The sequence below is a fragment of the Capricornis sumatraensis genome, chromosome X, assembly GCF_032405125.1.
Source record: "Capricornis sumatraensis isolate serow.1 chromosome X, serow.2, whole genome shotgun sequence".
Taxonomy (NCBI): Eukaryota; Metazoa; Chordata; class Mammalia; order Artiodactyla; family Bovidae; genus Capricornis; species Capricornis sumatraensis.
In genome coordinates this window covers 59,728,998-59,800,806 of record NC_091092.1, presented here as the reverse complement: position 1 = coordinate 59,800,806, position 71,809 = coordinate 59,728,998, and the positions used below count along the sequence as shown (strand labels likewise).

The following is a 71,809-nucleotide window of genomic DNA, read 5'->3' as shown; positions in this document are numbered from 1 at the left end:
CCACCAATGAATTCTCCCCCTCCTCCTCTTCCTCCATCCCCCTCCTCTTCCTGCACCCCCCTCCTCCTCTTCCTCCCCCTTTTCTTCCTCCTTCTCCTTTTCCTCCTTTGGAACAAAAGTTTACATGCACACCCACTCACACCAAAGCCAGTTGTGGGGTACTGGCCCACCAGGTACCCAGGGCCCTATCATCTCCTCACAGTCTTTGCTGTCCTTGTCCCTACAGTCCTTCCAGGCTGCAGGGGCCGGGGTGGGGGAAGACTGCTTGTAGGCTGGTGCTGGGTGCCCGTGGGCCTCTGGGTTCTCTTCCCTCAATTGCAGAAAGGCTCCAGGGTTCTGCCTTCCAGGGGACGCCCTAGGGCAGATGATCCTGAAGACAGGCTGGATCCTGTGGTCTCCCCCCTGGAGCATCTCCCATCTGCCCCACAGCTCTTCCTTGCCAGCGCTGGCTCCTTGTGGCAGAGATGGCCTCCAGAGAGGCTCCTCTAGGTCCCACGTGACCTGAGGGACCATCAGCATTGTTAGCTCAGAGCCCACTGGATGGGTGTTTGCAGGTGGCCAAAAGCCAGGGCCAATGCCAGAGCCCTTGACTACACCTTCAGCCTTTGCTATGTTGGGATCTCTGTCTGAGGCGCAGGCACCCCTTTTGCTGCACCTAATGGCCCCCTACTTGGATCTCCCTCACCTCCCTGAATTGATTTTGGCTTGGTTGGTGGAACACCTTCCAGCTGGTAGAGGCTGAGGGGGCTGGCCCAGGCTTCCCTGCCCCTCTGCCCCACTCAAGGCCCCCACTGTTTGTGTGGACTGCCCTTCTTCAGCCTCTGCTATGTTGGGGTCTCTGTCTGAGGTGCAGGCACCCCTTTTGCTGCACCTGATGGCCCCCTACTTGGGCCTCCCATGCCTCCCTGAACTGATTTTGGCTTCATTGGTGGAGCATCTTCCAGCTGGTGGAGGCTGAGGGGGCTGGGCCTGGCTTCCCTGCCCCTCTGCCCCACTCAAGGCCCCCACTGTTTGTGTGGACTGCCTTTTCCCCTTTACACTTTTTCTGTTGCCTGCTAGCAGAGGGTGTGCCTGGATATGTTGAGCCTATGCTTCCTAGGCCTTGGGGTGGTTCAATGGCTCCAGCCCTTCTCTTGTTCCCCAACTCTTCTGCTGTCAGCTGGGCCTGGGCTTTGCTGGAGGCTGGTTCTCGGCCCTAGGAAATAATGCCTGGCTGTGGCCTTCCTCCCCAGTGTCACAGCTGGAGGACAGCCACCTACACTTCAGAAATGGGACGATTCCTTCCTGGATGGTCTGAGTACTGCTCTCAACAAATGTCCCTGCCTGCACCATGACCTGAGGGATCAGGACATTGTCTTCTGGTGCCCTGAAGAACCTTTCTGCTTGACTCTGGTTCTCCTCAGTCACTGGCATGGTGGCCTCACACTCTTCTTCATCTCGAATGAGCTTCATTAACTGCAGGAAAGTGGGCGCACACTTTCACTGATCCAGTAGCTCAAGCTTGCCCTGGAGGGCAGTGGTCATGGAGGCCTGAGCTAGGATGTGTCTCAGGCAAGTCGTGTCTGCACTTCTCACTGACAAGGGGCTGTGCTGCATGGCTTTCTGAATCAGGGGCTTTAACTGTACCAGACTTCTGGAAGGTCTGGGCTAACTTAAACTGTAAGGTTCTATGGGCCTCTTTAGCCCCAAAGATCTGCTTCAGGGCCTCCAGGCACTCCTCCACTGTCATGGAGTCACCTGCATGATGGACTGGGCAGGGCTGTATAAGCTCTCCAGCAAATGCCGCAGCTTCTCAATCTCAGACACCTGCCATAGCTGCATCATCTCAGTCATCTGCTCTAGCCAGGTTTCAAAGCTCTCTTCACCTGGGCCTGGGAGAGTGTTTCCTGAAAACGTCTTGAGTTTTTGGTACCACAGGCTTTCTTTCAGAGGCTGCAAGACTGGTTGCCTGACTTGATCCACGCCCTCCAGCTCTACACCCTCAGAATGAGTGCTGTATCCCAGGGTTTTGGCCACATCTACCATTCTTCGACTCTCATCTTTTAGGAAGTACTTCAGTCTGTTGATAAATTCCTCATCTGGGCTACAGGTTTCACCACTTCCCAGGTACCTCCCTTTTGTAGGATCCAGCTAGGCACTGTAGCATAATTGATGGTGTCAGTCAATTCAAGGAAAACTGCCTTAGCATGGTCTTCCCTTCTGAACATTGTGCCCAGCACCCTGTAGGTGCAGAGGGACTCAGCCCCTCCTCAGGATCTCTTTAATTTCTGCCTCACTACACTCCATGGGGATCCCCATGATTAGCAAGTCCTTCCTAGGGTCCAGGTCCATTCCTCTGCACCAGTCCTCCAACAGTCACAGCCATTGCTCCCAGTTTCTATGGACTAGTCTAATACTAAGGGCAGTAATCACTCACAAAGTGTGACGAGGAGTCAAGGAATTTTGGGTCAATGCCAAGTATGAAGGCAGAGTCGTCTCTGTTTTCCACAGCCTATAAATGCAAATGGAGTGAGAACATCATTAATGCCCACCCTCCCAACCCCCCACCAAACCCCCTCCAAACCCCCTCCACTACCCCTCCCCTTTCTGGTCACAGGGATTCAGCCCCTGTTTCCCAGGGCTTCCCCAGTCATTGGTGGAAGGGTTTCTTTAGGCCCAGCTTCCCCCAGCTCATCCTGTCCCTGCTGACCTCCACTTGCTGTGGGCTCCTCCTCAAAGTCCCAGGACTCTGCTGTTTGTCCTGGAGGTGCCTGTGGTGAAAAGGCCAGAGGTAGAGGTAGGAGGTGGGGCTTGACAAAGCGTGTGTGTGTGTGTGTGTGTGTCCACACCCATGCCCTGGCTCAGGGCTGTTGGGGCAAAGGTTAGAGGATGAAGAGGTACAGTTCCCTTCTTTCTTAGAAAATGCCTGACAGAAGAGAAAGATGACTGGAGCTCTGCACAAGGCAATGAACTGATGGGTGAAGAGAATGTGTGACAAGCTGTCATATTGCCATGGATACTGAGAACAGCATGGGCCGTGGGTTTGCATCACTGAGGGGTGTCATGTGGTAGGTAAGGTTAAGGAGCAACAGGTGATGTCATTGGCCTCTAACCAAAGAAGTATCCTTTGTTGGGGGGGAGGGAAGATGGGGGGTTGGGCAGCAAGTATCAAGAGCTGAAAACAGGAACCTATGGTTTCTAGCTGTTTGGAAGCTAGAATCAGAGGCAGAAAAGAGACCCAAAAAGGGTCTCCAGTGCCACACTGCAGGAACAGACGACTCTGACCCTAGGTGTGTCCCTACCCTGCAGACCCTGTAAACCTTGGCAGGCAACCCCACCCTTCCTGCTTTTTGCCAGGGCTACAGAGGCCTCTTCCACCTCACAGCTGTTCAGCACAGGCAGTTCCTGGTGCTGGGGCGGTGGACACTGCTCCACTGGATCTGTTCCGGGCAAGGCCGAGGTTCTGCCTCACAAGCCCCTACTCAAGCTGTGCCGATTCTGAGTCTACAGAAGTGCTCACAAGCACTCTGGTACAGGGGTACAAGAAACTGCTCAACTGGGATTCAGTGCTAGTGCAGTTAAGATTATTACTGCAGTGCGTATGCTTAGTCATGTCCGACTCTTGCGACCCCATGGACCATAGCCCATCAGGCTCCTCTGCCTATGGGAGTTTTCAAGCAAGGCTACTGGAGTGGGTTGCCATTTCCTCCTCCAGGGAGTCTTCCCAACCAAGGGATTGAACCCGCGTCTACTTGCATCTCTGGCAGATTCTTCTGCCCAATGGCTAAGCCATTGGGAAGCCCTCAATTATTATTACTCTGCCCTCAATTCCAGCCCTCTTTTAAACCTTAATCTGCCTGAAATGCAGGAGACCTGGGTTCGATCCCTGGGTTGGGAAGATCCTCTGGAGAAGAGAACGGCTACCCACTCCAGTCTTCTGGCCTGGAGAATTCCATGGACTGTATAGTCCGTGGGGTCGCAAAGAGTCGGACACAACTGAGCGACTTGCAGTCCCTCTGCTGCTGCTACTGCTGCTAAGTCACTTCAGTCGTGTCCGACTCTGTGCAACCCCATAGACGGCAGCCCACAAGGCTCCCCCGTCCCTGGGATTCTCCGGGTGAACACTCGAGTGTGTTGCCATTTCCTTCTCAAATACACAAAGTGAAAAGTGAAATTGAAGTCGCTCAGTCCTGTCTGACTCTTAGCAACCCCATGGACTGCAGCTTACCAGGTTCCTCCGACCATGGGACTCTCCAGGCAAGAGTACTGCAGTCCCTCACTGGCTCCTAAACCTTGCCCCCGCTGTCAAGTCCCACCTCCACCAAAGCGCAACTGGCCTTAAGTCCCACCCCTGACGCAGAGCCTCCCTGCACGTTTGACCCAGGTCGCCACCAAGCCCCACCCCGTCCAAGTCCCACCTCCAACGAAGCCCCACCCCCAACTGAGCTCAACCCCTGATGCCAATCCCCACCCCAATGGAAGTTCAATCTCTGCCCCCACAAAGCCCCACCCCTTCCCGTGACCTAACCCCCATTCAAGTCCCATCCCTAAGGAAGCCTTGCCACTACCTAAGCCCAATCCCTTCTCCCACTCAAGCCATGTCCCCACCTCTTCCCAAGCACAATGCCCGTCCTAATCCCCGACCTCACTCAAATCCAACTACTGTCCCAAAGCCTCCGCCTTCATTTTCCTGTGGTCCCCACCCTCACCTAGGCCCACCTTCCTAAATCCCTTTACACACTCTCTACCTCAAACACCCCTCATTCCAGAGCAGGAATACGTCTGATCAGTGGAAGTTGGTAGAGGCCAGGAGAGAAAGGGCTGAAGCCACTTCCCCTCCAGGGTAAGGCCCAGAGCTACCAGTCCTGACCGCAATGGCTGTGAGCAGGGTTAGGTGTGCAAGAGGTTCCCTTGCAATTCCAAAGGTGGTCACAATGTCTGGAAATGGCACAGTACTGGTGCGTGCCAGGCCTGATAAATGGCATGGTCCTGGTGCATCAGGCCTGATATAGTGGGATCCCACTTCCAGGGGATCTTGATAAAAATGCAAGTTCTGATTCAGGAGGACTGGAGTGGGACTGAGATTCTGTGTTTCTCCTTTCTAGAAAGCTGGGTGGTTACTGAGCAAGATACTTGCAGAATCCCCTTTAAGTGCAGGTATTTCCTATGTCTGAGAAGGGGAACACAGACCTAAATATGCCTGACTTCACTAGAAAGTACTATTGAAAGCCTGTTAAATCAGTCTCCTCCCCATGCCAAGAAAAAGTGGTTACCTGCTGGTGTCAGAAAGTCACAGACCCTCAAGTGGGGCATTTTACCTGAGGGCTCTCATAACACAAGTCCACTGTGGCTCTGTGAAACCCCCACTCAGCCACATGGCATTAAAGGTATGATAGGTATCACAAAAGGTGATACCATGGGAAGAGGTGTTCTTAGTGCCATCCTAGAAAACAGTGGAGGTTAAGAAACATGTCTGAAAACATATTACATTATATTGGTTTCAAGTGCATAACATAATGATATTTGTACATGTTGCAAAATTATCACTATGATAAGTCTAGTTAACATTTATCAATGCACATAGTTTTTTTTCCTGCAATGGGAATTTTTAAAAATCTACCCTCTCAGCAACTTTCAAAAATACAGAGTACATTACAGTTTTTTTAACTATAGTCTCCATGTTGTACATTACATCCCTAGGACTTATTTATCTTACATTTATGTTTATGTGTGTGTATGTGTATATAATATGTCCTACCCTGATGGTATTACCAAATTAGATTATGAAAGCCCTTCAAGGAGCTCTGTTGTGATTGGTTTAGAGATAAAGTGCTTTATATGAATTGAATATTCTTAAAGTTCTCAGAAATTAATGAAAGTGAATTTACTCTCACACAACTTTATTTTAGCAGTAATTATGTTTTATATATATTATGTCAGCCTTAAAGATAGTTTCCAAGATCTTTTGCTAACTTAAAACTTGAACTTAAACTAACTATACAAGATGTGCAGGATATGTTTTTGTTAAGGAAAAAGAATAATTTTTTCCTAAAGTAAAATGACTGGTTGTTCCTGAATGAAAAAGATGAAGGGGCAGGACAAAACCTGAATGGATATGGTTCTCAGAAAAGTGATTTTCTTTCTTGTGGTCTAAGCTGGCTAAAGATCAACTGATTTGTATATAATATTTTAAAAACTGAGCTATGATATCAAATAGTACACTAATGCAAAACTAGAATTTGATTTTCTCTGTTAAACTGGAAACATTTCCTTAGATTATTGGTAGTAAAATTACTAAGGTTGTAAACTGTTTTTCTTTACTTTTTGAGTCATCTTCCTAGAAAGCAAAGATTCTTTCTTATCAGAATAATTTTCTTTCCTTTATGTTGACTTTATCATGGCCTTCAATCAAGACTTGTTGTCAATTTTGAAAGCACTAAGGTTCTTTATAATTGCATTTCATTCAATATGTACTTTCAAAATATTTTGTCACTTTGGTTAAATAGACAAATAGTGTTTGTTATGGACCTATGATCTTATTTAACCCAGTGTTCAAATTTCCTGACAACTCTTTTATTTTACTTTCCCCACACTCAAATCCTAAGTGATATATTCTTTGGTTTTTTTCCCCCGACATGCCAGGAGGCTTCTGGGATCTGATTTCCCTGACTAGGGATTGAACCCGGACCCTTGGCAGTGAAAGGGCCAAGTCCTAACCACCGGACAACCAAGAAATTCCCCTGAGTGATATAGTCTTTATTCTGAAACCCTATTTGAGTTTTCCCATAAAGACCCTGGAAAATCACAAAGGATCTTTCACGTTGTAAAAATTTTATTTGATATATTGAGTTTCATGGGAGGTTTTGTCAAATCACAAGAGATGCCTAACCTAGGTTACATTTGTGTGGACAAAATGTTATTGAAATGAATGTTTCAAAAACAGTATGAATTTCCTGGAGGTTTGTCAATGCCCTTACTGTTTATGATATGTCTTGGTGCTGCTTTGCCTGATATTAAACTGTTTAAATTCATGCAAAGATGGGCACGATAAAAGAACAGAAACAGCAAGGACCTAATAGAAGCAGAAGATATTAAGAAGAGGTGGCAAGAATACACAGAACTATGCAAAAAAGGTCTTAATGACCCGCATAAGTCATAAGTCATGACCCACGATGGTGTGATCACTCACCAGGAGCCTGACATCCTCGAGTGTGAAGTAAGGTGGGCCTTAGGAAGCATTACTACATACAAAACTAGTGGAAGTGATGGAATTCCAGCTGAGCTGTTTAAAATCCAAAGGGATTATGCTGTTAAAGTGCTACACTCAATTTGCCAGCAAATTTGGAAAATTCAGCAGTGGCCACGCACTGGAAAAGGTCAGTTTTCATTCCAATCCGAATGCCAACAAATGTTAAAACTTCCATGCAACTGTGCTTATTTCACTAGCAAGGTAATGCTCAAAATCCTTCACACTAGGCTTTAGCAGTACATGAACCAAGAATTTTCAGATGTACAAGCTGGATTTAGAAAAGGCAGAGGAATCAGAAATCAAATTACCAATATCCATTGGATCATAGAGAAAGCATGAAAAAAAAAATAAATCTACTTCTGCTTCATTAACTACACTAAAGCCTTTGACTGTGTGGATCACAACAAATTGTGGAAAATTATTCAGGTGATGGGAATGGCAAACCACCTTACCTGCCTCCTGAGAAACCTGTATGCAGGTCAAGAAGCAATAGTTAGAACCGAACATGGAATAACGGACTGGTTCCAAATTAGAAAAGAAATATGTCAAGGCTGTATACTGTCACCCTGATTATTTAACTTATATGCAGAATACATCATGCAAAATGCCAGGGTGGATGAATCACAAGCTGGAATCAAGATTACCAGGAGAAATATCAATAACCTTAGGTATGCAGATGATAGCACTCAAATGGCAGAAAGTGAATAGAACTTAAAGGGCCTCTTGTTGAAGGTGAAAGAGGAGAGTGAAAAAGCTGGCTTAAAATTAAGATCAAAAACTAAGATCATGGCATCCAGTTCCATCACTTCATGGCAAATAGAAGGGGAAAAATTAGAAACCATGATTTTATGTTCTTGGGCTCCAAAATCATTGTGGATGGTGAGTGCAGCCATGAAATTAAAAGATGTTTGTTCCTTGGAAGGAAAGCTATGATAAACCTAGACAGCGTATTAAAAAGCAGAGATATCACTTTGCTTACAAAGGTCCATTTAGTCAAATCTATGGTTTTTCTGATCTTCCTTGTAGCTCAAACAGTAAAGAATCTGCCTGCAACACAGGAGACCTGGGTTCAATTCCTGGATTGGGAAGATCCTCTGGAGAAGGGAATGGCAATCCACTCCAGTATTCTTGCCTGGAGAATCCCATAGACAGAGGAGCCTGGCGGGCTACAGCCTGTGGGATCACAAAGAGTCGGACATAACTGAGTGACTAACACTATTACTACCATGGTTTTTCCTGTAGTCATGTACATCAGATGTGAGAGCTGGACCATAAAGAAGGCTGAGCACCAAAGAATTGATTCTTTCAAACTGTGGTGCTGGAGAAGCCTCTTGAGAATCCTTTGGACTTCAAGATCAAACCAGTCAATCCTAAAGGAAATCAACCCTGACTATTCATTGGAAGGACTGATGCTGAAGCTGAAGCTTCAATACTTTGGCCACCAGATGCAAAGGGCTGACTGATTGGAAAGGACCGTTATGCTGGGAAAGATTGAGGTCAGTAGAAGAAGGGGGCAACAGAGGATGAGATGGTTGGATGGCATCACCAACTCAATAGACATGAGTTTGAGCAAACTCCGGGAGATAGTGAAGGACAGGGCAGTCTGGCATGCTGCAGTTCATGGGGTTGCAAAGAATCAGACACGACTTAGGATTGAACAGCCACAAACAGTGTAGTGTTATCAATCATAATTCTAGTTATCTTTTAAAATGTTGCATGCCACAGAAACAACCAAATTTCCTTGTCAGTTGCATTATTTTTGTGTTGAACTCTCATCAGATCTTTAACTATGGCATTTTAAATCTTTTGTCTTGCACTTATGCTTCCCCAAAAGCACTTGCAATCACCTATAGGCCACAATGCTTTATCTTCAAGAAAAAGGGACTGTCTCAGACCCTCAGGTAAAGGACTTTGCCAAATGTTCTGAGGCACAAGTTTCTGATGCCATTACTTAAATAACTTTGAAATCCTATCACTGCAGTGAGCCAGAGTTTCCAGAACTCTAGGGTATAAGCTGATAGATTCATGAGACTGCTAACCTGAGACTGAGCAGAACAAGAATTAATTACATAGGACTTAATGAACTGATGAAGGACGATTATGGGTTTTGTTTGGAACATTGCTGATGCTTTCATGCTCTATATTCTGGATAAAAGAAACACTTTCTCATTTATCTTAACCTATCTATAACTCTTAACAATATAGTAGGCACCCAGAAGAGCAGGTCAGCAGACAGGAGTTCCTGGGCAGCAGGGGATGGGATGAGGAGGGAACACAGGGAGCATTCATGAGTGAAGCTGTGTTCAGAGGATATTCAGAGAAAAAAGAATCCTGCAGATGTCATTAGGGACATGATAATGGGCCTGGCACACAAGGTGCTTCTTGGGCTACAGCACTGTGCGGAAGGTCTTCAGTGTATACAGTGAGGAAGGCCTGGTGCAGGGATTTTTCATGGGACAGATGGCATGGTGCAGAAGCCACTCACAGGCAGCGTATATGGTGCAGAGGAAGGCTGGGTGGAGACAGCATTTACAGGGTAGCCCATAAGAAAAGCAGTGCCACTCTTTCCTAAGCAGGAAGGATTGAGAACAGGAAATCGGTGGCTTTCACAACCAGTAGAAGGTTGGAGCAGTGAAGGGGAGGGAGGCTGCTGCTGATACACTAGGAAAAAGCCCCCACTGATTTCAGCTGCAGGCAGGACTGTCATGGATGATTCTCAGGAGGTTTCCCAGAAGTCACTGGGAAAGAAACCAGGTATAACCTCTTTCTGAGACTCCTTAGTGCCCAGTGCTGCTGCCAGAGAATAAGGGCTTCTTCTTCTCTCAAAGTACTCTAGTAGCTGGATAATCAAACCTGGAGGCACTTTGATGAGGGATTCTAGAACATGTAGTTCCTAGGACTATCCCTTATATTGAGTATAAAATGTACAAAGGGGCAGAGATGTGGCCTAGTTGCTAACAGCCAATCCAGCACAGTCCAACTCTTTGACCATTCATCATCCATAATACTTTTCTCTCCATGATTTTCTTCCAAATGGTAACAGTAGCAACACCATGCTTCTGCTTAGCATGATGCAACCATTCCTCATACAGGTGAATGCACTTCTGTCTTCTCCAGGAAGGCGGGACGGCAAAAGTCCTATTAGATACACTCTCATTCTCTGGGGGATGTCTGTTCCTTCTCTAGTTCTGCTATAATTACACTTTGATATACTGTACTCTACAGGTTAAATTATATTATTAAGTATCACCCACACAATTCAAACACAGCATTTGGAAATGTGAGAAATAAAAAATAATGGGCATGAGATTCAACCATATAATAACAAAGCAAGACAAAGTATGTGTAGCTTCTATAGTTGTTATTTGGGCAACTGGCCATGAGGTCATACTCAGTATTTATAACTTCCTTTTTCCACTAACACTTCAGTTCCCTATGACCTCATCTAGATGATTGTGGTTGTTTATGTGGCGGTAGGATACAAATCTTTATTCCTAACCAATCCGATCCCTTACTACTCCTGCCTGAGTGAGTCATTATAGTCATCCATTATATTATATTATTGGATATGAGAACCCTAAGAGACACTTTCATATTTTTCTCCTAGGTTCCAAATATTGTCCTTCTTGCCTCCATGGTGTAGTAGTAACTCCATTCCCCCTCAATAATCAGGAGCAGTCAGCCAGCGGGTAAAATACCTGTCTTGTTGATTCAGTGCCAAGAGGGTCCCTAAATGACTGGGTGGCAATCTCAACTTCAAATTCAATATAACCACTGTTGGGTCCCCTGGTGGAAGATTTCCTCTACTGGGAAATTCATGGGGAAAAGATATTGTGCAGAAAAACAGGACAAGAGCAATGTGTTGTGTGGAAATTCACAGGTGAAATACCTTCATAAGTAGAGTCCCCCAGAGGACCCCATGTGGGGTGTATGGGTTGGGGGCCCTCATAGGTGTGGATCTGTAAAGAGGGAGGAGGAATAGCAAAGGCTGAGTATGGGGATCAAGTGGCTTGCTGGGAACCTGCTCTGCTAAGTCATTTTTCAAAATAACACTACCCTGTTTGGGCAGGGGGTGGGGGGGGCAGGGTGATTGTGTCACTTATTATCACCAATAGAGTCCTGGAAATATCTGGTTAGGAGCTATTGTTATAGATCTTGTCCTTCGAATTGGTAAAGCATCTTCTTCATTTCCCAATGGTACTCATGTAGCCAAGATGGTGGCTGAGGTTGTGGTGAGAATGTAGCTACAAGGATACTAGTTCAATATCTACTGAATACTGGATCCCAAAGTCCCTACTCAGTAGTGGAGGGGTTTCTGTCATGCCTTCTATCTTTGAGCTGATTTCCTGATCAACCCTTTTTGGCCCCAGGTGGGATCAAGACATAGATGGCATGTAAATTATATTTTTGGGTACAAAACTTGGAAGCATGGATCACCTGATATGAAGAATGGCTGTTCAACAGGATTCTGACAGCCTTGGCCACTGGCACTAATGAACAAGATGAAAAGTCTTTCCTGTTGGTACACATCTGGAGGAATGGGTTGGGATGTATGGTTGAGGGGGCACCTTTGAGGAGAGGGTCTGAGAGATGTCTATTCAGAATTACTGCCAGAGTTGATGGGAACAGGGGTATTTAAATGGGAAGAGTTGACAAAGGAAGAATCTAATAAGCATATTAATATATTTTAGGGGCTAGCATACAAGAGAGGGATTATAGATTATCAGTGGATGATAGTTAAAGGAAACAGGTTATAACTCAACTGAGGAATGCATTTCCAGAGACAGAATGGGCTTGTAAGGGACTGTGCTCCTGGTGATTGCAAGTACTCAATAAGGACAAAGCAGCCACCTATCAGCAATGAAAGCATGGGCCCAAAAGAATAAAACATTACTCATTAAGATCTGACAGGTCTAAAAAAAAATCTGACAGGTCTATTGAATAGGAAGGAACTCCAAAAGGGAGGGGGGATATATGTATATGTATAGGTGAATCACTTTGCTGTACAGCACAAACTAACACAACACTGTAAAGCAACTACACTCCAATAAAAATAATTTAAAAAAAAAGAGATCTGACAAGTCTAGAATTGCACACCTCCAGTGCATGTATAGTTTCTAGATAATGGTGGGGCTTTTTTTGCTCTTTATATTTGATACTTTTAAAAGTATTTATTTGATTTTGTAAAGAGAATGGCTTCAAGTAATAGGAGAAAATTAATCACACAGCCAAATGCACGAAGTTATTACATTTAAAAAAGGAAACATTAACATTTACACATAAAGTATCTCACCATTTATTATGTTTGTGTACATTACTGTGAGTCAAGCAAGTATGATTAAAAATTCTAGGCAAATAAAAAGAAGCAAAGTGTAATGCAACCACCTCTCTTTCTTAAGTCTGCAGAATTGTGAGCCATTTCAACCATTAAAGATTTTTTTCAGATTAAAATCAGTATCTTGCACATTGGTTCTAAAACTCCCTTAAAGACAGAGTGTATCTTGAAGGTGGGGAAGCCAGCCTGTCTTGGACCTCTTTCCCTTTCACTAATTCATTCAGCACCTATGTGTCAATCCCTATCATGTGCAAAGTCCCAGGCTGAGGGCTAGTCTTGAGGAAAATCAGCTCATATTTTGTGTCAGGACATGGCATGCTGTGCCAGTTTTCCCCTCCAGACCAAATCTGATGCACATCCATGTAAATAAATGGAATATTCTCTGATCATTTGGCAAAAAGAATAAGTCCACCATCCAGTGTGCACAGAGCTCAGAAACTGGACAGAGATTTCTAATTAAATCAAGAGAAGGGGTGGTCCCAAAATGGTGGAAGAATAGGACGGGGAGACCACTTTCTCCCCCACAGACTCATAGAAAAAAAAAAAAAAAGATTATTTGAATGTGGAGAAACATCCACAAAACAAATTCTGAACGCTAGTAGAGGACACCAGACACTCAGAAAGGCAGCCCAAACTCTTCGGAATCAAGAGAAAAGGTCATTTAAAACAGGCCAATCATTAAAAATGATTTAATCAGAAAAACTGTCAGTTTGTCCTTTTGTGGAACTTACACAGTGAAAGTGAAAGTCGCTCAGTCTCATTCTACTCTTTGTGACCCCATGGACTACACAGTCCATGGAATTCTCTAGGCCAGAATACTGGAGTGGGCAGCCTTTCCCTTGTCCAGGGGATCTTCCTAATTCAAGGATCAAACTCAGGCCTCCTGCACTGCAGGCAGATTCTTAACTAGCTGAGCCATAGGGGAAGCCCAAGAATACTGGAGTGTGTGGCCTATCCCTTCTCCAGTGGATCTTCCTGACCCAGGAATCAAACTGGGGTCTCCTGCATTGCAGGCATATTTTTACCAACTGAGCCACCAGGGAAGCCCAATTTACACAGTAATCCTGGTCCCAAAGGTGGAGAAGCCCAGTTGCATGGGCCTACATCTGTCCAGCAGGCCAACAGGAGTCCCTCTTCCAAGTTCCTAGGGTCTTGGTAGTTGCTGTTAGCTTGGGACAGAGTCTGGACTGGAAAATGAGACATCACTGAGGGCCCTGTGCTCAGATCAGTGAGCCCACTGGAGTTACCCCTGGGTCGACAAGCTCTTCTTTGGGAAGATCTGTGAGTCAAATCTCTTCCCAGCTAAGATTATTTCAGTTCAGAAGTGTTTTCATGGAAAAGGAGGGTGAGGGAGCCCAGTTTGGCTCTTCTTGTATTTTACCCAGGATGCCCAGAGGAGGAATGCAATTTCCCACCTGCCTCTCTTTGTAAAAGTGTGCCTCAGGAAAGGTCTGAGGGGGGCAGGTTCCCCGGGAGGACTAGGTAACCTCCACACAGGCTCAGGACTATGGCTACAGTTACTGGAGAGACACAGCAATGGTTCTGATTGCTTATCTGAGCCTCAATATCCTTATTTGCAAACTAGGGAGAAGAATACCCTCTTCACAAGATTAGAATGGGGATTAATGCCATCACTCTGTTATAATGCCTGCTATGTAGTAAGGCCTCCAGAACACTAGCTGATTTCCCCCCCTTCGTAATCTTGCTGGAGTCTATACACTCTAAGACCTACTTTAGGGGATCCCTGTGTAAAGTTTAGGGGTTGGAAACTGAGGTCAAATGTATCAATCAGCTATCAAAATTCAGACACAGATGTCCATTTGGTCAGTAGGCTCTTCAGAATTACATCATAGAGAATTTAAACCTAATGTGTAAACTTTCTAATACATGCCCAACATGCTTACGGGGAAGAACTCAGCTATATTGAAAGGTAGGTAGGAGGAGGTAACTAAAATCTTCTATGTAACTCAATTCAAAGCAACAAACTAGTTGTAAAAGGATATGGAAAGTTCAAAAATATATATATGGTAAATAGACAAGCTAAACATTAGCCTATGTCGATCCCTAGCATTCAGTGTGTGCAATTTACCCACCAGGGATCATCTACATTCTTTAACCTGGCCCCTAAGAAGCTTCAAGGGGGTCTCCTTCTGCTTTCAAGTCCCAAAGTCACACTCAGGCCACCTAAACTCATCAGGAAGCTGACCAGTCTTAGGGAAGTCAAAACGGAATTATGGTTCAACACTCTTTGCTTGAACCTGAAGTAAGATCATGGATGGGAAGTACTTTTTCAGCTATAAAAAGGTACACACACAAGGGATTATCATAGCATCATCAAGATATGCTACTGGATGTAAGCAAGTTCAACTTAATAAGGGCAAAAACATGAACAAATCAAAAGCATGAGGAAGGAAGTGAGGGAAGAACCAGCAACTTGGGGCAACTGGGGATAGTCAAACTTGTCCAGGAGTCATCACTTTCTTCTCAGCCTGGAGGAAGTAAAAGAAAATAGAAGTATCCATGAGATTGGAAACACACACCCAATCCAGTGAGCAGTCAGAATATCTTGGGGAGGGCGACTGCTCCAGGCATGGGAAGTAATAGTCCAGATCAATGTTTGGATGTGTCTTCTGGCGAAAAGGCAGAACAGGCTCGTAGGTGGTGGAGGGCCTGGTTGCTACCCATTCCCATTGCCTTCAAGAGAGATACTATGTCCTGTGCTTCTAGTTGAACAGGTGCTAAGGAGGAGGGGCTGCCAGGATCACCAGTCCCCATGAAGCTCAAACACTGAAGTCAATTCCACTGGTTTTTAGCATGCAAACCTGTGTTCAAGCAGAGTTGACAATGTGGACCAGAAGCTGCCCAAGCACCAGGACACCACCATCACTTCCCACACATGCCCACTTATCCTGGCCTTTACCTGCTGCTGGTCCCCAGCTAAATATCTTGTTTTACTGAATATCTTGGCTGTTGAGTCCTGATCTGATGCTATCTGAGCAATGGTGGAGGCAGCCCAGGGGACTTCAGCAGAGAAGCTGAATCTGAAGTCCTGGGTTGAGGTCCTGGTTGTGCCATCTACCATCTAAGTGCTTCTCCATGTCCTTTTCCTTTAGGTCTTTACATCCTTGTCCCCAGATGGGCCAATGACCTAGCAGGGCAGCTAGGGGGCTTAGGTGAGGTGCTGCATGGAAGGTGCTCCTTGAGAGGAAGAGACAGTGGCTTCTGCAGCTTGCAAATGTCCATGGGAAAAGTCTTCATCTGTACCACCTAAGACTTCAAAGTGTCACAGGGCATAGGGACATGAGGACTCAGGCACCCTGAACATAAAGGCTAGGAGAGATAGCAGTGCCTCAGGTCAAGACTCAGGGAGACGCTAGGGCACATTTCTTCTCCCTAGTAAATTTCCTGCTGCTTAGCAGCACCCACCTAGAACAGCTTCTCATAGCATTTCTCACAGTGGATGGTATCACGGTGAATGAAAATCTGATCCAGAAGCTCACCCATTGGTTTACTGCAAATCCCACACTGAAAGAGAAAACAAGCTAGAGGTCAACATACAAGTGCAGCAATCTAAATGAGTGGAGTGCGCAGGCACCAAGCTGATGCCACATCCTGGACTTTGAAGCAGACAATTAAAAATGGCATAAACAGAGACAAATCTCAAACAAAAACAAAAGCAACAGTAAAGCAAAAACAAAAACTAACAGGCAGAATGATCACACGGTCGTTAGGAGCCCAGGTTTAAGAATTGGGCCTGAGTTTGAGCCCTAAATCGACTGCTCCTTAGCTGGCTGAGCTTGGGTGGGTTACTGAGGCTCTTTTTCCTCATCTATTGGAGAGCTTTAATTGTGATGTTGAAAGTGAAATGAAGGTGATATGAAGGTGCAATGAGAGGGAAGGTGATTTCAGCAGTCCAGCCCCTCTGGCCTGCCTCTCCAGCCAACTTCTAAAGGATGAAATGGCTATCCATCTGCTGCAGCCCCTCCTGTTCTGAGAGGTTAGAGCAGAGGGGCCTGCAGACAGTCTCAAATAAGAGGAGACCAAGAATCCCCATATGTTTGGGGCTCCAGCTATCTCCAGGCACACCCTGGACAAGCCTTCTGCTTCCAGCTGAAAGTAGTGGAGATCAGCTGCTAGGATCCCTAAGTCCCTCTGCTTATTCTCATCCAGCACCTCTCTAACGTCTTTCTTCTTCTACCTTTCAGTTCCTGTCTCCTGGCCATTTTTTCACTGTAAATTAATGAGCCCTCTGTCATTTTAGTTACTGTAGGCCAGAGCTTGAACCTCAACTTAGCCAACTAGTGGTGGTGATGCATTTGGAGGATAACCTCTGCAAACAGAAAAAAAAAAAAAATCAACAACCCCGGCTTGCAACGTCCCTCACACTGTGGAGAACAAGGAGCCTAAAAGGCTGTTATGATGCTGTGAACATTAAGTGTCCTCTCTTTATTCCTAAATGTAGCAATACAAATTAGTGTTTTAAAATGTTATGCCAATCTAACAGAGGTAAGATAAATCTCCAATAAAGGACAGTGACAGATAAATTTATACAGATAAACCTGAGCAGTGGACTGGCATTTCCTGAGAGGCCGCAGAGTACAGCTCAGACAATATTCACTTTGATTTTTGGAGCCAGGATTTTGACCCTCAGTTCTGAGCAGCTCTGTGATCTTGTGAAACTGATATCCTTTCCACCTCTGTGCTCATGGCCCCCAGGGGTGGGTCTCAGGTACCCTGCCCACATTCTAAGAATTTCCCAAGAATACCAGGTCTCACTGTTTTGCCACAATTCTAAGTTCCCCTGCCCTGTGTGTGACCCAGTTGGGCAAGTTTAAAATTCCTGCCACTGTGGGCCTCCTCCTCCCATGCCTGCCAGCCTCCTGCTGGCCTCTTCATTCATATTCCCTCTGCACGCATGATGGATACCTGTTCAGCCACCTGGAAAATACCCCGGGATACATCTTCATCTCTGACTCCAGAACCACCTCCCTCACAAAGCCTTCCCTGGATGCCCACCCACTCCAACTGTACCTTTCCTCTAACACTGGGCTCTGTGGCACCAAATGTGCCAAGAGTTGCTTAAGTAATTCTGCTCTGTGTTTAACAGGAGTGCTCTGTGATTAAGGTATATAAATAAAAGTTGAACAATACTCTGGGATATTTTATTTAACGTTCTTTCCCTCTGTTAGCCAAGTTCTAATTATATAATATGATATTATTAACTACAGACACTGCCATGTAGATCTCTAGAACCAACCCATCTTGCATACCTGACAGTCTATCCTTTGACCATCACCTCCCCGTTTCACCTCCTCCCCAAGCTCCTAGCAACCACTGTTCTACTCTCTTCTAAGGATTTTGCTATTTTAGATTCCTCATATAAGTGGTACTAAGAAGTGTTTGCCCTTCTCTGTCTGGCTTACTTTGCTCAGCACAATGTCCTACAGTTTTATCCATGTTGCTGCAAATGACAGGATTTCCTTCTGTCTGTAAAGGCTGGATCATATCCCATCTTAATGTATATACCACATTTTCTTTATCCATCAGTCACTGCATATTTAGATTGCTTCCATGTTTTGACTATTGTTGACAATGCTGCAGTGAACAGGCAGTGCAGAGACTGCTTTGAGAGCCTGATTTCAATTCCTTTGTGTATATACATAGAAGTGGGATTGCTGGATCATAGCATAGCCCTATTTCTAATATGCTTGACGTGGTGTTAGGATAGTGCTGGCTTCATAAAATGAGTTTGGAAGTGTTCTTTCTTCTATTTTTGGAAGAGTTTAAAAGGATTGGTATTATTTTTTCTTTAAATATTTGTTAGAATTGCCTGTGAAGACCTGGCCCTGAGTTTTTCTTTCTTGAGAGGTGCTTGGTTACTGATTTAATCAATTTATTATTGGTCTCTCCAAGCTTTCAATTTCTTCTTGGTTCCATCTTAGTATGTTTCTAGGAATGCATCCATTTCTTCCCAGTTATCCAATTTATTGGTATTTAATTGTTGATAACTGTTTCTAATAACTTTTCACTTAAGTCCAGGAATCATGAAAACAGATGGGTCTTTGCCAAACCACATGTCACAGTCTCTCTCTGCACCTCTACTCTTGAGTCAACTCTGCATCTGCACAGACAGAGGGGCTTCCAACACCTAGCATTTTGTTCCTTTCCTCCAATGTTCTGGGCCCCTCTCTACCTCAGCCGCTGCTCTGGCCAGACTCTCTGTGGACCAGCAGCTTCAGCATTGTCTGGACTTCTTAGACAAGACAATTCTCAGGTCCCACCCAGACATACTCAGTTAGAAACCTTGCTGGGGCCCAGCACTCTGTCTTAAGAAGCCCTTCAGGGGATAGTGAAGTGTGAGTCACATGCTCCAGTGTGAGAACTGCTCTCTAGACCTCATCACAACCAATAAGTCATTTGCCCCTCTCATGTCCTCCAACTCACTTGGATAGTCTCTGCCATCGCCTCACTGTTATTGTTCCCTTGAGCACAGACTAAACCATGCCAACTCACCTGGCATAACCTCTGCCCCAGTAAATGCTAGTAGTCCCTGTTTCACCTCTGTGGCTGAACCTGGCTGGGTAACAACACACTACATGCTAACTGGTCTCCAAAGTAACGCATGAGTCCTCGCCTCAAGCAGGCTCTGCAGGGCCCATCCACCATCCTTGTCTCTGAGACAATTTTCAAATCCTCTCCTTTCTTCTCAAGTGTCCAACACTCCTCCCCACCCCTCAAAGGTGATCCTGTTTTCTCATTCACTGAGAAAAACAGAGGCAACTACTGAAGAAGGTCCTCATCCTTCCACCCACCAACCTGGGAACCTCTCCATAATGACCCACAGATTCAGCCTTTTCTGTCCCTGTCATGTGTTAACTGAGACCCATTTTTCTCTCCTCCAGATGTACATCAGGATCACCATCAGCATCCATTTCTCCTGCATCATCAGTGTCTGCTTGCTACTCTTACTACTCCCATTAGCATAAACCCATACCTGGCACCTCTGCCCCACTGTCCACTTGCACTGCTCTCTTATAAAGCCAACCCATCAGGAGAGTGTTTCAGGGTGACTCTGTCCATTCCCACATGAGCCCACTCCAGTCAGGCTTCTATCCCCATCACTCCACCAAAACTGTTCCAACTGAGGTCAACGACCACCATGCTGCAAAGTTCAAGGGCAGTCCTCAGGCTTCATCCCATTCAATCTCTCAGCAACCACTGACACTGGAGACCACTGGAGTCTCTGTAGAAATTGTGCCACTTGGGGCATTATATTCTGTGTGACTTCTCATCCTCCTCTGTAGACTCCCTGCTCTTCCCAACCTCTAAATGGTAGAAAGACACAAGGGCTCAGCATCAGCCCTCATCCCCACCTACTCACACCCTAGATGATTTCATCAGCCCTGGCCTTTCCCTGGAACACAAACACACATATCCATATGACCACAGGTGCTCCCCATGTAGCTCTCCCTGAAATTTCACTCATCTACACCTCCCCTTTGCTCCAACCTGCTCCCCTCCAGTATTTCCCTTCTCAGTAAAAGGTACCACTATCCTTTCAGGTAACAGCTGGGCCCCAAACTTTGGAGTATCCTTTGACTCCTTTCATTTTTTCACACCCCACAGACTGCCAGCTCTATTTTCAAACAGTATCCCCAATCCAGCCACCATCTTGACATCTGCCATGCCAACTCCCTAATCAAGTGACTGTTTTGTTTTCTCTAGCTTCAGTTAGACCTTGTGTTTCTACCACCCAAACCCTCTAGTAGGTTCCAGCTTCATTTAGAATGAAATCTAAAGTCTCTCTGTGTCCTCCAACACCTACATGATCCAGTTCTTTGGCATCCTTGTGACTTTATCTCCTACCACTAATCTCTCACTCATGCTATTCAGGCCATGTGAGCTAAAATACTCCGTGTTCCTGCCCCAAGGCCTTTGCACTTGTTGGCCCTCTGTTGGGAATAGACTTTCCCCATAAGACTGATTTTGTTTCCCTCACAGTATTAAGCACATAGAATTGCCAACACTCATTAGCTCCTTTAGACTTGAGAGCTCACTCAGCTCCCACTTCTGCAAAGCCCCTGAGATAGAGCATGAGCATTCAGAAATCAAGCCTTCTCCATACTCTCTGAACCCAAAAGGAATCCTCAGCTCTGGATGATGTTCTCGGCAACACCATCCCTCTTCCTTACTGCTGCTGCTGCTAAGTTGCTTCAGTCGTGTCTGACTCTGTGCAACCCCAGAGACGGCAGCCCACCAGGCTCCCCCATCCCTGGGACTCTCCAGGCAAGAACACTGGAGTGGGTTGCCATTTCCTTCTCCAATGCATGAATGTTAAAAGTGAAAGTGAAGTCGCTCAGTCATGTCTGACTCTTAGCGACCCCATGGACTGCAGCCTACCAGGCTCCTCCGTCCATGGGATTTTCCAGGCGAGTACTGGAGTGGGGTGCCATTGCCTTCTCTGATCCCTCTTCCTTACCTTAAAGCAATAGTCATGGCAGCAGATGCCAAGGTGTTCTAGGGTAATCTTTGGACAGTCTTGGATCTCCCGGTTGCAGTAAGTACAGATCCCTCCACTTGTTCTGGGAAATGAAAAAGAAGAATCCACGGTTAGGCTGGTATACAGGCTACTGATGTGATACAGCCAGACTCTGTGCTTTGATGCAGGCAGCCTGACACCTTTACCTGTGGTGTGCAACTGGCCATGTATAGCCTTGGGCCACGCTGGACCTCAGCCCATTGTAGACCCTCACACTGTTTCCAGAAACCAGTCACATATCTTCACCCTACTCTATCGTACACGTGGACACTGCAATGTGATTCTTATTCCAGGCAGCTTGCTTCTCCCTCTCCCCCTGCCAAACATATCTGCATGGTGGGCTATTCCCCTCTAGAATGGGAAGACCCACATCTTCTCCTACAGGAGACATGTTCTTATATGCCCTATCTGGCTCCCTGTCTTCATGATCCTTCTCTACATGCCTGGGACCACTGGGTCCTGCCTGGAATATCACAGGGACAGAAAGGACTATCACAATGTCAGTGTGGCTGTGGAGCCTGCTGGGACCTCATACTGGAGTCCTAGATACCGACTTGTAGATTGAGTATCTCTCCAGTTCCAGGATTTCTGCCTTTGTTCCTGGAGTCACCCCTGGTTTTCCCCCTCAGACAGAACTTGCTGAACGTCCCTGCCTGCCCCGCTGCTGGCCCAGGGCTCATTTTCTTGACATTGTTACTAAAGACTCCTGCCCTCATCACAGCTCTGTTCCTCCCTCGTATTTTACCACCACCAGTTCCGGCTCACAGTTAGACGGCAGAGCAGTCAGGGCCCTGGGGTTCATCCTAGCTCTGTCACTGATTCACTGTGTTTGCCTTCTGGTCTTAGCTGGATTCAAAGGCTTTGGTTGCCACAAGTATGACACCTGGATGAGGGAAGCATGCCCTATGCTGTGGTGTGACACATCACATCTGGAAATGGATCAGAAGTAGCAAAGCAGTAGACAAAAGCAAATGGACTTAATGGCTACATCTCCCTCAGCTGCTTCTCATCTGTAGACCTGTGTGCTCCCTGGTAACAGCAGACTTACCTCTCAGAGTATGGAGTACCATCATACGGGAGTTTCTCCTCCATGTTGCATGAGTCCTCATTGCTGCCAATGCTGCAGGGAGTGTGATGAGAGAGAGGAGGGAAAAAAATGGGAGGCAGATCACTACTGCAGTCATTAGTGGAGAATGCTTTTCTGATTAACCCTGTGGCCACAAGCTGAGACGTGACTGCCTGACTTGCCATTGTCTGTTATGCTAAATGGTAAGGGAAGCTTTAAACCTGGTGCCACCAAGGCATAATTCTTGCAGAGAAGATCCTTTCCCTTGGGGACAAAGAAGACCTGCCATGATGAGGAAGATGACAAGTGTGTGGCTAGGATTCTGGAGGCTGTGCATACCAGAACTGTCACTTTCACTGACCAGGGGGAAAGGATCATGACTTTTCTCCCGACATATATACCTGGGTTATAATGTGACAGTCACCAGAAGCCCACTCACAGCAGAAATCAGACACTAAGAATAGGAACAAAAAAGGAAGGAAACATTCCAACATACCTGTGCTTGAGTTACAGAGTGCAATTCAGGGTGGCTTTTTTTTTTCCTTTTTATGTCTTTATTTTTCAATAATATGACTTCTTACATAAAACTAATGATTAAAAACTATTTCCAAGGAAGGAAAACTAGCTACAAGCTCTAGGACATGCTTTGGTGAAGCTTCCATTCTCATAGGAGCTGTGCAATGACCTCCTGAGGTAAGTAACCTGGCTAAGGTCATGCTTGCAGTAAAAGGAGTGAACTAGAATTTCAGCCCAGCTTTTGATTTCTTTTGAGCACTAAGCTTATTTCTAAACCTCCTGGAATGTAAAGCAAAATGGGAAAACACACTGAACTACACAATTCTAAGTGTCCAATTAAACAAATTACTGGTGAGACTGGAAGAAGAAATACCAGATGGACAGTGTTCATAGAGGCAAAGATAGCTCTCTTGAGGGTGCTGGAGGTTTATAACAGTAAACAGTATTTCTCATATAGAAACCTCCCAGAAAAGTCTATAGAGACAGAAAATAGTGGTGGCCAAGGGCTGTGGCTGGTGGTGTGTGTGGCGGGCAGGAGGAGGGGGAGAGCTGCTAATGGGTCTGCAGTTCCCTTTTTGGGTGATAAAAATTTCTGGAATTGGATAGCTGTGATGATCTCACAACATTGTGGATGTACCAAAAATGACTGGGCTGTACACTTTAAAGAGTGAATTTTATGATATATGAATTGTATTTCAAAAAAGCTATTGGGGAAAAATCATTCTAAAGAGTTACAAATGAAGAAACTGTGACTCATAAAAGTTGACCATCTTTCCCAAAATGACCTAACAAATGAGGGTTGAGTGTGTACTTGAACTTGATCCCCATGCCCATGCTCATCATTCCACAGCAGCAGTGAAAGCTGGCCTGGAATCCCCAGAGGCCGAATCCTGAAATAAAGCCAGGATGTTCCTTTCTGTTACTAAAATCCTAACCACAGAAGTGAGGGGATGTGTCATTTTTTTAAATTCCCAGGAGAACACTGTCCCAGTGTGGGTTAGTTTTTAGCTGAGGTGGCACAGAGGTAGACTTCAATACAGCATCAGGAAGCAAGCAAAGAGAAGATGAGTGAAAAGTTATGCATGTATCTGTGTGAACACACACAGTCAAATGTGTGTTCAAATGAAGCAAATAGGCATGCTGGAAGGAGCTTGGGATCTGAAGAGAGGAGCTCTGAGTTCTGGAAGGATGGACTTAACTAGACAGTTCTTAAGGGCCTCAACAGCTCTATCAAGAGTGATACTCTCAGGATTTCACAAAAAGAAAGTTTGTAGTCTACTGAGAAAGACAGGTAGAAATGGATGAGGCTGGAAGTGGAGCATAGGATGAAGTAATGATAAAAGGGGAGCACAAGACATCTAGTTAGGTAGAACAGCCGGAAAGGTATATCATGTCCATGGGCAATTAAATCATCCATCTGTATGATAAATGAAGGTACTTGGGCCATGTACTTAGTGAGGTACTGGGGATGCAGGAATGAGAACAGCACAGGGCCTGGTAGGAGAAGGCCATGATATGAAAGATCTGGGACTTCTTACCTGCCATAGAATGAAGACAGTGGCTTCCTGGAAGATACCTCACCAGCATTCACATACTCCTTCACAAAGAGAATCCCTTTGCTGTAGAAAAAGCATAACAGAACAGAAATAGGTATACTGGAAGATTCCAGGGGACTGGGCCTGATCTAAAGTAGGGGTCCAGGGCAGGGAGAACCCCCACTTAGTGGACTTGGGCTGAAATCAAAGCTCATGGGTATAGCTGGCTGTGTGCAGATTTGAAAGTGCTAGAAAGAGGCTCCCTACAGCCAGTGGTGGTACACTACTCTCCTGAGACTTCAGTCCAGTGGATTTTCTATCCTCCTTTCTCATCACATTTTGTTTCTGTTTTGTCTGGGACTGAGGTTGCTTATAAGCCTCAATCCTAGATTTTCAAATCTCTACCTGCAATTTAATCTCTCTCTTCTCTCCCTTCTCACTCATGGAGTTCCGGAGGTCGAGAAGTTGCCTCACCCTGGACAAGCCACTGGCATCATTAGAAACAAGGTCTACTTCATGATAGACTCATAATGACCCCAAATTTGGCCCCATTTCCATGCTCTGCACTCCAGCCTGCTGGCTTGATGGCAGTAGAGGCTCCTCTGATCTCTCCTACACACACACACACACACACACACACCCCTACCTCACTCAGCCTCCTTGCAATGACTCTCTTCCTCAACTCTAACATGGCATGGGGGCCAGGAGCAGAGGTGAGGCAGTAGGTATGTGCCTCTTCTCACAACAGATAATGTGTGAGAGATAGATGACATAGGCCCTGGCCTCAGAGGTATTTCTTTGGCCTTTTCAATCATGTTCCCCAAGAGACACTAGCAAGGTCCAAAGGATAGCAGAGCCCTAGAAAGTGACACATCAGCTTCTCACTGGGAGACTCCATTCAGGCCTCCACACAGGAGTTTATACTAGGGGAACCTGGGCTACACTCTGTGGCCCCTTGACCAGCAGGCTGCTGGGAATTGCAGGAGGCACTAGAACTAATGTCAAGGAAGTAGCATGAGACAAAAGCTGAGTCCTTTAGCTCCAGGGAATAGCCCAGAGAACATCTCCCAGATGGTCTCTTCTTACCTGGTTGAGTTGGGCTCCAGTTCACTTGGGGAGGCTGGCATGTGAAAAGGATGCTGCTCAGGAGGGGCAGGGCTGGGAACAGAGACCGTACAGCTCGAGGAGTTTCTCATCCTGAAAGAAGTGAAAGTGAAGTGAAGTGAAGTGAAGTCGCTCAGTCGTGTCCGACTCTTTGCGACCCCGTGGACTGTAGCCTACTGCCAGGGTCTAGCCTCAGTAGAGTCCAGGGATACCCTCAGGATGAATGGCATCGGCGAACAAGAGAATGACACAGGGAGACCAAGCTTCGGTGAGTGAGGCCTATAACTTTATTTTCAAAAGGAGCTTTTATATCCTGACTTGTACATAGAGGAAAGTGAAAGATGCAAAGTCATGCAGAGTCAGCTCAAACATTCCAGCAGTTTTGCCCTTATTGAAACCAGGATTTTTTTCTGCATACCTTTCCCATAAACAAGGGTCTTATGTTGTGTACATTATCTTCTGGCCTTGGAGGCCTGTTGACATTTTATGACCCTTTTTTGATAAAGGTTGATCAACCAGAAAACTTGTTTTCCCTTGAAGTGTTTTTCCTTTATAGCTCTATTCTGTGGCAGCCTCAGAAAGTACTAAACAGAGTTACATTCTCATGGAGCAAAGGTGCAGTGGGTTACAACAACAAAAAAAAGAACTTATTAGCTCAAAGGTCTGATGTGGTTAATAACAAGGCTACTACTTGTTTTTCTTACATTCCAACTATATTAACTAACCCACTCCCAGGCACACAATGGATAAGGGATATGGGAACTTGGCAGCAAGCATTGGCTCAACAATGAAACCCGTCACCAGTATTATTTTAATAAAACATTTTCACCCCTCAAAGGGCTCTATATTTTTAGAATGCTTCGGCTTCCTGTGTCATGGTTTGTGAACAATCATATGCGTAGTTGCAAGAGTCTGGATAAACCTGCCAAGCAAGCTAGAATGCTAACAGGGGGGTTTAAATTGAAATGTTCCTTTCATGCCCAGGAGACTTATCAGCTAGAGCCCTAAGTTGATTTTCTCCAGAGAAAGGTGGTCGGGGATAGCCCCCTGTTAATGTCAGAAGAGTTGGTGAAAGGCATAATATAGTAAACAGTAGACAGACAGATTTTGGTTTGGGGTAGATGCTTGAGCAGGTCCAGGAAGTCCCTCGAGTCCTGATCCGCCTTGCCTGTCAGGTATCCTCCGCATGACCTTGTCATGGGTGGGATCTCCCGTGCTGGCTCCCAGCAGCCTACCATGCTCCTCTGTCCATGGGATTTTCCAGGCAAGAGTACTGGAGTGGGTTGCCATTTCCTTCTCCAGAGGATCTTCCCGACCCAGGGATCAAACCCAGGTCTCCCACATTGTAAGCAAGACACTTTACTGTCTGAGCCACCAGGGAAGTCCTTGAAAGAAGTGGAGGGAGGGGCAAGTACATCAATATTGAGAACTGATGTGTTGCAGAGTCACACAGGGTTATCAGGGGTTAGTGCCCAAACTGCCATGTCAAGGAGTTTAAAAGAATGCCAATGTTTTTTAAACAAACCTTGAAGATCACTGAGCTTCTGTTCTTTGAGGCTCCTGAAATCAATGGGTAGAAGCACTCATTTTATAAGTCAGAGGCAAGACCCCAGCCTTCCAGCATGTGCCCATAACTACTCCTACAGCCAAGGGCCTTGGCCTGTGACTCACTTGGTTATAGCATAGCTATAGGGCTTGCACAGACTTGACAAACAGCCCCTTCCTGGAATGAGCTCCCTGCCCCCTTCCTCCAGTGAAGTCTCTGGAGAATACAAAGCTGAGGAAGAGAGGGGCAAATTAACTTAGGCATCACCAAGAAAGAGATGTGGATGGACCTTATTCTGGAAGTCACCTGCCATAAGAAGAGGAAGAAAACTTACGGGCATAATGGTTTTTCTGAATCTCAACCCCTTGGTGTAACACACAACCCTTGGCCTGGAATTGGACCTCCTAGCCAGCTCACAAGGTGTTTTTCTGGCCAGGCCATTACTTGCTTTTATTCTGCCTGTTCCTGGATCAGCAGTCCCATACCAAAAGCTGCTGCAGCTGCCTGCCTATTACAGTTCAGGGAATTCTTTTAGGTTCCATTCCTGAGCCTTCCCCATTTGTGCCATCACCTCATGTCAACTCCCTGTCTAACACTTTCAGCCCAGCTTTATGGGAACACACTGCCCTGGGTTAATTCTGGCTTCTCTCCAACATGGTGCCACTCAGATCATGTCCTGAGTTTGTGGCTTCATCCACCTGCCCTAGCCTCTGGGCTACCACCCCTTTGCCAGAGAATCCAGTGCACAGGACTTCAACTAGTTTAAGAGTGGGGATTGTAGGAAACAATCATAATCTAGCACCTGCCCAGATCCCAAGCCCCATCTTTAGGGACTATGTCACGTGCACCTGACCTCTCTGGTACATTTGCACACAACACCACCTTCTCCTCTGGGAAGCCCTTCCAGGGTACCTGCCTTCTCACCCCACTCTGGACGAGGTTCCCTGCCTCAATGTGCCCAGTCACCCTGGGCTACTCCTATATCACTCTAGGACATAGGAATGCACCATGGAGACTGGAGGAGGTGGACTGGCTGGGAGGGGAAGCCCCGTGGGAACCTGGAAAGACAGGTGGGAGGATAAAGTACAAAACCAGACAGTGGAAAGAAGACTGAGTACAAGAGGAAGGAAACAGCATCCATTTCTGACTGAGCAGCTAGCAAGTGTCTGGCATCCACTTATCCACACCCAACACAATAGTTCAGGCGACAAAAGAGCTGAAGCAGCAAGGAGACCTGCAGGATAAGATGAGCCAGTTTATCAAAAATGGAGAGGCTGCAGATATGACATGGTGATTAGCAACACAGGCCCTGGGCTGACTGTGTTTTAATCCCTATTAGGCCACTGCCTGGTTGGACGACTACTGGCCAGCTGTTCAACCTACTTCTGCCTCAGTTTCTTATCTATAGAACAAATAATAATAGCACTTTTTCCATATGGTTGGTGTGAGAATTAAGTGAGTACACATAAAGCATCAGAAGGATGCCTGCACATTCTCAGCTCGAAGCAAATGCTAATGCCTATTACTGTGGTGTTACTGCTGTAGTAGTTGGTCATTGGTTCACTGTGTGCTTCATGAGGGTGGGGATAGAGGGCTGGCCATTTTGTTTGCTACCTACAGCTGGCTCACATGGAATATTTAGGCTCTTCTGTCCATGGTATACCCCAGGCAAGAGTACTGGAGTGGGTTGCCATTCCCTTCTCCAGGGGATCTTCCCGACCCAGGGATTGCACCTAAGTCGCCTATACTGCAGGCAGATTTTTAACCATCTGAGCTACTAAGGAAGTTCATTTGTATATCATTTCCCAAACTTGTGGCCACTCTGGGGAACGATCTCTGGGGAGCTAAGGAACATGGATATGCTGCCATGCAAGGCCATCCTGGTGGCTGTGGCAGTGGAAGAATTTATTCACATTGTAGCACACTGTCCTCAGGAATCTTCCACCCCCATGAGTGGCAAAGGCACTCTGTATCCCTCTGCCAACCCAGATCTTCATGCTACAAATGGCTGTCAGGCTTGGTGTAACAGATTTGATGCTGTGGCTTCATACTCAAGCCCACAGAGACCTACCCCTGGTATGCTCATTGCTGATCAGCTTCACAAGGACTCCTAGCCAATCACACCTGCAGAAGGTAACGGGCATGACTAGTGTTAGGATTTGCTTTGGAGTGTGGCCCCTGACAAAACTCCAGTTCAGGCAGGTTAGCAGGAGCCTGGCACAGAGTAGCCCTTACCTGTTGACCAGGCTGTCCACTTCCAGGCGCTGCTCAGGATTTCTGGGGCTGCTCTGCTCTGAGGTGCTGGTGTCTGTGCACTGCTGGGTGGGTACAGCTGCGTCTCCTTGATCATCTTGCAGGACTCCAGGGCTCCCCTGCCACGCCTCTCCCACCTTGGTGACCACATTCTTCTCAAAAACAACCAAGGTGCTGAGGAAGAATGAGTCCTTGGTCATCCACTGCACACCCATATCCCCTCCTGTGACCATAGTAGGCTCCTCTCCCAGGAGGTGGGGTTGGGGGGCACAGAAGAGCCTGGCATCGCCCCCACCTCAGGGAGCATTCATGTCCTCCTCAGGAGGACCCCAGCACCACTGCTCCCCTCCCATCACAAACACAGTCCCCAAGAACACCTGATGACTTCCGTTCAGTTCAGTCGCTCATCTGTGTCCGACTCTTTGTGACCCCATGAACTGCAACACACCAGGCTTCCCTGTCCATCACCAACTCCTGGAGCTTACTCAAACTCATGTCCATGAAGTCAGTGATGCCATTCAACCATCTCATCCTCTGTCATCCCCTTCTCCTCCTGCCTTCAATCTTTCCCAGCATCAGGGTCTTTTCCAATCAGTCAGTTTATCTCATCAGGTGGCCAAAGTATTGGAGTTTCAGCTTCAGCATCAGTCCTTCCAATGAACATTCAGGGCTGATTTCCTTTAGGATGGACTGGTTTGATCTCCTTGCAGTCCAAGGGACTCTCAAGAGTCTTCTCCAGCACCACAGTTCAAAGCATCAACTCTTCAGTGCTCAACTTTCTACATAGTCCAACTCTCATATCCATATATGACTACTGGAAATGACTACAGATGACCTCAGTGATGTTTTAAAAGACAAAGACCTCTCTTAGCTGGAAACAGTGGCATTTCTGTCCCCTTCATCCTGTTACCATCGCTCCTTTCTCCAAATTTCCCCAGTCCCAGTTCACCTGTCCTGCTTAAATAGTCCCAAGACATCCTGTCTTCTCCCCAGGCTGAGGTGCTCAAAATGCCTGTGCACAAAAATCCAGCAGGGCACCAGCTCTCTGGCAAGAGGCTTCTCCCCTCAGCTGCTTTGGCTGGCTGTGTGTGTTAGTAGCTCAGTCATATTTGACTCTTTGTGACCCCATGAACTGTAGCCCACCGGGCTTCTCTGTCTATGGAATTCTCCAGGCAAGAATACTGGAGTGGATTGTCATTCCTTTCTCCAGAGGATCTTCCTGACTCATGGATGGAACTCTGTTCTCCTGCATCACAGGCAGATTCTTTACTGTTTGAGCTAAAGGGATGTCCTGCTTTGGCTGGCTGGGGCGGGGTGGGGGGCGGGGGCGGGCGGGGTGGGTAGGAGGGCAAAGGAGTGGGAAGAGAATCATCAGGGCTCTCTACATTCTCAAACAGACTGATTACCCTGCAATGCGCGGGGAAGGGCCATGAAAATCAAAAGGCTTCTGAGCATGCCCAACAGGTGAGGCTCAACCCACTGATGATCCTTGCTTGCCATATGCTGGCTAACATGGGAAAAGCCCAGAATAAGCCCTGCCAAAGCTGAGCACGCCCAGGACAGCCATTTTATTTATTGATAGTCGTATTTCACGACGGACATCGCGGTCAGAGCTCTCAGATGCAGAAAATGGCTGCTGTTGAAGGGGTACACCTGCCAAACTCCACTGAGCATGAGCCCGAAGCACATGCACAGGCTCAAGCACAGACGTACCGTTGTTGCACGTTTGTTGATTGCAGTTAGGATCTCCTTGTCTTTTTTATTGCCAAGCAGTCATAGTTATTTTTAACGAAGTAATAGCATTTTCATTTTCCCCCTACGTGTGAAAATTATGGGGAGAGGGTCTGCTTGCAGGTCACAAATTGCTCTCAGGATGTAACTTCGACTGCCCTTTCCATCCCTAGTCTGACCAAGTAGCTGCCACTACACTTCCCATGACTAAGTCTGCAGATAGAAGTGGGATAAAAGCAGAAGCATGGGCTAATAACTTAGACGGCCCGTTAAAGGCAAACAAAAAGGTCTTTCTTAACTTCAAACGTCCCACCCCACTCCGACTCCATGGCTTCTCTCCCCCCTGCAACAGCCAAGCTTCTTGAAAGAGCTGGGTGCACTAGCTCTTCTCGTCTCTTCATTCCCATCTCCCTGTCAACTCTCCACAGAAGCTACTATTGCTTCCCAATATCCCAAAGTAACTGTGATTAAGGACTTCTCTTCCCCTAAGTGTCTAGGACAAATATATTGCCTTCTAGGTCCTCCCTTCAATGGCGGGGAGCTTTCCGTGGTCATAAAGCTTAAAAACAATATGCTGAAAAACCTAATTGGAAATGTTCTAGATATTTTGTCCAGGTAGATAACTTTTAAGGTACCCCAACTGACTAGTTTCTCCTTGGTCCCTCACCCAAAATTTAGTCTACAGTCTCCATAAGATTATATATTAGGGCAAAAAAATTTAAAGCCTCCTGTACAAATATTAGCAGGAAGCTTTAGCCTTCATGTTGAGCAGGTGACCTCAACTTGTCCCATGTGCCAGAAACAGAATTCTGATAAAAATATAAAATGTGGCAAAAAGGAGAACCAGCTCTTATACAAACCAATGAGTCTTTAATTTGTGTTTATACTTGACACATGGTTGAAATTTTAGAATTAAAGCCATAAGATTTCTATTTGAGTCTATCTGAACATTATGTACACGTGTATGTTATATATGTGTAATATCTCTTTACTTTTAAATAGAATTACCAAGTAAACTTACAAGATCACTTATCCTTTATTCCAGTTGACTTAGGGATAAATACTTATATAAATTAAATATTTCTAAAACTCATTAAAAATTTTCTAGTACTTTGAATGTACAGAAGAAAAAATATTCTTTTATAAGAATTTTTTAATAAACTAACATTAATTTTTTAAAAATTCAAATTCAAAGAATTTAGGTAAATCCTTGGCAAACAAAGCTAGTCTAATATTGTTAATTTAATAAAAACAGCTGTCTTGTGCATTGTATATTTGTATTTTATACTGTACAATGTACAATATATTTTATATTATATAAATTACATGAGAAGCATCAATCCAATAATAAAAAATAACAATAATACTAATGCAGAGCATTTCCTAAATTTAATGGGTAAAATGTTAATTACATAAATATTTCAGAAATCATATAAGATTCTTAGAGATTTGTCAGTGCTCTCACTGTCCATGGTATGCTTTTATTTCTCAGAGTTCCAGTGCTGCCCTGAATTGCCCGATGTTAGAAACAACAGCACAATGTTATCAGTCATAATTTCAATTATTTTTAAAATGTTAATTTGGTTGCAATTTTACTTTTTAAAATTTAAATTCTGGTATTCTAAGCCAGTGGGTTTCTACTGGAAATTTTTATCACTTACCTATGGAATTTTGTTAATATACATATGTTCAAGACCTTTTCCTTCACTGGCAATTTGATTTCACTCATCTCCGAAATCTCATGATTTTAAATATGTTCTTACTACCATGTCTATTCCTTCACTGGCTTGAAGCTTTCCCTTTTAAAAGGGCCATTGCAACTACTGCTGCTAAACTTTTGTTGGAACAAGTATTCCCTCATGAGGAATTCTGATTCTTTCAAGTAACTGAGGAATAAATTTCACCAGTTAAGTCATCCAAGAAATCCTAGGTCTTCCTTTATACCTCAGATTACATTGTCTTTGTTATACTCAGGCATCGGGAATGAGAGAACTATAAAATTATTCAGTTCAGTTCAGTCGCTCATTACTGTCCAACTCTTTGTGACCCCATGGATTACAGCACACCAGGCTTCCCTGTCTATCACCAATTCCCAGAGCTTGCTCAAACTCATGTCCATCGAGTCAGTGATGCCATCCAACCATCTCATCCTCTGCCATCCACTTCTCCTCCTGCCTTCAATCCTTCCCAGCACTGGGGTCTTTTCCAATGACTCAGTCCGTCTCATCAGGTGGCCCAAGTATTGGACCCTCAATTCAGCATCAGTACTTCTAATGAATATTCAGGACTGATTTCCTTTAGAATGGACTGGTTTGATCTCCTTACAGTCCAAGGGACTCTCAAAAGTCTTCTCCAACACCACAGTTCAGAAGCATCAATGCTTCAATGCTCAGTTTTCCTTACAGTCCAACTCTCACATCCACAGATAACTACTGGAAAAATAATAGCTTTGACTAGACAGACCTTTGCCAGCAAAGTAATATCTCTGCTTTTCAATATGCTGTCTAGGTTGGTCATAGATTTCTTCCAAGGAGCAAGCATCTTTTAATTTCATAGCTGCAGTCACCATCTGCAGGGATTCGGAGCCCCCCAAAATAAAGTCTCTCACTGTTTCCATCATTTCCTCATCTATTTGCCATGAAGTGATAGGACTGGATGCCATGATCTTAGTTTTTTGAATGTTAAGTTTTAAGCCAGCTTCTTCACTCTCCTCTTTCACTTTCATCAAGGGGCTCTTTAGTTCCTCTTCCCTTTTTGCCATAAGGGTGGGGTCATCTGCATATCTGAAGTTATTGGTATTTCTCCTGGCAGTCTTGTTTCCAGATAGTGCTTCATCCAGTCTGGCACTTCGCATGATGTACTCTGCATATATGTTAGATAAGCAGAGTGACAATATATGGCCTTGATGTACTCCTTTCCCAATTTGGAATCATTCTGTTGTTCCATGTCCGGTTCTAACTGTTGCTTCCTGATCTGCATACAGATTTCTTAGGAGGCAGGTAAGGTGGTCTGGTATGCCCATCTCTTTCAGAATTTTCCACAATTTGTTGCAATCCACACAATCAAAGGCTTTGGTGTAGTAAAAGGAGAAGTAGATATTTTTCTGGAACTCTCTTGCTTGTTCTATGATCCAACAGATGTTGGCAATTTGATCTCTGGTTCCTCTGCCTTTTCTAAATCCAGCTTGAACATCTGGAAGTTCATAGTTCATGTACTATCAAAGCCCAGCTTGGAGAATTTTGAGCATTACTTCGCTAGTGTGTGAGATGTGTGCAACTGTGCAGTAGGTTGAACATTCTTTGGCATTGCCTTTCTTTGGGATTAGAATGAAAATTGACATTTTCCAGTCCTGTGGCCACTGCTGAGTTTTCCAAATTTGCTGGCATATTGAGTGCAGCACTTTCACAGCATTATCTTTCAGGATTTGAAATAGCTCAGCTGAAATCCCATCACCTCCACTAGCTTTGTTCATAGTGATGCTTCCTAAGGCCCACTTGACTTCGCATTCCAGAGTTTCTGGCTCTAAGTGAATGATCACACCATCATGGTTATCTGGGTCATGAAGATCTTTTTTGTATAGTTTTTCTGTGTATTCTTGCCACCTCTTCTTAATATCTTCTGCTTCTGTTAGTTCCATACTATTTCTGTCCTTTATTGTGTCCATCTTTGCATGAAATGTTCCCTTGGTATCTCTAATTTTCTTGAAGAGTTCTCTAGTCTTTTCCATTCTATTGTTTTCCTCTATTTCTTTGCATTTCTTCCTCAAACTGAGGAAGGTTTTCTTATCTCTCCTTGCTATTCTTTGGAACTCTGCATTTAGATGCCTATATCTTTCCTTTTCTCCTTTGCTTTTAGCTTCTCTTCTTTTCTCAGCTATTTGTAAGACCTCCTCAGACAACCATTTTGCCTTTTTGCATTTCTTTTTCTGGGGTGTTGATTACTGCCTCCTGTACAGTGTCACAAACCTCCATCCATAGTTCTTCAGGCACTCTATCAGATCTAATCCCTTGAATCTATTTGTTACTTCCACTGTATAATCATAAGGAATTTGATTTAGGTCACACCTGAATAGTCTAGTGGCTTTCCCTATTTTCTTCAATTTATGTCTGAATTTGGCAAAAAAGAGTTCATGATCTGAGCCACAGTCAGCTCCCAGTCTTGTTTTTGCTGACTGTATAGAGCTTCTCCATCTTTGGTTGCAAAAAATATAATCAATCTGATTTTGGTGTTGACCATCTGGTGATGTCCATGTGTAGAGCTTCTCTTGTGTTGTTGGAAGAGGGTGTTTGCTGTGACCAGTGCGTTCTCTTAACAAAACTCTAATTAGCCTTTGCCCTGTTTCATTTTGTACTCCAAGGCCAAATTTACCTGTTACTTCAGGTATCTCTTGCCTTCCTACTTTTGCATTCCAGCCTCCTATGATGAAAAGGACATATTTTGGGAGTGTTAGTTCTATAAGGTCTTGTAGGTCTTCATAGAACTGTTCAACTTCAGCTTCTTCAGCATTACTAGTTGGGGCATAGACTTGGATTACTGTGATTTGAATGGTTTCCCTTGGAAACAAACAGAGATCATTCTGCCATTCTTGAGATTGCACCCAAGTACTGCATTTCAGATTCTTTTGTTGACTTTGATGGCTACTCCATTTCTTCTAAGGGATTCTTGCCCACAGTAGTAGGTATAATGGTCATCTGAATTAAATTCACCCATTTCAGTCCATTTTAGTTTGCTGATTCCTAAAATGTCAGTGTTCACTCTTGCCATCTCGTGTTTGACCGCTTGTAATTTACCTTGATTCATGGACCTAACATTCCAGTTTCCTATGCAATGCTGCTCTTCACAGCATTGGACTTTACTTCCATCACCAACCACATCCACTACTGGGCATTGTTTTCGTTTTGGCTCTATCTCTTCATTCTTTCTGGAGTTATGTCTGCGTTCTTCTCCAGTCGCATATTGGGCACCTACAGACCTGGGGAGTTCGTTTTTCAATGTCCTATCTTTTTGCCTTTTCATACTGTTCATGGGATTCTCAAGGCAAGAATACTGAAGTGGTTTGCTATTCCCTTCTCCAGTGGACCACATTTTGTCAGAACTCTCCACCATGACCCATCCATCTTGGGTAGCCCTATATGGTATGGCTCATAGTTTCATTGAGTTAGACAACACTGTGGTCCATGTGATTAGTTTGATTCATTTTCTGTGGTTGAGGTTTTCATTCTCTCTGCCCTCTGATGGAAAAGGATAAGAGGCTTATGGAAGCTTCCTGTTGGGAGAGACTGACTGTGGGGGAAACTGGGTCTGTTATGATGGGTGGAGCCATGCTCAGTAAATTTTCAATCCAATTTTCTGTTCATGGTGTGACTGTGTTTCCTCCCTGTTGTTTGACCTGAGACCTAACTATGGTGGAGGTAATGAAGATAACAAAAATTATAAAATATAAAAATTAAAGCTTGCTAAACTGATGGAAAAATAATCTCCCACAGCCTGAGATTTTAGCCTTGGCAGTGACTGTCCTCTGGTCCTCTTCTGCTGGGCCATACCAACTGTCCTTATGTGAAATTATATGCAACCCACATATAAGAATTCTCTATTCTGTCTCAGCTCTCAACTACTCTAACTTGGCCAATTCAGACATTCTAAGATGCTGATTGGATTTTTTTCTATCCTCCATCCAACTCTCCCTCACAATTCTGCTGTTGTTGTTGCCTGTGTCCTTGCAGTTCTCACTCTGCCCTCTTCTGTGCTTCTTGGAATCCCAGGCTGGCTGAGCCTCATCCACTAGAAGGGTGCATAAACTGCCTTTCCTTCTGACATATGTCCAGGCTGGGGCTGAGGAATTGATTGTTACTTGAGACTATGAGGAGTAAGCAGCCCTTAATTCCCTGGCCCACACACTCCAAGTGCCACATTTTCTGATAAACCTAGTCTGTTGAGATACCATGCCAGTGATTAGACCCAAAGACTGGAAATGGAGAATTATTTGGGTTTGTCAAGAGGGCTTGTCCACAGCCACACCTGGAAGCCAGAGCCTTGCCTCAGGTGCCCTTCTCTGTTGGCCCATTTGAGACTGCTGCCTTGGTTTGGTATGTCTGTGAAGTGGGCATTTGTTCAGATGGCTCCAGGAAGTGCAGTGGCAACTTGGAGAGTTGCCCCACCACATGAGCCAGGAGGGGTCAGATACTGCACCTAGCCATGTACTTTCTGACTTGACACTTCCCTCTTCCTCATTGCTCCCCAAATTCTGGGTTCATTATTTTTATTAAACAGTTCTGTCTCCATCTCCACAGCTGCTATCCTAGTTAGCACCCCATCATCTCTTACCTGGAGGACTGGAATAACTTCCAAGCTCTTCTCCCTGCCTGTACCTGCCCATTTCAAGTCCAATCTTTTCACTGACACTATAGAGATAACTGTAAAGCACAAATCTGACCACATCAATCATCTGCTTAAAACTTCTCTGGCTCTGTAAGTGGGAATGGAAAATGCTGCAGCTGCTGTGGAAAAACAGTACAGTGGTTTCTAAAAAAACTTAAAGTTATCATATGATCCAGCAATTTCACCTCTGAGTATATACCCAAAAGGACTGAAAGCGGGATCTTGAAAATATATTTGTACACCCATATTTACTGCAGCACTATTCACAATAGCCAAAAGGTGGAAACAACCCAAGTGTCCACTGACAGATGAATAGACAAAGAAAAAGCAGTATGTCCACATTGTGGAATATTATTCAGTCTTAAAAAGGAAGAAAATTCTGATATGCTACACTGATGAACCTTTAAGACATTAAGACTAAGAGAAAGATGCTAGTTACAAAAGGACAGATACTGTATGATTCCGCTGCTGTGAGGTATCTATAGTAGAAAATTTATAGAGGCAAATAGTAGGATGGTAAGTGCCAGGTGCTGGGAGTAGAGGGGCTGGGAAGCTGTTGTTTAATGGAAAAGTTCTGGACATTGGCTGTACAACACTATGAATGTGCTTAATGCCACTTAACTGCATACTTTAAAATGGTTAAGAAGGTAATTTTAATGTTATGTGTATTTTATAACAATTTAAAAAGAAATCTTCTTGGCTCTTTGTCCTCTGCAGAAAGTCCAAGTCCTTATGGCATAAGGTTCTGACCCTGCCCACCTGTGCTTGTGATCACAGTTTTTGTCCTTTACTGGATTGATGTAGTGTGTAGTGTGCTGGCATCTCTAAGGCCACCCTCAGGGTCAATGATTCACTAGAACTCCCAGGACTCAGCATATAGTCATCCTCACAGGCCCAAATGACCTTATCACATCTCTGCACACCAACCCCCACTAACCTCACCAGCCATCAGCTAGTTCCTATCAAACCTTGGGGCCATCACTACACACAGTTGCTCAAACGTGAAATCTCGGGAGCAGCCTTGGCTACCACTTTCCTTCACCTTTGATAAGGCAACGTCGGCTATCTCTTGGCTGGGAAAACAGCCTCTTGACTGGTCTCCTCCCTTGTGTTGCTGTATATCCACCCTGCTTGTCATGTCTGGTCTTTAGACTCTCCTTTGCAAAACCTGTCAGTGGTGCCTGGGGCCCTCAGAAGGTGGGTCATGCTTGTCAGTCTAGGAGTAGGTGCCTGCACAGCCTCTCTCATCACTTCTCACCAAGCCAACCATTAATTCTTCCTTCACTGCAGCCACCCTGAGTCTATATTTCCATCACAATGTATCTATCTTTCTGTCAAAGTCTTCCAGCTTCAACCTCATCCCACCTATAAAGAAAGACTCTCCTGACATCCACCCTAACTCCCCCCGCCAAAGCCCAATCACCTCCTCCTTTACCTACAGGTTGCATTTTTTACACCCTGTCTAACCAGAGAGCACACTGAGTACTGTAGCACAAAGTCCAAAGCTGTTCATTCAGTATCTTGGTCTGGGCCTCTACAGGGCCTGGAGTCAAAGATGGACAAAAGGAATCAAAGACCAGTTGCTGCTAAGTCACTTCAGTCGTGTCCGACTCTGTGCGACCCCAGAGACGGCAGCCCACCAGGCTCCCCCATCCCTGGGATTCTCCAGGCAAGAACACTGGAGTGGGTTGCCATTTCCTTCTCCAATGCATGAAAGTGAAAAGTGAAGTGAAGTCGCTCAGTCATGTCCAACCCTCAGCGACCCCATGGACTGCAGCCTTCCAGGCTCCTCCGTCCATGGGATTTTCCAGGCAAGAGTACTGGAGTGGGGTGCCATTGCCTTCTCTGCAAAGACCAGTTGGATGTTCTTAAATAAAAAAACCTGTTACATCTAACACATGAACCTGGCACTAAAAATAGCCTCCTATTTAAGTATGGAACCTCCATGTATAAAAACCCCAGTATCATGAAGATTGTTGTTTAGTCTCTCAGTCATGTCCAACTCTTTGCAACCCCATGGACTGCAGCATGCCAGCCTTCCCTGCCCTTCATTATCTCCCAGAGTTTGCTCAAACTCATGTCCATTGAGTTGGTGATGCTATCCAACCATCTCATTCTCTGTCGCCCCCTTCTCCTCCTGCCCTCAATCTTTCCCAGCATCAGGGTGTTTTCCAATGAATCAGCTCTTTGCATCAGGTGGCCAAAGTATTGGAGCTTCAGCTTCAGCATCAGCCCTTCCAATGAATATTCAGGACTGATGCCCTTTAGGATGGACTGGTTTGATCTCTTTGCTATCCAAGGGACTCTCAAGAGGCTTCTTCAGCACTCAGCCTTCTTTATGGTCAAGCTCTCACATCCCTACATGACTATTGGAAAAATAATAATGACTAGATGGACCTTTGTCAGCAAAGCAATGTCTCTGCTTTTTAATACACTATGTTTATTATAGCTTTTCTTCCAAGGAGAAAGTGTCTTTTAATTTCATGGCTGCAGTCACCATCCATAGTGATTTCGGAGCTCAAGAAAATAAAGTCTGCCACTATTTTCATTTTTTACCAATCTATTTGCCATGAAGTGATGGGATTGGATGCCGTGATCTTAGTTTTTTCAAAGTTGAGCTTTAAGTTTTTATTCTATTTGTCTCTGCAATAGGAGCCACAGCTACTGTTCCCTGTTTCCCGGGTTGGTGAAACACTCCTGTGTTCCCTTCTAGCATTTCGCTCTTGCTTGGATCTGCAGAAGTGATAAGTGCTTATGAAAGCATATTTGCTCTCCATGAAATTTCCAAGCAATACAAACCTGCAGTGTTTCAACCATCTGTCAGCACATCCATAAGCTTTATAGGGCATGAATGTAATGTTCAGCCAGGCAGATGCCATCAGGAAAGCCTTGACTTGAACACCTCACACCCACACCACAAGGTCATCTCTAGTGACAATTACACTTGCCCTGTCACTCATGCATACCACACACCAACACATCACCAATCATAATCCCACTCCCACGTTTACTGCCAGTATCAGGGCACCTCTCTAATATGCTTGCACTCTCCTGTTTTCTCCCTGTCACTGTGACCTTCTCTCTCTGCTCCACCTTGTTGTACTCTTTCACAGTCTCCCCTTCCCCCCGTCCTTTCTAATTCTCTGACAGATGCTTTTTACACACACATATCGCCCTCATTTTACCTGGGACCACCCTCACCCCGATCTGTGGTGCTCCTATACTCTGGGAGACCTCCTTCCTCCTCCACATATAAGAAATTAGCCAGGGTTTCTTACCTCTGGGAACAGATGACTGCTCCAATCACAGGCTCCATCTCAGTTCCTTATGCCAAAAGAAGCCCCTTGACACTGCTCTGTGCCCGGGACTCACCATTTTAACTGCATTCATCAGGCAGGAGCCTGAGAATCTAGGTGTGCAATGCACCAGGCACTGGCATGGATGTGGGGAAAAAGTGGGTCCTACCTTGGTCATGGCCCCCGACAAAACTCCAGTTCAGGCAGGCTAGCAGGAGCCCGGCACAGAGTAGCCCTTACCTGTTGACCAGGCTGTCCACTTCCAGGCGCTGCTCAGGATTTCTGGGGCTGCTCTGCTCTGAGGTGCTGGTGTCTGTGCACTGCTGGGTGGGTACAGCTGGGTCTCCTTGATCATCTTGCAGGACTCGGGGCCTCCCCTGCCGCGCCTCTCCCACCTTGGTAACCACATTCTTCTCCTCAAAAACAACCAAGGTGCTGAGGAAGAATGAGTCCTTGATCATCCACTGCACATCCATATCACCTTCTGTGACCACAGCAGGCTCCTCTCCCGGAGGGGGCGGGGAAGGAGCCTAGCATGGCCCCCACTTCAGGGAGTGCTCATGTCTTCCTCAGGAGGACCCCAGCACCGCTGCTCCCCTCCAACTGACAAAGGCTGTCCCTGTATAAGATGAAGCCTGAGACCAGATGCTTTTGCCACCCTCTGAATCCAGCAAGGAGGCAGTGGCCTCCCAGCTGTCCGCAGTATCAAGTTCTTTGGGAGATCTTCCATCTTTCCTGGCCTGACATCACACCTATACTTGCACTTCCCTCCCATCACCATCCCCATCCTGGCATGCTTCCAAGGGCCTTGTTCTCATCATTGGTGCCTCCTCCACATTCTGTGTGATGATGCTGGTGCCTGATGGCCTCAGGCACCAAAGATGTCATATGCCCACTAGGCCAGTGGCCAAGACTGAGTCAGGTTATTGAGAACATGAGCCTAGCATTCCAGAAAATGACTATCTAGTCCACCATCACCTTGATCCTGGTCCATCCTGAACTCAACCCTGCCAATCAGCAGCCTGCCTCCAATTGCCGAGGGCTATATTGGGGGGGCTATATTAGTGCAAGAAGTTCATACCACCAGCTACCTCCAGCCTTGGGGCTCTTTATTCATGGAAGTTAATTGCATAGTAGGCAGACTCACTGCCTTCAAGCTGGAATAACAAGAGGAGCAGAACTCATAACTTTTGGAAAGTATGCTCTTCTCCAAAAGTGCCACTCCCTTAGCCAGAATACCCTGACACACTCATCCCATTATGACATATAGGCTCGAGTCAATGACAAACCAAAATGGCCTAAAGAGCATGTTTCCTGACTCTGGAAGCCCTGAGCTAGCTTTCAGTTCAGTTTAGTTCAGTCTCAGTCGTGTCTGACTCTTTGTGACCCATGGACTGCAACACACCAGGCTTCCCTGTCTATCACCAACTCCCAGAGCTTGCTCAAACTCATGTCCATCAAGTTGATGATGCCATCCAACCATATCATCCTCTGCCATCCCCTTCTCCTCCTGCCTTCAATCTTTCCCAGCATCAGGGTCTTTTCAAATGAGTCAGTTCTTCACATCAGATGGCCAAAGTACTGGAGCCTCAGCTTCAGCATCAGTCCTTCCAGTGAATATTCAGGACTGATTTCCTTCAGGATTGTCTGGTTTGATCTCCTTGCAGTCCAAGGGACTCTCAAGAGTCTTCTCCAACACCACAGTTCAAAAGCATCAATTCTTCAGCACTCAGCTTTCTTTATAGTCCAACTCACATCCATACACGACTACTGGAAAAACCATAGCTTTGACTAGACGGACCTTTGTCAGCAAAGTAATGTCTCTCATTTTTAATATGCTGTCTAGGTTGATCTTAGTTTTTTTTTCCAAGGAGCAAGTCTCTTTTCATTTCATGGCTGCAGTCACCATCTGCAGTGATTTTGGGGGCCAAAAAACAGTGTCTCATTGTTTCCCCATCTATTTGCCATGAAGTGATGGGACCAGATACCATGATCTTAATTTTTTGAATGTTGAGTTTTAAGCCAGCTTTTTCACTCTCCTCTTTCACTTTCATCAAGAGGCTCTTTAGTTCTTAGTATTCTTGCCTTGAGAACCCCATGAGCTAACTTTACTTAATCAGAGTCCTGTACCAACCCATGGCTCCAGTAGAATTATGATAATAGAAATTATCCTCACCAAGTTTGTGAATAAAGCCAAGATTCTCAGCAAAGAGCAATTTGAATGTCCACTGTGACACAGGGACAAGTAGATGAATAAAGCTGCTTTGCCCTAGGCCTCAGAGCAGAGTCACTACAATTATAGAAGGTATAACCCACCTGACCCATGAAAAATAAATGTTAGTAAAACAGTCACAAGAAGTCTTGCTGAGCAATGTAACAACCAAGAAGTCCTCCTGGCCCCTAATAAATTGCCTAGAAGTCAAGTGTTTAGAGATAGGAAAGGTATTATAATACTTCTGGCTGTAACTAGATCAAAAATCTGGAAGCCTAGTCCAGCTACTGCCAATCGTGGACACAGTCATATTCTTTACATGGAAGACAAAAGCTCCTTCCACTCTTGTGGTACCTCCATTAGACTCTTCCAATGATTGACAGCAGTTGTCCACAGTGAATACATGTGTTTAAAGTTCACCTGTTCCTAATGCAGAGAGAACATAAACCTGAAAGGCCCAGACTTGCAACACAGAGGAAAACAGCATATGCTTTAAATGTAAAGTCTAATGACAAAAATTTACTGGAGAAGGGGTGATCGACTCTGTGTCTTATTAAATGAAGTCAAGCCAATAAATCTGGAAAAGAGGAACAGAGGCCAGCATTCCTCATGTCCTTAAATAGTTCTGGTGGAAAGAGGTATTCCTCTGGGGCTGGTTATTTAGCTTTAACTTTTAATAAAACGAGACTCCAACATGTATGTAGTACTTTGTGCCAGGAAATGACCTGCACACAAAACCATTTAACCCTCACAACAGCCCTGCTTGGTAGGATGTATTTTTGCCACTATTCTACAGGTAAGGAAACTGAAGCACAGAGATGAGTAAGATACCCAAGGGCACACAGCAAGTAAGGGACAGAGCTTACATTAGAGCCCAGAGTCAGGAGTACGTACATGCTCACTACACTATACCACCTCTTGCTGTACCTGTCATGTACCGTGATGAAGAAAAGCCAAAGTCAGATTAGCGCAGTTCTTCAACTTTGGGACAAAGGCACTGCTGTGCGCATCGGACCACCCAACCTGTTCACCTCCCTCCTAGACCTCTTGATAATGACGTCCTCTCCCCACGGAGCCCCAGCACCCTGAGTTGGCAGGTCTGCCCAGGGTCTCTCGGGGTTGAAGAGTCGAGCCGCCCTCCCCTCGTGTCCATGGGTCCTGGCCGCGGCCAGCTCTGAAGACCAGCGTCTGGCGTCCAGAGATCACCAGGGCAGCTCGCCAAACAGCCCCTTTGGATCTTTGCGGGCACCCAGCTCCCTTCCTCTCTCCCGCCTCCGCCTGCACTGTGGTGACGGTGCTGGGTCAACTCCATGCGGGTGGGACAGCCCAGATCCTCCAGCCCATCGCGGGATGGGGAGCGAGAGCCCAAAGCGCTAAGACGGGCGGCCAGGCAGAATTGTTATCTTCGCGCGCCATCTGGCGGCGTTTCCAGGAACCGCCCGCAAGGATTCTCTCGCCCAGGGTAGCCATTTCGAAGTGTGGACTGTCTCATTTCCCGATAAGCACCGCGACGCGAGCGCACGGCCGCAGGAAATGGCGGCGCGCGCAGGCGCACAGGAACTGGACGTATACGCTCACCTCCTCCCCACCCCCCCGCGGGGCACCCATGCGCAGGCGCACACAGGAAGGCCTCTCGCTGGCCTAGAGCCAAAGGTGTGCAGGTGTGCGCATGTGCAGGCGCATACGTTCTGTGCCCACTGCTCAGATATCTGCAGCTAAGGTGGGGAGTCTGCGCGCCGTTTTTTCTTTCCAGCCCCTATCTTCTGACTTTCCGTAGAGATCAGCTTTAGGACAGCGTTTGTCAACCTCGCCATTATTGAAATTTTGGACTGGATAACTGAGATGGGAGCTGTCCTGTGCACTGTCAGCCATTGGGCAGCATCCCTGGTCTCCACCTACTAATTGCTAGTAACACCCTTTCCCATTTGTAGTCATCAACAGTGTCTCCAAACATTGCCAAGCGACTCGGGGGCTGGAGGTGGGGGAGATGTCCTGTGTTCTGAACGGCTACCCTAGAACAATAAAGTCTAAATCTCTGCATGGGTTCTGGATACTTAAAAAAAAAAAAACTTCACAGGTGGTTATCAAGTGCAGCCAGATTTGTGAAACACTGATAAATAAAGTTTGTTTTGATTTTGCAAACTTTTAAGCAGAGTAAAGTAGTTGCAAACCTGGGCTCTAGAGTTAGCCATGTGAAAGTGTTAGTCACTCCGTCATGTCTGACTCTTTGCAACCCCATGGACTATAGCCTGCCAGGCTCTTCTGTCCATGAATTTCTCCAGGCAAGATACTGGAATGGGTTGCCATTCCCTCCTCCAGGGTATCTTCCAGACCCAAGAATTGAACCTGGGTCTCCTGCATTGCAGGCAGATTCTTTACACTGAGCCACAAGGGAAGCCCAGAGTTAGCCGTATCTGAGCTCTATCTCTAGCTCTGCTCTTCACAGGAACCCTCTGTTTCCTCCACTGTCAAATTGCATAGCAAGAAGCAAGATCCTTCTCTAGGTCTGAGGAATATTACATAAGATAATGGATAATTCAAGCTGATGTCTAAACCCCACCCCCAGACATGTGCCACTGTGGCCCAGGAGAGCTCACCAATATGCTACAAAATAACCACACTTTTCCAGCTCTAGCACATGTGCCCTAGGCAGACAGTCCATACAAAACCCACAGGGGCTTTTTCAATTCCCGCACATGTGCCCTTGATGTGCAGGTGTGTCCTCAAGTAACCTAAGGGATCCAGGAGTCCATTGAGGGTTCATAAATATTCTATACATACATACATCTATACATACATACCTACATCTATCTATACATACATACATGATTATAACAGACTGAATTATGGGAAAGAATGTGTGATAGAGCCTGCTGTTATGCAACTTTCAACTGTCAATCAAAGCTGTCAGTCCATGCTGGCCTAGGTGAATATGTAAAAGCCCTCTCTCTTGAAAAACCCCTGTACTTCATCATTCTGTTGCCAGTGCCTCTCTTGGCTTGGCCCATGTCTCAGTTGAGGTGTACTTTCTGTTTTTTTTTCCTTAATAAACTTTCTTTTGCCATGGGTAAGACCTCAGATTCTTCTTTGGTTCCTTACCAAGAACCGAGCCCCACAGGAAGGTCCTCTTTAACCCTCCCCAAATCTGGTAACAGGTGTCAGTTTTTGTTTTCACTCTGTTAACTTTCAGTGCAATTCAAAACATTAAAAAGTCACATAATAGGTCCTCATACCTTAGAGATCTGTTACCCACCCAACTCCCAGCATTGTGGTTTATGTAGGGGTGACAAATGTAAAAAAAAATGTAGCTGTAATGAGGTGTGGCATTGCAGGAATTCACTCACTTTTTAAACACCTAAATCAGACCACATCCCTCTCTGGCTTAAAAATTGAAATAAGATGCAGTCTCCCTCTCATGCCTTACCAGGGCCCAGTTTCATCTGTGATCCCCCTCACCAGGTTGGCTCCAGCTACTTGATGCTTTGGAACCTGCTAAGTGTGTTCCCACCTCAGAGTTTTTTAGTTTATGTTTCCCCATCTCCAGTTCTTTTCTCCTTGCTCTTCCTAGAGTTGTTGGTTCCTTCTCCTCCTTAGAGGAGCTCTCCTGAGTCATCGCTCCACTCCACTCATCTAAGTGGTACCCTCCTCGCCACCATTACTCTCTTATCTTAGCAACCTTGTTATTTCTTTCAGAGCACTGTTCTTCCCAGGTGTCACAGAGATGTGACTTCTAGTCCTTTGTTCTTCATTATAATTAGGTGCAAAGCTCACGATTGTGGGGAGGACTGTATGAGAAACTAAGTACAGGTCTGTGCACACATGAAGTTCCCCAAAGTGAAGTGGCTGTTGTGATTATTAATGATATCTGGTAATAAAGGCCAGTCAGCCCATGCCTGCTGTGATAAGCCTGTTCCACACTCAGCTACATACAGTGCCAAGTAAATACCAGATTGTTTGGAGTCTTATGTATATACTGTTACCTTTGCTTGGAGGATTCCTATTCACCTTTCAAAATTCAGCTCAAAATCACCTGTTGCACAAGGCTGTGTTTGGCCCCACTTCCCCTATTCCAGTCTGGGCTGGGTTTTGTCTGTGTGCTCCAACCTCCAGAACAGGGCAGGTGCCGTCCAAGTGGGTGCTGATTGAAAGAGTGGGTGACTTCCTGATTATGGAGGACTTTCTGGCTAGATGCAACAAGGTGTACTGGGAGGCTCTGTGGCCTTGGAGGCACAGGCCAGAGGTTTGTAGCTGGAGCTTCAGCCCTCGCCACATCCCTTTGGCTAGTAAGCATCACTGATCTCACCTTCCCAGCCACGGGCTAATGCATACCGGAGCTGTGTCTCTCCACCACAGAAGCACTGTTGGCTGATGCCTTACCCCTTTGGATTTGTCTCCGTATCCTCCAGGTCTGCCAGGCTGTTGCTCTTCCTGTTGGCTAGGATAGCAGAGGCCGAAATGGCATCAGAGCTGAGGGAGGAAGCACACAGGCCTGCTGAAGCCTCAGACCAAAGAAGACTGGGGGCCCAGGTCTTCCCTTTCCTGGCTGCATTGTCACAGGAAAGGGGGACCTATGTGTGCCAATAAAGGCTGCTGTGAGTTAGAGCATCCTGTGAGCCCTGGCTGTGGCCTTAACACCACAGTTCAAGACTAAGCACTGGTCATGACCAGCTTGGAGACCCTAGGGAAGTGTCCTGCTAGTTTTGGGTTCCAGCATCTTTGCATGACTTACATTTCCTAGGGCTCTGTGGAAATCCAGAAAGATCTTTACTTACTAAATGCTCCACAAATCCATAGCAAAATGGCTTCTCTCCACTGGTGGATTGGTAGATCAAATAGGGCAGAGAAGGGTGCAGCCTGGGAATGTACAACCTCTTCCCATTGCACTTTTGCACCTCCCCAGCCACCTCCAAAGGCTCCTTGGGACTGAGCCCTCTACTGGCTCTCCCTGGGATTCTTCCCCTTGACTACTCCAGAGCAGGGTCTCTTTCTAACCTCCACCTTCCAATGTGTTCTTTGCCACCTCAGCTTGAGTCCCTGTGGCTATGTGCTAAGTTGTCTGGGTCACCTGACTTATCACCTGTACCTCCTCTCCCACTGCCCCCGGTGGTTGGGCTATGTCAGGGCCCCTTCTAGGCTTCCCTGTCCTGTGATGATTGCCTGATGTGAAGATGTCATAGAGCTGAGAAGTGTGAGGGGAAACCTGAGGTGCCAGAGGCAAAGAGGTTGATCATTGGGCAGTTGGCCCACCCTTACCTGGTGGTTGCTGGTGCAGGCTTGCAAGGTTGTGAGTCGGCACTGGGCTCCTCCTGATCATCCAGGAGAGGGGTGAAGCCAGCAGGTGAGCACGGCCTGTGGAAGGAGGCCAAGCCTGGTCTTGGTTCAGGACTTTGTGTCTTTATGTCTACTTCCCCCAAGAGAGTGGCTTCTGAAATGGGGTGATAACTGTGTCTGCCTCATACGTTTTCTGAGAACAGCATGTGTGCAAGTATGCTAAGTTGCCCAGTCATGTCTGACTCTTTGCGACCCCATGAGCTGCAGCATGCCAAGCCTCCCTCGGTTCAGTTCAGGTCACTCACTCAGTCATGTCTGACTCTCTGTGACCCCATGGACTGCAGCACACCAGGCTTCCCTGTCCATCACCAACTCCCAGAGCTTGCTCAAACTCATGTCCATCAAGTAGGTAATGCCATCCAACCATCTGTCATCCCCTTCTCCTGCCTTCCCTCTTTCCCAGCATCACCCTATCCCTCACCATCTACTGAAGTTTGCCCAATTTCATGTCCATTGCATTGGTGATGCCATCCAGCCATCTCATCTTCTGATGCCCTCTTCTTCTGCCCTCAATGTTTCTCCTTCTGTCCTCAATCTTTCCCAGCATCAGGCTCTTTTCTAATGAGTTGGCTGTTCACATCAGGTGACAAAAATACTGGAGCTTCGGCTTCAGCATCAGTCTGGGCCCTAACACATGCTAAAATGCTCTTGTGATTATTACTGGGCCCTGTGGCTATTTGTAGAAGCAGCAACCATTTGCAGTCTGTTTGTGCCCATCAATCTGATACAGATTCAGTGGGTGCTGTCTTATGCAGCCTTCCCAGGTATAGGTTGAGTTCTCTGTCTCTGCACGAATCACAGCACTCCGCAAAGTCAGGGCTCATGGAGCACCTGGTCACCTGTACTAGCCTGCAACACTCCACCTTGTGTTTATTTCCAAACCCACCATAATCAGTAAACTCAGGAAAATGAATGGAAAAGGAGAGTGCTTTTTTGTTCATGACAAAAAACTTTTTCTTTGGAAAGATCATAAAAGCAAGTCTCTTAACAGTCATTGTCAAAATTTATAACTATAGAAAAGACAGTGTAAAACACTGCATTAAAAGTCATAAAAATCTAGAAGATTCTTCAGATAATTCTGCAAGTTAATATGAGCTTCAGCTTCATTTTAAGGAAACTGAAAACAGAAATCAAAGACTTCAGTTTATCACTGGGCATGTGCAAGAAGGATGATCTGGATAAATATCCAAAGATGAAGTAATCAAGAACCAAGTCCGGTAATGTTGGACCAGAGAATGGAGTCAACCTGCAGGACCATGCTGGCCAGCACCGTGATACTGGCTGTGGGTGTGGGGCTCTTGCACAGCCCTCCCCACTAGGGGAAGCTCAGAGAACCAAGGCCCTGGCCCCATGGGATTTCCTGGCACCAGAAGCCCCAGCCTGCCACCCTCTTCCCAGGTGGTCTTGTGCTCCTGATTTGGAAGTGGGGGTCAGGGTTCAGGCATCAGTTGCAAACTAGTAACCATAGGGAGGGCAGCAGCTCCTGGTGGGCTTGGACAAGTAGGGGCAGCTGAGAGGGCCAGTTGGGAAAGCAGAGGAGTCCCTCCTCAGACAGACTGCTGTAGGGCAGGGGTGCTGGCTGGCAAGTGCTTTAGTGGCTCTCTGCAGGCATCACTTTCGCAATTCCTCTGTGGCCATCTGCTCTGAACCATGAGGGCTGTAGTATAGCTTGGAGCTGAACTATCTCTGCCAACATCTGCACACCTGGACTTTTCCCCCCAGCAAGAGTTATGCTTGGTTTGGAACCACTTGGGGACAGGTGGAACCTTGCCACTCCACAAATCACCTGAGAAAATGGGCCCTGACTCCATCCAAGTACAAGAAGTCAGAGCCCAGGTGGATACACTCGTCTCCCACTTTTTCTCTCTGGGCCACTGTTCTTCCATTCACTGAACCTGAGAGCAGAGCTGGCCAGAGGAGAAAGGTGGGGGTAGGGAGGAGGCTTTGGGGCTTCTGGAAGGGAAGGGGAAAAGCAGAGATGAAGGATTTCCTTCTAGCTTACCCTTAGAGCTCAGCCAAGAAGCAAGAAGGCAGTGATTCACCCATCATTCTCTCCTTCCCACAGATCAACCTAGCTCCCCATGTCTACTTTGTGCCTACTTGGGAGGAACTTGAGAGCCAGTGGAAGAGAGTAGGAGAAGAAGCAAGATTCAAAGAGAGGTAAATCTCGAGAGTGGAAAGTCCAGGGACAAAGGATGTGGTGGCGGTGGGAGTGCTGGAGATGGGAGAAGCAGTGGGCAGGACTATGGAAAATGAGCAGTGCTCCGCCCCCAGCAACCCAAGCAGCTGTGGAGGCTTGACCCTGGACTGTCACCAGGAACATGAAAGAATCAGCAACTTGGGGCCACTGGCCTCCCCAGGGTAGCTCACCTTCCTCTCCCAGAGCTGACATCTGCTCCAACCAAGTCTTCATCTGGGGAGCCCATGGCTTCCGATCCCATGTTGCCATCACTTGACTGTGCAATTGATCTGGATGGGAAAATAAACATTTGCTGATTTACTGGGTCTTGATTTAATGTAATTTAATGTAAATTTGATTTGATGTAATTTAATTCAGGTCAGTTCAGTTCAGTTGCTCAGTCGTGTCTGACTCATTGCCACCCCATGAACTGCAGCACGCCAGGCCTCCCTGTCCATCACCAACTCCCAGAGTCCACCCAAACCCATGTCCATTGAATCGGTGATGCCATCCTACCATCTCATCCTCTGTCCCCTTCTCTTCCTGCCCTCAATCTTTCCTAACATTCAGGGTGTTTTCCAATGAGTCAGCTCTTCGCATCAGGTGGACAAAGTATTGGACTTTCAGCTTCAACATCAGTTCTTCCAATGAACACCCAGGACTGATCTCCTTTAGGATGGACTGGTTGGATCTCCTTGCAGTTCAAGGGACTCTCAAGAGTTTTCTCCAACACCACAGTTCGAAAGCATCAATTCTTTGGCGCTCAGCTTTCTTTATAGTCCAACTCTCACATCCACACATGACCACTGGAAAAATGGGTTTTAATTTTACTCAAATTAACATAAATTAATTTAATTTAATGTGCTTCCCTTGTGGCTCAGCTGGTCAAGAATCTACCTGCAATGCAGGAGACCTGGGTTCAATCCCTGGGTTGGGAAGATTCCCTGGAGAAGGGAAAGGATACCCACTCCAGTATTCTGGCCTGGAGAATTTCATGGACTATATAGTCCATGGGGTTGCAAAGAGTCAGACACGACTGAGTGACCGTCACTTTCAGGCATCCTGAGAGCAGTCCTCAAGTACCAGAAGCCCAGGCCTTCAGTTGCCATGCTGTACTGCTTCAACGGAAACCAGGATGATACCAACACTATTTTAGCTTTCATCCCAAACTTGATGGGCTGGGAGCCAAGAAACAGAGCAAGGGGGCACAATGGGAGGTGGGTGGGGGGATGACCAACAGAAAAAAGGGCAAAATGGTTGGGGCCACTAATAAACCACAGAGCTCAGGGCTGAGGTTCCACAATAAGAAGACGATGGCAGGTGGACAAGCCTGTAGGCTCTTCTCCATTACTAGCTACCAGCTTCTCACTGAGGACGTGCCCAACTCTCAGTCCCTGCCCACAACACCCAGGCTCCCCTGGTCGGGCTTCAGGGAGAGGTGAGTTGGATGGTTGCATGATGCTGGGTGCAACCAGCCCCTCTGGACTCATCATTCCCAGCTATCATTCTGCCTCCCATCCCTGCACCCCTCCTACATCTCCCTTTGTCCACAGGCCATCCTGGAAGTCCCTGTGAGGTGCTCTGCAAGGGCCCACACATCCTTTGATCACTGACTTCCCTAAACCTCCAGCTCAGTGGCCTTGCTTGCCATGGCTGTCCACAGGGTTGCTTTCCATAGAGTAAAGGCACAATGAGGTTGGGCTGAGGGCTGGGGTTGGGGTGGCCTGGCCTACAGTTTTGTCCTCCTCTAGAGTTTTGTCCCAGAGAAGGCAACGGCACCCCACTCCAGTACTCTTGCCTGGAAAATCCCATGGGTGGAGGAGCTTGGTAGACTGCAGTCCATGGGGTCGCTAAGAGTCGGACATGACTGAGTGACTTAGCAGCAGCAGCAGCAGCAGCAGCAGCAGCAGAGTTTTGTCTAAGTGGCTCCCTGAGGGATCTTGGCAGAGGCCAAACCTTCTCCAGGCCTTATGCATTCCTTCATTCATTCTTTCAACAGATATTCATTGCGGACCTGCACCCCAGACACTGGGGACACAGTGAGGAATGGAACAGCCCTGGTCCCAGCTCCATCCACTGACCTTGGATGGGGGGCCACATGGACTCTGGTCCCTGCACTGAGTTACCTTTCAGAGTCTGCATCAGGACTCCTGAAGGCTCCTTCACTAGTCAAGTTTCTCTTGGGCTCCCTGGGGTGAGGGACCTCTTTGTCTTTGGAACCTGAGGAAGACCTATAGTGGAAAGAAACAGAAGTTAAGCACCCACACTTAAGTGGGGGCAGCTACCTCATCCCCAAATGCTAACTTTCTCCAAAGAGCTTAAATCCTGATTTTGCAGGATTGGCTCATTATCAAAATCTACTAACAACTACTATTGATTGACTGTCAGACCCCATTCTCATGACTGCGTGCATTAGCTCTTCACATCAACCCCACAGCATGGTCACTGTTCTTATCCATGCCCACTTTCCAGATGAGCAAAATGAGGCACAAAGGACTTGGAGTGACTCGTCCCACGTTCCACAAGTAACAAGAGGAAGAGCTGAGATTTGAACCCAAGCAGTCTGGCTTCTTCAGAGTTTTGGACTATAGTCTTCTATGGGGTAAAATTGATCCTACCCTGTTGATTCAAACTCCCTGTATTCTCTCTGAGGTCATCAGGGAGTCTCATGGTGCCAACTCCAACAGAAACGCTCCCGTCATTGTGACCATTCAGGACCGGTGACCCAGTGGGTAACCTCCACCTTTTCTCCCCCATCCATCCATCATGGCTCTGTGTCACTGCTTCCTACTTGCCTTGCCACACCTTCCTTATCTCTTCCACCTATTTCTCCTCTTCTGCCCCTTAAATGTTGGTGTTTCTGGCATTCCTCACCATCTGCATGCCTTGGCACTGACCTTGGTCACCTCCTCTGCTCCCATGGTGTCAACTGTCATTCTGAAGCCAATGACATCTGCCTTTTCCCACTTCTCCATATACTCACTACTTCCTGGACTGGCCCTCAGGAAGCTCACCCTCAACATGGCCAGAACTGACCACCCTCCCCAGCTGCCTCCAGGGGAATGACCAGGCAGCCACCACCTCCACAATATGGTCTGTGCTCAGTTTGCTGGCTCCTCTCTCCTCGAGCCCCTTGACATTGTACCCCATGTAAACATAAAACTTGAACCCCATTATTTCCACTCTCATCCTTCTGCATAGAACATGGAAATCTCTTGAGCCCTGACCTCTCTCTGAAAGCTCAACCACAAACTCTGAAAGGCCTCCTAGTAAGGTCATCATAAATAGTAATTTGTAAAGTACTAAGTATAGCATCCTACCCTGCCCTCTATCCCTAGCCCCACTACTGTAGTGAGTTATGGAGCAAAAAGTGTGGGGTGGGAGTCAGGCAGGCTAGGTGGGAATTGTGGATCTGCCTGCTCTCGACCATGGGACTTAGCAGTTACTGAACCATTCAGGGTCTCAGTTTTCTCATCTGTAAAATGGACACAGTGATTGCATCTACATCCTGCATGGGGACGTGGGCTTGGCTGTTTAGGGCACGGCAGGGCTTAGTGAATTCGATTATGAGTTTTCCCTCTTTCTTCCTTTTCTCCAACTTGATTTTCTGTTGGAAAGTGGGAGAGGGCACTCCAGGGGATCTCAGTGGGCTGTTATAGCTTTGTCACTTTCAGACAAAATGCCAGAGGTCTTATGGGGCACACACTGCAGACCTTCCTCAGAGACAGCCTGGCTTCCTCCTGTGTCTCTCAGGGTCACTTTGCCCTTGTTTCCCAGGTACTGGTCACCTTAAGGAAACCAGTGAAGCAGCTTCCAGTGTTGCCATATTAAAGACATTGTCACACTGGGTGGTTCTCAATTATTCCAGCAATAAATGCTATTGTGGTCCTGTTCTGGGACAGGCTCTGGGCTCTCCAGGAACTTGGAGTTCTTGGGGCAGAGCCATCTGTGTGTGGACAATCGTGACTCTGTGTAGAAGACTCTCTGTGTGAGCTCAGTATGGAAAGCCCTTCACAGAAAGACACACAGGTGAAGGAGGTGCAGCAGATGGGAGACTGAACAATGCAAATGGGAAGGGCATCCCCAGCAGAGCCTACAACCTGCACAGCCAAGTGGGGCTGGGGAAGGCTGGAGGGCAAGGTCCAGGGAGGAAGGTATATAAAGGGAGCCAGGAGGGGGTGGATGGGCCCCATCAGGCAAAGTAGAGTTCAGGCTGCAGAGCCTAAAAGGAAGGGGGTGTTGCAGGGGTTTTCCCCAGGCCTGGCAGAGGACTACTGCTGCCCTTTAGAAATGGCACCCAGGTAGAAATATGAAGATACTGGGATGAGGTGAGTGATAGAGGAGGCCTGGCCCCAGGGAAGGGAGTAGGGACAGAAATATCTCTAAAACAGAATGGACAGGACTCAGTGCCTGACTGGGCCTGGGGTGTAGAGAGGGAGGAGCCAAGGAAGAGAGTCAAGGGACCCACAGATTAACCACCCCCACCACCATGAGGGTGAGAGGCCCTTGCTTGGAGCTTCCACTGCCCCAAGGATTAGCCTGGGTGTCCAGTCTGGCATCACTCTCCAGACTCTGGCCTCATTAGATGGGGTCCCAATCTGTCTGCTTCATTGCAGCCTCCCAGGTGCTGGCATGGAGGCAGGTGAGTAGCTAAATGAGCAGGAGTCAAAGTGCCACAGAGAAGCACAGAAGTCTCCCTCCTTCCGCAGGTCTCTCCTCCCTGCTCAGATTTCCAATTGCTCCCACCTCAGCTTTGCTGGACCCATCCCCCCATCCCCCAAGCCCTGCCTGCATGTCACCTGACTGTCTGCCCTCGACCTCCAAGTAAGCCTGAGTCCACTGTGCTCCCTGCTGGTTGTGCATCTCCCTAAACCACTCTACTCCTGAACTGTTGAGGCTGATCCAGTGACCCTGCCCCATTCCTGGTGGCCCCAGTCACACACAACCGCCTTAGTGGCCTGGGGGCGGGGGTGGGGCTCCACAAAGCCCAGATTCCCACCCAGTACAGCTGGCTGCTCCCATCTTCAGGGTCCAGCTGGGTGAGCCATCACTTCCAGGGGCTCCTGGCACATGGCTAGGTCGGCATCTCAGGCCTGACCACACATGTGTCTGTGTCTGCCTCCCCCCACCAGGCAGACAGTCAGCAACTCCAGACAGGGGGTCCCCAGGGCTGCGTCTGTTCTCCCATGGAACCAAGTGCTTGCTCCCAGGAGTTCTGGAGGGAAACGGGATGGGGCAAAGAATCCAGGTTGCTCATTTCTCCCACCAACAAGCCCACAAACCTCATCACTTGCAGCCTGGCCCTGCTGCTCCCATCTCTAGAATCATGTGTACCTCATTCCTTCCAGGTGTGGGGCCACCAGGTGGAGTCCTGCTCCGAGTGTTGTGATCTGCAGACGGACAGTCTCCTCACCTCTTGCACTGCAGCCAAAAGAGAGAGGTAGAGAGTTGCTGGTAAGAAAGGCCTCCCCTTCTCCATCTGTGCTGGGGGTCCCAGGCTGTCCTCTCTCAGGAGTGTCCTGGCTAGTGCAGTGGGACACCCAGACCTTGCCCCTCCCTTTTTTTCTCTTGTCTCCTCCTTAGACTTGAGTCTTCTTGGTGCTGCAGCTGAGCTTGGGCCACTGACCTCCATGTCCCAGAGGAAGGGGACCAAAGAACCTCTTAGCAGTCTTGTATTCTTGATCCCAGCCTCCTTCAGACACAGTGAGGGGCCTTCTGGGTACAGAGATGAGCCCTGTCAGTGGCCGCACTACAGCATCCAAAGTGGCAATTTGTTAGTTCATGGGCTGATGGGAACACATGGTGAGCGAGATGCCCAGGAAACCTACACACCAAATCTGGAGTGACAGCCAGTGAAAGGGGAAACTCAGAGCTTGAAGGTCAGAGAGCAGGTGCCCATGAGCAGCAGCCCGGGCAGGATCAGACATTCTCAGCCCTCAGAAGGTCCCTTTGAGCGTTCCCTTGCTTAGAGCCTGGTTGAGAGTGACTGCACACAGCCCTCCAATTCCACTGGATTTTGTGTCCCCATTGCAGGGCTTGACACCCAGGAGGATCTGGCTGTGTTGATGGTTAGGGCTGGAGAGAATCTAGAACATTCTGGCTTTGTGGGGTTCCCCTTCACTCCAAACCACCTATTAGGTCCACATTACAGCCACTCACTCCTTCCTTTGGTTGTCCCTGGCCACTGGGGTACAGGTAGGGGTGAGTCCCAGGCCTGCCCTGGGGAACAGGGGATGAGGGCCAAGTGGCATGGGTGCTGACACAAGTAACCTGTAGGGCCATGCCCAAATCAAGCCCCAAAGGCACCTGGAAAGTTCCATGGAGGAGTAGCTCAGCCCAAACTCACTGGAGGGAGACAGAGGGAAAAGGGAGGAGGTAGAGGCCAGCAGGGCTCTTAAAGACAGAGACCAGATCGACTGTGGCAAAGAAAGTCCACAAGATGTGCTTGAGGTGGGGGTGGGGCCTTGACATGATCAGGCACATCAGTAAGGACACTCGGGGGTCCCAGGAGGAGGAGGGGTGCGTGGGGGGCAGGATGGAGACAGGGAGCCCCTGGAGGGTAGGTCAGTGAACTGCTCATCTCTGTACCTTCTGGGCACTGAGATGACGAGAGAAAATGGAAGGGCTCCAGCGGACAGGGCTTCTCTACACATGAAAGCCCAGAGGGGGCCTGGTGCACATGGGTAGCTCTGATCTCAGCCCATCTCCATTCGTGATGACCATGAAGACAGCCTGTTGTTCCTTTGTGCCAGGGAGCAAGGACACGTTCCACTTGGGGATGTCACAGGCAAGTAAAGCATACCTTCTCCCTGGCATTTCTAGTTCTGTCAGACAGGAAACAGGAACCAAGCGCTGCCTCAGCTGGCGCCTCTTCCTCAACGCTTGCCTCCAGAGCGATTTTGACTTAAAGGCTCAGCCCCCATGGATCCTGCTATGAGTGGCATTGTGTCCATCTTAAAAGATGTGCTAAAGCCCCTGGTATCTGTGAATGTGACCTTATTTGGAAATAGTGTCTTTGCAGAGGTAAATATTTACGATGAGATTGTATTGGAGTAGAGCGGGTGCCTTATAGAAAGGGGACAAATACACAGAGGGAAGACAGCCATGTGATGGCAGAAGCAGAGGTCGGAGTGATGCATCTACATGCTAAGAGGTGCCAAGGACTGAAGCTGAGAGAAAGGCCTGGAACAGACTCTACTCCAGAGCCTTCGGAGGAGCACATAGCCCCACTGACACCTGCCTTGATTTAGGACTTCTGGCCTCTAGAACTCTGAAAGCATGCATTTCTGTTGTTTAATCCACCCGGTTTCTGGAACCCTTTCAGGGAAGCCCCAGCAAATTCACACAGGGGCCTTCCAGCCTCTCCTCCTCTGCAGCCAGCAGCCTCACCCCTCTCCAGACCCTCAACCACCCACAGCTCTAGTTCAATCTGAAGTGGTCGGCCAGGTTGAGAGCTGCTGGAGGCCAGAAGCTCTTATCCAGTGAGGCCGCAGCTGCAGGTGGGAATGCAAGTGGCCTGTGCCAAAGGACTCATCCAGCTAAAAGAGGGAGAGAATTCAGGGAGGGAGGACAGAGGAGCTCCTTCTCCGCTGCCCATGGTGGCATTTCCCTCTCACACCACTAGAGGGCAATATTGGCCTTTTCATTTGATGATGGACTTCCCTGGTGGCTCAGACAGGTCTGCCTACAATGCAGGAGAGCCGGTTCAATCCCTGGGTCAGGAAGATCCCCTGGAGACAGAAATGGCAACCCACTCCCATACTCTTGCCTGGAGAATTCCATGGAAACAGGAGCCTGGCGGGCTACAGTCCATGGGGTTGCAAAGAGTCGGACACGACTGAGCGACTTCACTTTCTTTCACTGTCTTTTTCTGCAGCTCAAGAAGCACACAACCGTACCAGCACCAAGGCACTGCACAAAGGACTTCACGTGCATTATCCCATTTAGTCTTTTGGACAGCCTCTGGAGATAGGTATCACTGCTCCCTATTGCTCCCTATTTTACATATGAGGACCCTGAGGCACAGAGAGGTAAAGGGACTTACTCAAGGCTACACAGCCCATAGAGGGCAATGCAAGGGTTTTGCCTCGTACCAGAAGCTGTGCTCTTACTGACGGCTCCTTAGTTCCTCTGCCAGGCAGCATGCTGGGGCCCAGACTTACCTGATCAGGTGAAGCAGAGAGGCAAGAAAGCTTGAGCCGTGCTGTGATGGGGGCAGCAGCCAGGCCTGGGGCTCTCACACAGGCTAGTGTCAATGAGAGGGGGTATCCGAGAATGTGCACTTTGGAAGATGGGCAGGAGTTATCCTTCACATCAAGAGTGGGGAAATGAGATGAACCCAAGAAACTAGGCCACATGGTGCATGGAGGCAGGGCCACTGCCACAGGTGGGCTGTTGAGGTGGGGATGGAAAGGGACGGAAGAGATGATGGAGGTGGGAGCTCAGATTTGGACACTTGGTACTGAGGGGCCTTTGGGGCACCCAGGCAGGTCAGGGGTCCAGAGTGGGATGGGGCATCCTGCTGTGGCACCCTTTTTGTTCCCCTGTAGGGTTTGGCGCCTGAGACAGGGGTGCCCCTCCTAGTTGGCCACAAACCAGCTATTTTGGTTCAATCCCTGTTCCCCAGTGGTCTGGGCTCCTTCAGGGATACAACCAGACCTGGAATTCTAGATAACTAGGCAGGCAGGAGCCGGGCATGGGGGGCTGATGGTGACCCCCTGAGTCACTGCAGGGCCTCATGTGGGAAGCGTCAGACAGGAAGGCTGCCTGGGACCAGCCAGTATTTCATGGCGAAGGTACCTTGTGGTTTGCAAACACTAATGGAAGAGCCTTCCTGACCAACCACTATCGCATACTTATGGTGGGGGACTTGGTTATGGCGGCCCGACCAAGACAGACAGCCACTTTGCTGTGACAGCCAGGTGGTAGGTAGTAAACATCCAAAGGAGTTTTCTGGAATAAATGCTAAAATGCCTGTCAATTGATAACACAACCTAGTTCTCCTCTGTGCTTTAAGAAAGCATGTGAAACCAACATTAATTGCTTTTTTTTTTTTTCCAAAACAGAAATTAAGGAGATCTCTGGGTTGGGGAATCTGGAGAATAGAATGGTTATCCACTCCAGTATTCTGACCTGGAGAATTCCATGAACTGTATAGTCCATGGGGTCACAAGAGTCAGACAGGACTGAGAGATTTTCACTTTCTCTTTTCAAAAATGTGCTTTGTTTTTGGTAAATTGTGTCCCCTCCAAAATTTATATATTTACATCCTAATCCCCAGTACCTCAGAATGTGAGCTTATTTGGAATAAGGATGTTTCAGATTTAATTAAAATGAAGTCATATTGGAGTAGGGTGGCTCCTAGTCTAATATGACTAATGTCCTTATAAGAAGAGGAGGTCAGGACACAGACACACTGAGGAAGACCTTGTGAAGAAATTCAGGGAGAAGACAGCCATTTATACACCAAATAGAGAGGTCTTAGTAGAAATCAACCCTATTGACATTTTGATTTCAAACTTCCAGCCTGCAGAACTGGGAGACAATACATTTGGCTATTTGTGTCAACCAGTTTGTGACCCTTTGTTCCAGCAACGCTGGCATACTAAGCCCTCGTATTCCATCAATGCTACCTCGTGAAGAGCTCTTAAATTTTCCTGTTGCTCTGGCTGTGACCTGCGACTGGCCTTGAACTCCTGCAGTTTTCTCTGTCCTCCACCAATCTGGGCTGTAGCAGGTTATCATATCTCTCTCCTGGCACAGAAGAGATGGCACCAAGGACCAAGGTCACATACAAATGGTTGAGGGGCTCAAGTCAAGGAGGGGCGTGTGGACATGCAGTGGCATTACAAGACCCCTAACAGCCCCAGGGGCAGTGGCATTCTCACAGGACTTAGCATGATTCAGCTCAGAGTACAAAGAGGTATTGATTGCCTTTTGCCTGCAGACAAAAGAGAGCACCATTATCTGCCCAACACTCTAGGGCTCAGAAATCAGGGCAAATCAAAGCGCTGCCTGGAGTGAGATCACCCGCAATTAGACTCCCTGCCCTGTCACCCCACTGCCAGAGCCTCCCATCTCATGGGCTCATGGGCCAGAGCCAGTTCCTGGCACCCACCTGGGCTCAGCATGAGCTCCACCCAAATGGCCCGTGACACTTTGGCTCTGCCCCTGTCTGCACTGGCAAAGAAGGAGGCGGAGGACAGCGTTGGCAGGGTGAACTTGATCAACTTACAGGAGAGCCTTAGACGAGTACCCTGGCTGCAGACCACCTCACATCCCACAGTTGGCCACTACAGTGCTCAGTGGTGCAAGGGTTAAGTTGACACAGATAAGCACCAGACAGATAAGACTGAAGCACTCTCTCCCAGAAGACCAGGCTGTTTTGCTCCTTTCAACCTCAGGACATCAAGCCAGACAGGCCCTTACTGATTTCGGTGTCCCATCCTGTCACTGGGCACATGGGGACACTGACCCTGAGGCCCTGTAAGGAGATGACCTGGCAGTCACCAGCCATTGGCAGAGGTGAGCAACTGATTACCTGCTTGAGCCAGCAGGGAATCTCGCCAGAGCAGGTGGGTCCTGGCTTTTCTCAGAAGACCCATCCTCATCCACCCTTTGGGAAAGAAGAGAAACAGATGCACTTGGGCCCTGAATGACATGCTTTCTTTCAGTCATGTTGGTGGCTGAGTGACTGCAGTTTGGGATAAGGACAGGACATGGGGTTGAATAGTGTCCTGACAAAATTCATGTCTGCCTGGAGCTTGGCAACGTGATCTTATTTGGAAATAGTCTTTGCAATCAATTTATCATCAAGTTACAGTGAGGTCATACTGGGGTAGAGGGAGCCCTAAATGCAACAACTGGTGTCCTTATAAAAGGGAAACTTGGACACAGACATACAGAGAAAAGAAGGTGTTGTGACAGTGGAGGCAGAGGTAGGAGTGATGTGTCTACAAGGCAAGGCCTGCCAGCGACACCAGAAGGTGGGAGAGAGGACTGGGACGGCTCTATGAGGTTCCTGAGGCTGCCATGACAAAGTACTACAAACCGACTCTTGGTGGGAACTTGTCTCTAAGATCATGCTGGCTGTATTCTGGTCAGCATTTTTGGTCTTCCCACCTCTGAGTCTGCACAGCTGGGCCCTCTGCCTGGAACACTTGGCATGCCAAGTTCCCCTTGTTTTTCAGTCCTCAGCTTGTCATAGATGTCTTCCCTCTCTATCCAACAGAATAGCCCTAAGTTCAGCTTTCCAGAAGTTTTTTTTCCCTGTCCTCCCCAAGTACTCTCCTCTCCCAGAAGATGTCCTGTCCCCTCACTCAGCGGAAGCATCCTGATGTCCTCATCGTGGCCCACTGGCTCTTGTTCAGCCTTTAGGACCCATCTCCAATGTCATGGTCACTTCCAAGGGCCTGGTCAGCCAGGGATTCTCAATTACCCCTCCTGCCAAGGCATTGTCCAGCCAACCTCTGGTAGGGTGGGAAGGAGTGCCAAGGAGCAACTGTTTTCTTCCCTGGTACCTACTGTTGCTGCAAAACCCCAGAGGCCAGTGTGCAAAACCCCAGTGCAAAACCCCAGTGTTTCCAAGAAACACTATAGCTCCATCTTGCGTCAGGGACCTGGTCCTATTGGCCACTGGCAAATGGAAGTTTCTCGTCACCAGCCGTGTTCTCTGAGTCACGCTCCTGCCTATGCAGCATTGCTTTCAAGGGTCTTCTGTGCCACCATGGCCAACCATGGGCTTCCTTGGCTTCCAAACAGAAGCTGCCAACTCTGCACAACTCCCTCTGCTCAGGTACAGCAACTCCATCCCCCCTGCACCCACTCTCCGCTCACTCCACCCCTATGAATGCAAGAGCTCACCTCCCTTTGCCCACACTTACCTCTTGGCAATGAACGGGGCCAGTGTCTCCTGGGCAGGGCTGCTGAAGGAGGCAGAAAGGTGATGTGTTCGCAGAAGCCACAAACATGTGACATCATCCCCAGCACCCTGCCTGCCCTGATGGCAGCAGCCAGACCTCTCAGGTTCCCAGAAAGTATACGTGGGGTCCCTGTCAACCCACTGTCACAGGCAGAGAAAGAGCAGAGCCCTGAGGGGAAAGGACCTGGCCCAGAGTATGGAGCAGGTGGGTGGCCCTGCTGGGTCCCCTGCTGAGCAGCTCACCCAGCGTTCTTCTTGGCCGCTGACAGGACGTAGGAGTGCTCCCGGGGAGCTGTCTTCCTCACCACACTGCTGGCAGCCTCGGACCTGGGGTGGCACAGAGAGGGGGCAGCTAATGGATGAGGCAGGGCAGCTACTCAGGAAGCAGAAAAAAGCTTTAGTGACCTACCCGAGAGCCCACACTTAGCAGGCTGCACAGTGGGAAATCAATGCCCGGCAGCCTGGCCTGGAGCTCTTAGCTCTTCCCTCTGCTACTGTTGACTCTGCCCTTAGCATTGCCCGTCTCCTGGGCCTTCAGCATGGGGGCCTTCGGTCCATTTCCAATGTCAAGGACAGGCCAGCAGATGTTGGCACTGGGGGGCAACAGGCTGAGGTTGGGACCTAGCTGTGCCCAAGCACCCAGCCCTCACTTTGGGACAAGGGGCACAGGCCCCTCTAGAGCCTGGACCTCTCCCCAGCCATATGCAGGTGGCTTGTCCCTGGGCACCAGGCACTGCCTACTTTGGTCCAATTTGCTCAGGACCCTTTTGAACAAACTAATAGAGAAATTCCTCGTTACCTCGGTTCTGCCCTCGTAGAAAGTTCCTAAGAGGGGGCCCCCAGGCAGGCCCAGCGCTGAGTGGGTGGTTCAGGGACTCCAGGAATGCTCCCTGTTGCTGGCGGCCACCCTCCAACAACAGACAAGACAGATGCTCCATGTGTCATGCACAATCCCTGTCTCCCCAGGTGGTGGAGACTTGGGCCCTTCCCTGTCCATGGGACACCCAGCAGGCACCGTTACCTCCGTTTCTGCTCATCAGAAGAGAAGCGTACCTCCTCCTCTTCAGCAGCTCTTGATGCTGAGCTGCACCTGATGTTGTAGGGGGCCCTGGGGGGGGGGATTGAAGATGCTGCCAGTCATGGCCCCTCCTCCCTCGACCACCCTCACACCATTCTCTGTCATGCTCTCTGCAGCTTGGCCTCCTAACTTATAAGAACAACAACATGTGTTAGCCTGGCTGCCCCTGGACTCTGTTCAAGCCACTCCCTCTTGGAAAGCTAGACTTGCTATCTCTCCCTGTTCCCACCCTTACTGTCCCCCAAGACCCAGGTCAAGCCTCATCCCCTTCTGCAGAGAGATTCCCTAGTTGTTCCATGTCAGTGGATGATGGTGACAGGGGACAAGCAAGATGTTGGGCCCCTGGGAATGCAGGCACAATCCACATCTGTCCAGACCCTGTCCTGCTAGGTCTACAGGAGGGGACCTTGTGTGGGGCCACATGGGGAGCTCCAAGGGGGACCCCAAAGATTGACATACAAGAAGCAACCCACATTTAGTTACAAAGTGCCCATAGCTGACAGGCTGCCAGGGCCAGCAGCACTCTTGGACGCATCAGGTGCTAGGCCAGCCTGGCCCAGTCCAGAAAACAGTCAGGGCCATGACCCAAGACGCTTTCTCTAGACCCACAAGCTCCTTCTGCAAGCTTCCTACAGCCCCTGCTTTGCCTGAGATCAGAAGTACGAGGTGTACAATGTCCAACTCTCCGGGGCTTGCCACCCTCTGGTGGGGTCCAGGGCACAGTGGCAACTGGCAAGGAGGTCAGAGTGGCAGGACAGCAGTCTGCATTGTTCTCAGAGGCAAGCAGGCAGCTGCCCTCAGCGGGCCCTATGTTTGGGCCCTGGAAAGAGGGAACCAAGTTGGGTCTGCGATTGCCTACTCACAGCTTCTTGTAATCCTCTGTGGTCATCTTGTAGCCAGAGGAGGAGGGGCGGGGAGGGCCAGTGGGAGCTGCTTTCCCCAGACTGGCCGTGCTAGAGAGACAAGGAGTTTTCAGGTGTGTACCCGCAGGCCCCCTCTTGCTTCCACATTTGCCTCCATGGCCCAGCAGGCACATGACAGGTGGACAAGTGGGTGCTGGTGCCCTTTCCTCTTTGCTCTAAGCCCTGCCAGATACCCTGGACATGTGCACCACCCTGAGCAGGGCCACCCTCTTGCCATAGACAGGCCCAGCCCCCTTGGTCCTGTTTTTCTGACACCAGGTTCAGCCTGTTGAGAAGATGGCGGCCCAAAGCACACAACTCAACACAGCTGATCAGCAAGTCTGGGCTCTGCACAGCCTCTTCCCTGTGACTCTGTCCTGGTGACCCTGTGCCACGACTGGCACAAGGACAAGGGCATTGGTCGTGTGGTCCAGGGCCCTTCCTTACACAGGAAGAGACCTAACACCTACCACCCCCAGTGACAGGCAGTGGACTCCCATACCTCCCACTGGACAACTGGCCAGCACCCTGTGAACATACCTTTTGGGGGCTCCATTGGCCTTGGGGAAGTGCTGGTGAGGCTGGGACGAGCTGTCCACAGGCTTGGTGAATACTCCGCTGAAAGAGAGTCCGGGAGAAGCAGCCTGGTGAGCCCCCTGGGAGAAGCCAGGGCCATGTGGGTGGGCATGGGGAGGCGGGCAGGCTCCTGCGGTCACCTACCGGATGATATAGCCCGTGGGAGCCCTCGTGCTCAGGGGCCTGCTGAGGGAAGAGAAGGTAGGATGTAAACTGAAGTCTCATGGGTGGGCCCAGGCTGCCCGATGACAGTAAAAGGGGTGGGCTGGTGGGTGTCCCAGTGTGGTCAGAACAAGGGGAGCAAGAGGTGCCGGTTGCTTCTCAAGACAGCCAGCCACATCTGCATCCCTAGCCAGGATGCCTGTCCTGGTCTGCCTGTCTCCCTCATGCTCCCCAGGAAAGGCTGATTCTTCTGGGCACTGGCTCACAGCTGGTGCCCAGGAAGGTATGTTCCATGGCTGGGCATGAACACAGAGGTATCCCATCCCAAGTCGTGTTTCTCCCTGTTCTGCTGGGCCGCAGTGCTCCCCTGAGCAGGTTTTCTTCTGAGATGGATGACAACACTCCCTACCTCTACCCTCAGAGCTGACCCAGCTCAGGCTGGAGGCTCTATGGTCAGAGGCTGTGGGCTGAAGCCATGTTAGGTAGAACCCCTAACCTGATCTGATGCCCCACTCTGCCCAGTACTCTCCAAGAAGACTCATGAGGGCCCAAGGGGTGGAGCCCAACCAGGAGCCAGTGAAGGCCAGCTATCCTTTACTTCCCATTCTGCTCCGGCCTCCCTCCTCCAGCTCCAGTCGGATGCCTTCACTCCCCACCTCGGCGGCCGGGAGTACTCAGAGGAGTCGGGTGAGGGATGTGGGCAGGGAAGATTAGGCTGGAGTAGCGTGGGATGGTCTTAAGACCACCCCTTTAAAGGGACCTACATAGGCAGGTGGCACGGGTACTGCCCTCCATCCCCACAACTCACTTGGGCTGGGAGCAGAGCAAAAAATGTCACTTATCGCATGTGTTTTCCAAACATACTACCAAACCAAAGCCCAGGCTAAGAACTGCACCCTCAAAGTAAACATACCCCACAATGAGTAGATTATCTTTGAACTATGCTCAGGCTCTTGCCAACTGCCAACTGCTATCACAGTCGGCAATTCTATCCTTTAAGCTCATCTCTCTACTTGGGTCAGGCCCATTTACCCTGCTAGGATGTCAGTTCCCTGAGGAAAGGGTTGTGTCCTCTGTGCCCAGTACAGGACCTGGTAGGTGACAGGTGCTGAGTCATTGAGAGATTCTGGGCAAGGCCACCATGACCAGAGGCAGCCCATTGGGCTACCACTGAACTTGGACCCCACCCTTCCAGCTGTGGCCACTGTCCTCAACTGCCAACCGCTGGCTCTTTGGAACAAGGATCAAGGCTGAATTTAGCGCCCCCACCCCCTGCCAACCTCAACCCTAACCCTAATTCTCTATCCCATAATGCTAACCCCCTACTTCTTAGGAGTAGTTCCTCCTGATCTGGGCAGGATGTGCTGACACTTCAGAACCGCCCTGGACACCTCTATGCAAAAGTGCTTGAAACAGAGAGGAGAGCCAGCTGTCAAAACATGTCATCTTGAACTTGGAGACAGTTGGAGCAAGTGTTTGAGTCTGCCCTGGCACTCTGATTACCTATACAATGGAGTCATATGTGACTCTTGAAGACCCCAGAGGATCTCAGAGACATTGTCTGCACCCCTTTGGGGGTGTTCAGTGACAACTTTGGTCTCAGTTCACAGCTGAAGTCACGGAGGTGTAGCTGGAGAGGCAGCTGGCCCCAGGGGACCTGAATCCAGTCATTCCTGTGCTCCTTTTCCCAGGAAGTGGAAAAGCCGTCCTTCCAGTGGAGTTCAAAGGCCTCCCTGTCCCCCGAAGACTGCAGTGCGGGCCCACCCACCTGCCATCTGGGAAGCACCTCTCACCTGGCCTTCGGGACCTCCCCAGCTGATGAAGGCGAGGTGGCACGAGTCCAGCCGGAGGGCAGCTCACTGAGCAGAGAAGGAACACAAAAGAGGACTGCTACGTGTACCTCAGGAACTTGGCCCACCATTCCCATCGCACCTTCTCCTTCCCCGGCCCGTGTCCACATTGCACACTCTGGCAGTGGGCTCTTCCCACCCTGGGACTGGTTTAATGTAACCCATGGAGTGCCATCCCATGCCCAACCTGTTGCTGCCAGCCCTCCCAGCCTCCCAGACTTACAGGGTGCAGCCCTCCGATTCATCCTGTTTGGTGATCCAGCTCTTGTCCCCCTTCAGCGTGGTGCGAACCTTCATCTGCTTGAGGACAGTATTGCGCTCTTCCTCGCCTGCTGGGAGAGGCTTCCCTGGTGGTGGCAAGGCCAGACAGCCTCAGCAGGGGTGCCCCACCCCAGGGCCCTGAGGCCTGCTTGCAGCCCTCCCCATACACTGCTCTCACTCTGCTAACTTGTGGCCAAGTCCAGGCCCAGGGGGCACCCAGACCTCACCTTTGCTGCTTCCTCCAAGAGCTGAGATGTTCATGGCGTTCACTCTGAACGTCCTTTCTCAGTAGATTCAACAGGGCTCCTGGGGGCAAAGGCAAGCACACGGTTTGTTACTTCTTGTATTTATAATGGCTTATCACCATAAGGTCCTTGGCACACTGAGACCTTCCAGACTGTCCTCTGGGCATGGGGAAGCCAGAGCTGGTGAAGTCTGGCCAAAGGGCCCCTCTGGGCAGCACATCCTACATCTGCCCAGGGCCACTCACCTTGGGGAACGCATGGCCTGTCTGTTGGGGGGATGGATCCAGGAAGAGGGATGGGGGAAGGATAGAGGCTGGGGGACAGTCTCTTTGGGGTTGGGCTGTCTCTCTCACTCCTTAGTGGCCATCTGACAGACCTTGAAGGGGTCATCTAACCTCTCCCTCTGACTTGCCTCAGTGTCCTTGTTTATAAAATGGGAATTTAAAAAAAAAGTCTATCTTTCAGGACTGCTGTGAGGACAGAAGACACCAATATTCTTGCAACTGCCCAGCACAACCTAGCACAGTGATCATAGTGACTCTTAGCCTGTCCTTAGTCAGCATGGCCTGGAGGTGTCAGCCCTGAGTGGCTCGAGGGTAGGCTCTGTATCCAATGGGCAAGCCCCTGGGCACCAGGTGAGGTGTTCTGTGCTCTGATTTCTCTTCCTCACTTTGTCTTCTAGCCTCATTGTTGCCTTTCTGCCCGAGGCAAGTGCTGCCCTTCCGAGGCCTGTGAGGGCTAGGCCATGGTAGTCTCTGAGGCCTCCCAGGTCCAGGAGGGGCTGGAGATGGGAAGCCAGCTCTCCAGGATGGAACTGACTGAAGATGGCTTGAGTCAAAGCACTGACCCACCACAGCTTGTCCCTTGGGCCTCAGGAGCGGGGCAGAAGGCTTCAGTGAGTGGCCGTGACAGGAAGCAGAGCCCCTGGCTCTGCCCACACAGCCCTAGGCACAAGGGTCTCGCTTTTAGAGGCCCGCCATCTTCTGGGCCCCTGCAGGGACAGGGCCTGAGCAGTTGGGCCATGCTGCTAGCTGGCAAGTCCAGGACATGTTTTCACGAAGGTCAGGGGCACAGTAACATGGGCAGGGCAGGGCAGGGCGCCAAGAGCAAACCAAATTTGCCATGTCAGCAAGGGCTGGATTTCCCATAAACTGCACTGACTGAGCAGCCAAGGAGGCCTGAGCCTGCCGCGTGCCAGGAATGGCACCTCATCATTGCGAGTCGGAGCCCTGTGTGCCTAGCCCTGCACTAAGGCTGCCACATCACAGCTCACTCCGGAGGTGATCCTAGGACCACACTGCCCACTGACCCATCCCAGCAGCCCCAGGAGCAGCCCATTTAGCCATCTGAGATCTTGGTCTCAGGCTGGTGTCTGACTGACAGGCCTTGGGGGAGGGGTGGGCCCTTACCTCTTCTGGGCCTCAGCTCAGGACCTCCCACTACTTGGTTGGAAACTCATCAGTTTCCCCTTGGTAAGCGTCTTGGTCATGCTGCCTAGAAGTTTTCTGTCAAATCAGAACCAAACAAGCCACTTACTTCCCAAATCAGGTCAGGTGCAGGCACATGCCCAATGATACGGGCAGAGGGGCCACGGGGGACTCCCAGGCCAAAGTGGCAGGGGCACTCACAAGAGCCCACGACAAGGGAGTGGAGCTGGGTGGGTCCTGCTCCAGACTCCATCTTCACAGTTTCTTGTCCTACCTCATCAGGCAAAGACCAGGACGGATGAGTCCCAGCCAGATGGATGCACACCTGAGGTCTGAATCCATGTCCCAGTGAGTTAGCTTCTCCCTCCACTTTACCACTCCCCTCACACCTACAGTTCACAGGCCACAGTCACTACCAGCTGCCATCTGTGCTTCCTTCTGGCAGCACACACTGCCCCCTGATTCTTCTCGGCCCACATCAGCCCTCGCTTCTCACTCAGCTTCCTCTGGCTCCCTACCATCTCTAAGACTTGGGCAAAACTCCCCTGACCCAGTCACTCTTCCCACTTCAATGTCACCACTGTGCTCCAAGTGGACCTTACGCCTCAGCATCCCTGGAAGCTGGCCCTGCCAGGTCAGTCCCCTCCTGCCACCCCCTGCCCCCATTTATGCCACTGGACTAGAGGTTGGCGGGGGCCATGCTCCTGATTTACACAATATCACCACCAGTCTTCTGACCCAGTTCTCCTCTTAGACCTACCATCCCCTCCCTTAGTCTGACCCATCTCAGAACTCAACCCACACTGCAGACAGGGGCAGCTTTGCAGGATGGGGTGTGGACCACTCAAGAGGTCTCTTTCCTAGAAAGCTCTCAAACCAGGTTGGCTGGCGGATCAGTCAGGGCGTCATTTTGGAGGACAAGTCTCCTTGTGTACTGAGAACCTCAGAGAGGGCAAGGTCATTGATCCAGCTGTTCCCTTCATAGCAACCTCTCCTAAGGAGACAAGTGCATAAGTAGAACTCAGTATACAAGAGGGTGTCATCTCAGTGTTGAACATGATGGTGAAAATTTGGTGATAATATAAATTCCCAATAGTTGTCTTTAAGCATATGATATACCATTGAAGCAAACAGTAGGCAACCATTACAAATGATGTTGATATATGCAATATTTAACAAACTTTCATGTATATTGGTTTCTATATATTATTAAGTGAAAGGCAGCTTTTAAAACAATATCTGTAGGATGTGTTCATTTCCTTAAACTAGATTTACATAAAAATGCACAGGAAAAGAAACATCTAAAGGATGTATACAAAAACATTTTACTCCTCTGTGTATGATCATCTTCCACACCCAATCCTGCAAAGCTGCCCCTGTCTGCATTGTGGGTTGAGTTCTCAGACAGATCAGACATGCACATGGCAGGAGACACACTCCTAGAAGCTCAAAACCACAAGGACACAGTAGGACAGAAGGAGCACACTTTGCAGACGCAGGCTCTGACACCAGGGCAACCCGCCTGCAGTAAATATGCCATTCTCCTGCTTCACTATGAGAAAACTCAGCTGGGGGAGGTTGGGCAAATGGCTCCAGGCCACACTCCAACACTTTCAGAGGGTGGTGGACCCAGCTAGAACCTAAGCACCCAGCTGTGGCTGCACAGTAGCCCTGCTGACCCCAGGTATGACATCACAGAGCCTGGGGTCCAGGTGGCCAGGCACCAGTATGGTTCTGGCTGCACAGAAGAGACCTTGAACTTGGATCAGCCATGCACATGGTGCCTGCCTGGCCTCTCAGCCTCATGACTGACTCCAAGCCCCAGACCCCAGCATCCTCTCCAAGGTGGGCAGCCAACGCCCTGCAGCCCCAGCCTCTACCCTTTCCATGTCCAACACACCCAGGTCTCTCACGGCCAGGGCTTGCACCTGAATTCAAGAAGACATGGAAAGAGAAAAACTGTTCTAACTGCAGACTCATGCACCTCCCCATTTACCCCATGCAGAAGGTGGAGAACAGGACAAGATGGATGCCACATCACCCAAAGCCTCTACCTCCAGCCGCCTTCAAAAGTCAGGAGAATTCCCGCCTGATCAGGCCTTCCAGTCTTCCTCCTCTGGGCACTTGGGCTTCTTCCAAACTCTTCTAGGCTCTCCTGGCCCATGAGTCCCACTCTCTGAGCTTCATCTGTGAAGTGGTGCTGAGCCACCAAACCTACGGCAGGACACCCCCAAGCCAGACGATGTGCCCCTCCCTGTAATTTGGTGCCAGCTCTGTCCCATGCCATGGCTTGGTATCTGGATGCTAGTAGGTGTCCTCACTGTGCACCTTTTCAGGACAACAGCCCTGAATCTACCTTGATAGGGAGATGGCTTCTCATTTCTTGGGAAGTGTCACATCACTCTGCCTAAGCACCTGTCTTGGGCCACCAAAGGAATAGGTGGCTTCCCTACCACCTTCCATCCTCTCTCTCAGCTCCACTAGGCAGGACCCTTTCCCTTGCTAAATCCAACCAAGGCCCTACATCCGGACTTGTCCCAGGGCAGCTCTGGACCAAATACAAGTCCTCCTGAGCAAGTCAGGCCACCCTCTGTGCCCTTTACTTCCTTCTCCCTCCCTCTTCCATTCGCCTGCACTTGTCTCTTGGGGCAGGCTGGGGCAGTGTCCCTGGCAGGGCTGGCTGAGAAAGGCTCTCTCTGATGCGGGTAGCTGCCCCGCACCTTCCTCCCAGCTGCCGCAGCCTCGCAAGGTCTCCTGGCAACCTCCCAGGAGAAGAGCTTCTGGCCTTGACTGGATAGAGAAAAGTGAAGAGCCAATGAGGGGTGTGCAGAGCCTGTGGTCCCAGCCACAGTGAGCCCGGAGGCATCTGAGGCCATCAGCGAGTGGGGTCAGAGCTGAGGCAGAGGAGCTGGTGAAGGCACACTAGCGGCAGGGAGGGACCTGGGAGAGCTGGCAGACAAGGACACCAGTGCTTGGCTGATGTATGAGGAGACAGAGATGGAGAGAGACACAGCAGGAGGAGGGGTCACCCTGTCACCCCACAGGCACACGCTCTGCCTCTAAGATGAGAAAACTAACTGGGAGAAAGTTTTCTGCAATCACCAACCTACCTGACTCCCAATGTCGTGCCCACCCACTC

The 71,809-nt window shown here is 48.3% G+C and overlaps 1 protein-coding gene and 1 pseudogene across 1 annotated transcript; both read right to left on the bottom strand.

Annotated features, from left to right (window-relative positions):
* Positions 1–2,352, bottom strand: part of LOC138071695 (paraneoplastic antigen-like protein 5) — a 4,719-nt pseudogene extending 2,367 nt beyond the window's left edge.
* A 13,637-nt stretch (positions 2,353–15,989) lies between these two features.
* Positions 15,990–67,259, bottom strand: ZNF185 (zinc finger protein 185 with LIM domain). Its single transcript, XM_068963154.1, is given in 22 exon segments — positions 15,990–16,088; positions 21,043–21,145; positions 22,151–22,222; positions 24,223–24,303; positions 25,306–25,416; positions 29,105–29,296; positions 40,768–40,962; positions 47,117–47,206; positions 50,441–50,539; positions 52,376–52,480; positions 55,584–55,673; positions 60,351–60,428; positions 60,790–60,864; positions 62,126–62,173; positions 62,413–62,496; positions 63,191–63,277; positions 64,111–64,200; positions 64,690–64,767; positions 64,870–64,908; positions 66,681–66,746; positions 66,961–67,084; positions 67,226–67,259. Coding segments are annotated over 22 exon segments (2,040 nt in total).
* Between the last annotated feature and the right edge of the window lie 4,550 nt (positions 67,260–71,809).